Source organism: Myotis yumanensis, unplaced genomic scaffold, assembly GCF_028538775.1.
Source record: "Myotis yumanensis isolate MYYU_CA2020_CCGP unplaced genomic scaffold, mMyoYum1.0.hap1 SCAF_3, whole genome shotgun sequence".
Taxonomy (NCBI): domain Eukaryota; kingdom Metazoa; phylum Chordata; class Mammalia; order Chiroptera; family Vespertilionidae; genus Myotis; species Myotis yumanensis.
Window position 1 is genome coordinate 159,790,318 of NW_027223754.1, and position 72,089 is coordinate 159,862,406.

A 72,089-nucleotide genomic window follows, 5' to 3' on the forward strand; every position below is an offset into this window, starting at 1 on the left:
AACGAGTGGCCAGGGACAGGACACAGGCGTTCTGCACCACCCCAGCCACTTTGGGCCTCTGGGCAGTGTGGGAAGGCAGAAAGGCGGCTTCGGGTCGGAGCGAAGGCAGAAAGCCTGCACTGGCCAGAGCAAAGGAGGTGCCAGCAGTGAGGGGAAGGAAGGCCCATTCTTGCATGAATCTTTGTGCATCAGGCCTCTAGTTGCAACATAAAATAGCAAATTTTTGTATATGGAGCTAAATTTACTTCCTCATTTAAGCTTATGGAATCTGAAAGAGATTGACTGAGGGCTCAACATTTTATGCACAAACCTTTGTGGGATATCTTAAATATACTTCTGATAAAATTACATACTTTACTGCTACCAATGTACATAAAGAGTCAAGAAAAACTAAATATTACAGAGCCATGTTTTTTCCACAAGGTTTTCAATGCCATACACTCATTAAAGAGTAGAAAGGGTAATGTAAACATTGGTTATTTTAAACAAGTGTTTGATATATATTAAATAGCTAAAATTTTATTTAGCTAAGTTCTACCTCACAGTGAATATAAAAGGATGTAACAGAGGAACTTCACAGGAAAGGCGTATAAGAGCAGGAGACTTGAAGAAGGGTGGGTTGTATTACAACTTTGTGTATATTACTTTTAATACTATTTTTCCTCATCTGATTGTCCTGGGCCAGGTTTGACTTTATGGCTGTCTGAGTAGGAGTATTCCAATAGTCAAGACATAATGTCTATACCATTAAATTTAACAGTATGTATTTCTAAGTTGAGGGTGGGTCATAATTGCACCCATGTAGCCAATTAGAGGTGACTCTCAATATTGCTCCCTTAGTAAGTGGCAGGGATAGTGCTGTGATACTTTACCTCTCAAATCAGATGACAACTGACTGGATGTGGAGCAGAGGAGAAGCTTTATCAAACTAGCTGTGATAGCCTGTCTTTGGGTGAAGGCTATACCCGAGACAGAAGTTCAAGTTCAATTATTGTCAACATGAAGCTTACAAAGTCATGGAAGCATGCATATCTGGCCAGTAGGCAGGGAAAAGGGATGGTGGATCACCTATTGAATATTTCCATAGAGCAGGTCTGGAAATGGTGCACATCACTTCCACACTCATTCTGTCAGCTACAACATAAGCTACATAGTCACATATTACAGGGTAGAAATGTGTCAGAACAATATGGCCTACAGTGGTTCCAGGGATAGCAACCAAAATGTTTGGCAAAACCAGAAATTTCTGCCAGATAGTAAGCATAAATAACTTAGAATTTAGTTTTATGGGTAGTAAAAAATTGAATATTCAGGATTCACAGTAAACAAGTCTAACAACAAAGTGATAATCTCGATGACTGGAGAATAGGTCATGTAGAGACAAGTAATATTAGAACTTCTGGTTTTTTGCCTAGTTATCCTTCCTTTTAATTGGATTCACTGATTCCTTTTTCTCAGCATCTTTAAGAGGAATGCAATCTTTTTAACTGAGTCATGGAAAGCTTGTTTCACTTGCTTGTTTCTCAGTGTGTAAATAAAGGGGTTCAACATGGGAGAAATGGAAGTAATAAGGAGTGAAATCCCTTTATTTATAGCTACCTCGTCCTTGGCTGAAGGTTTGACATAAATGAAGATGCAGCTTCCATAAGTAATGGAAACCACAATCATGTGGGAAGAACACGTGGAAAAGGCCTTTTTCCTTTGCTGGGCAGAGGGAAACCTTAGGATAGTCTTGATGATATAAATGTAGGAAAGAACCACACATATGAGGGTCATGATGAATGTCAACACAGCACACATGATAACCATCTGTTCTATCAACCAGGTGTCTGAGCAAGAGATCTTCAGGATAGGAGATGCATCACAAAAGAAATGATCAATGACGTTCGAATCGCAGAATTCCAGGCCCAAACCCAGACTGATTGGTGGGAGAATGATGATCAGTGCTGCTACCCAACAGGAGAAAATGATGTTCTTGCAGACTTTGCTGTTCATGATGGTGGTGTAGTGCAGGGGTTTGCAGATGGCCACGTAGCGATCATAGGACATGGCAGCCAGAAGAAAAAATTCCGTTACTGCAAAGAGGTCTGTAAACAAGAGTTGACTGGCACAAGCATTATAGGTAATGGACTTGTCCCCAGATAATATGCTGTATAGGAATCTGGGAACACAGGTAGTTGTGAAAGAAATTTCTAAGAAGGAGAAGTTTTGAAGGAACAGATACATCGGTGTTTTTAGGTGGGAATCAATCAGAGTGAGGGTGATGATGGTTAGGTTTCCAGATATACTCAACATGTAGGAAAGAAATAGAAAGATAAACAGCAATATTTTCAGAGGAGTGTCATCGGTCAGTCCCAGCAAGATGAAGGTTGTTATTGTAGTTTTGTTTTTCATCCTTGATTATTGCCTTTTGCCCATTTTCCTTCAAATAATAACACTTTATATGAGGAACTCCAGAGTCCAGGTCATCTTCTAATGTGAAGAGAAGTAAATCAGAGAGTGATTCCTAGCTCAGTGGGAAGTAAGCATATCATACATGCCAATGTTTGATTACCTCTTTGTGTCACATAAACTGACTGTTCATATTTAAATCACATCTTCACCCTGCTGCTTCTAATTATAATTTAACTGTAATTGAAGTAGGTTTGACATAATATATTATAAACAGCAATGAAAGCAAGTCTTAAAATTGCTTTTCGGTCTACTATTCTTATTTCCCCCTACTTCCTAGAAGTTGCTTTGGATCTACTATTCTGATTTTCACCTATTTTCTAACTCCAGAAATGCTTCTAGCAGAAAAGTCTCTGAAAAAAACTAACACTGGCCTTTGCTAAGAAAATCCTTACATTAAAATTTACATGTGTATTAGCAATTAAAATGACAATGAATGTTTATCACATAGTTTATTCTATTTCAACTTATCCATTGGAGTTTCTCTGAGGTGTGTTTAAAATATTTTTATTGGATGCATGCTCTTAAAGATTCATTAAAATGTGTCACAATCCAACCTTTTTGAGGTTTTTCCTTACAGGAAATTTATTTCCAATATATGTATTTTATATCATTAATACTAGAGGCCTAGTGCATGAAATTCGTGCATGGGATGGGTGGAGTGCCCTCAGCCCAGCATGCACCCTCTCCAATCTGGGACCCCTAGGTGGATATCCCTCTCACAATCCAGAACCTCTGGCTCCTAACTGCTCACCTGCCTGCCTGCCTGATTGCCCCTAACTGGCCCCTCTGCCAGTCTGATCACCCTAACCCAGTGGTCGGCAAACTCATTAGTCAACAGAGCCAAATATCAACAGTACAACAATTGAAATTTCTTTTGAGAGCCAAAATTTTTAAACTTCAACTATATAGGTAGGTTCATTGTTATTAACTTAATTAGGGTACTCCTGGTCTTATATACTTGTTTCAGATAGACGAGTGTGGATGGGAGAGTTGGAAGGGATTGACCTCAGCGAATGTACCTCAAAACAATGTACCTCCCAGGCGCTGCGTATCCCACAGCCCGCCTGCGCCGTGTCTCCCATCGCCCAACCAACCAACCAACACCCCTCACTTCTTCTAACACCACTTCTTCAAAATAGACTTGCCCAGGCCGAAAACCGACTTCTGCGCATGGGCCACGAAGTTTCAATTGCACTGTACGTGCACGCCCGCACATGGTATTTTGTGGAAGAGCCACACTCAAGGGGCCAAAGGCCGCATGTGGCTCGTGAACCATGGTTTGCTGACCACTGCCCTAACCGCCTCTGCCTGCTGACCTGATTCACCCCTAACCACCCCCCCCCCCGCAGGCCTGGTCGCCCCCAACTGTCTGCCCTGCGAACCTGGTTGCCCCCAACAGCCCCCCTCTGTCAGCCTGGTTGCTCCTAACTGTCCCACCACCAGCCTGGTAACCCCTTATAGCCCCACTGCCAGCCTGGTCATGCCCTAATGGCCCCCTCGGCCTGCATGGTGTCCCCTAATTGCCCCCCATTCCCCGGTGGCCTGGTCGCCCCTCACTGGCCCCCCTAAAAGCCTAGTTTATCCCAACTGCCCCCTGCCGGCCTGGTCACCCCACACAGCCTGCTGCTCAGTCATTTGGTTGTCCCTCACTAACCCCCCTGCCAGCCTTGATGCCCCACTCAGCCTGTTCGGTCATCCTTTTGGTTGTTTTAGATGCGATGGCCCCTAGCTCTTTATAAATATAGATTACCCTTGGCTATATTTTACTTCTACTCTTAGAATATCTATGTTATCCATTTTTAGGCTTTTTAGGATATCCTACTGCTACAAAGAAAAATTTCCCTAGCTTACAAGCAGAAATCTGGAATTATCTACTCTGGTTACTTAATTTCCTTCTAAATTCCTTTGACAGTGAAAACCCTAATGCTCTTTAACTATCTGCTTTGTTTCCTCAAAAAATTAAATATGGAACTCCCATTTGACCCAGTCATCCCACTTCTAGGAATATATCAAAGAAATCAGAAGCACCAATAAGAAAGAATATGTGCACCTTTATGTTCATAGCAACACGACTTACAATAGTTAAGATTTGGAAACAGCCTAAGTGCCCATCAGTAGATGAGTGGATTAAAAAACTGTGGTACATTTATGGTTTCATTTTTCTCTAGATTTTGAGAGCCCTTTTTCCTAACAAAGCATTATAGTTAAGACCAGAGCTTTGATACTGAATTTTTTCTTATTTATGTTTTTCCATTATTTCTTTCTAAACACATTTGACAATGACATATTTTCACTCCTTGTTGTATATATTTACTTCAAAATTTGTGACAGACAAATAAGGGAACATTTGAAATATATTCATAGAGCTGAAGAGCATATCTTGATTTTTTAATGTTTTGGGTCAGCCTATTTCAGCTTGAAATACACACTACCACCCATTATAAATATCATTTAGCAATATCAGGTATAACAAGGTTTAGCAATTTCTCAAATATACTACAACATTCTCACTTAAATTTTACCTCCTTGATAATTGTCTTCTGTGTCTTATTAACCACTTAGTCATAAATTCATGAGGTATTTGCATCATTTAAACTACTCTAGCCAACAACATGACTAGCCTCCCAATTGTTTCAATCATTAAAAAAACTTCAGACTTGATTTAACTCAAGTTCTCTTCTGCATATAGTAAACCATGAAGTTATGAAAGTCTTTACAGCTTACTTTCTACCATCTCACATTATCCTGAATTTCTTCCTATCATTTTGTCTATTTTTTTTTCCATTCTCCTTCATATCTCCTTTTGCTTTTCTAATTTGTTGGTGCACCTGAAATATTTTTTTCTAGGCAGTATCTCTTTTACACTGCCCTCTCTCTAGGAAGTTCTAATAAATAGGGTGATTTCAAGTAGGCTGATGATCCCTACATTTACATCTGCAGGAAAATGTTACAGTATTCTGACTTCAACTTGTTATTAGACATCTAGATCAGATTTAGATGGTTTGATCTTACACTTTTCCTTTTTTTCTATCTGAGAGTCCTTGAGCAATTTGGTTAATTTCTCTATCTAGTGTCTTTTATTTGTGTGTGTATGTGTGTAAACTTCAGATAAAATAATATGTACATCTTAGGGTTATAATGTAAAATTTAGATAATATAGATAAAATATGTACAACTGCATCTGGAATTAGGCGACCATTCATTACTATTCAGTACTGGGATTCTTATTTTGTTATGATTTCCTATTGAGAGTCCTCTAGATGTGCATATTTCAAGATTTTTAATGTGGCACTCATGACTGTGTTTCCTTCCCTGTCAACAATAAGTCTCATTTAAAAAAATTATTTATTGCTCTTTTTTTTACTCCCATTTTCAGTTGTCGGCATGTCTTGCCATTTCTGTTATCGTTTTAATTTGTTCCTTTTATTCTCTCATTCACAACACTACTTTTACTCTTGGTGTCTTTATCTCATAGCTAAACTATTGCAGAAACATGTTAACATATGATTAACATATATCTTTGCTTTTCCCATTCAGTATTTTAAAATTAATGCAATCAGAATCATTTTTCTATAGCCCAGATGTGATTAACTCTCCCGTATGTGTTGTGGACAATATTTTGGAACTGACATTTACCCCATACTATGAGTTTCTCTGAAACTCTTGATCTACCTCTCAGTTAAATGGAAGTTAATTAATTTTGGCTTTAAGTAGGAGTTGGAGAGAGGAGAAAAAGGAATGTATTAATGGGTTTGAGTTCCAAATACATCAAGCATTTAAGTTAATGAAATATTCCAGGCAATAAATGTTTTATTCAGAGTAATGAGTAAGAACAAAATTTCTCATCCTTAGAGAATTTATAAAATTTCTTTATCAGGGGATAAGAAAGTTGAGGATTAGGTTAGATGATTTAGTGGTTCTGAATAAGTTCCCCATGTTTGGTGACTGCTGGAGGCAAAGACCAACAGTAGTTAGCATAATTATGCATGAAGTCCCCTGGAAGGCTAATGGACATTGATATTTAGCAGGGCTGAAATTCAGCATAATATAATGCCTGCTGTTGGCAGATTGGCTAAAAGCAATCCCCTAACCTGATAATACTTTTATTGTTTACCAAACTTTATCATTAATTACCCTGTTTGCATTCCTAAAGTGCAAATATGTATTCAAGTAAATAAAAGCTCATGGGTCCAGGGTTTCAGAGACCCTCTCTGCAAGATAAAGGTCTCACCTGGTTCTCTCATGCCTTCTAAATTTATATTTCTTGTCTAGTGTATTCATTTGTGCATCAGCCCCTTCTCTAGACCTTGAACCCTAGTTGCAAATGGATGTGCATTCACAGGGGACCTTTACTGTCTTTCACTAACATGGAGCCAGAAGAGCAGAAAGATAGAAAAATGACATAGATTTCTGCAATTTCTTCTCCTTGTAGAGATCTAAGGGGAACAATAATTAAGTTGCTCCTTGAACACAGGTAAAAAAACGTTAGAAAGTCACATCATCTTCCCATTCTAAAGATTGGTATAGAGTTACAAAAGGGTGTTCTCCTGTTTAGTGTGACATGAAACTAAAGACAAACCTTAGATACTTGACAAATAATCTTGCACTGCAATTTGCCACAGTAATACTATTGGTGTCTTATAACTTATACAGAGAACTACTAGTTCTTAAGAGTAATATGGGCAAGGGAAACAAAGATCAAAGGCTGTGATGCACATGAATAGGTGTTTGAGGACCAGAACAGAGGATGGGTATTGACTTTACTTCTTATCACATTGAAATGATGTAATTTTTTCAGAACCAAGCTGAACCTGGGTTGAAGGAGGCAGCACAAATACATGAAGATGATCCACTAGAGCAGTGGTTCTCAACCTTGGCTGCCCATTAGAATCACCTGGGAATCTTCTTAAAATCCTGATTTCCGGGATGAGGCCCAGAAATTAGGATTTTAAGAAGATTCCCAGGTGATTCTAATGTGCGCCCAAGGTTGAGAACCACTGCAATAGAGTGAGGTGGTGGAGTTTGGTAGGAAGGGAAGACTGGTATTATGTTATTGAAAAATATTTACTTTTTTAGAGTGAAATGGAGTTTTATAATTGAAACATTAATTTTAATTCTTTCAATCACTTTCTTTTGCCCTCGTTTTAACTTAAGCTTCTTAGTTAGCATATGGAGAGCTTTCTAATATTTCTGCTATCAGTCCACAAAATTTCCCTCATTTCTTGTTTTTTCCTACTAGGTACTTGAATTTGCTACCAGCAAGAGACAGTATATCATAGTGATTAAGAGCATCATCTATAGAGTCGGGCTGGGCTGCTGGTGACATTACTTCTGATTCAATTTGCTTCCCTAGTCTTATCTACTAGCAATTTCTATTAATGACGATGCTTAAAATTACCTGTGTAGATTCTCAGGTGCAGGTCCTTTTGTTTTTAAAGATCTCTACACTTGTAATCTCTAACTGCTCTATCCCTAAATTAAGTTTTGGTTTAGACATTAATTCCACCAGGAATCTATCTGTAACTTTTTAAGATAGATGTATCTTTTCATCTTACTATTCCCATTGTAGCCTATGATTATTATTTATTATTCTCTGATGATTAAGTTGTTAAACTGCATAAACAAATTTTATTTTGACATTGTTTTGTCCCAAGCAGCAGGCTTATCTCCAGGGGCATAGTAAGAGTTCCTTAAACGTTTGTGGAAATAAAGGAAAAATGACTATCATATTTGCCATATTTCCTTTAACATGTGTTTTAAAGGTATTTTAATCTCTGGAATAGGACTGTGGAGTTCTCATTTCCCATTTCCTCTTCGGGTTCAGTTTCCTCCATAATTAGTTCATGGAATCACTGTGATTGTTGATTGCTATAGTTCACCAAAGTGCCTGGCAGAGAGTAAGTTAAAGCTTTGTCTCCTTTCACTTCCTCCTCCTCCCTCCCATCCCATCACCTGCTGTAATACTTATGCTAATGTGTGAGGGCACTAATCAGTGACCACTACACTATTGATTTTTCTGCATCCTTTGTTTTGTTTGTTAATCCTCACCATAGAATATTTTTCCATTGATTTGTAGAGAGAGTGGAAGTGAGGGAGGGGTAGGAAGTGAGTGAGAGAGACACATGCATTGGTTGCCTCTGGCCTGTGCCCTGTCTCAGGCCTATGATGAACCTGCCACCCAGATACCACCCCTTCACCAGGAATCAAACCCCAGACCCTTCACTCTAACCAATGAGCAACAATGACTAGGACAGTTCCTGCATTCTTTATAAAGCTTGTGAATTTTGGTGCCTCTTATAACCTGTTCATTGTCCTGTGAAGAAATGCTAAGGGCAGAGTTTAGAGACTGCAATTTTAAACATGAGGCAATAGGTACTTCACATTTCTTTCTCAACCCACATTAACACTTAAGCACTTGGGCAGCTAATTCCATTTGTAAATAGTTGTAAAAGTCAATGTGTTTGGTTTTCTCTGCATTTCAAGAAGAATAGAATTTTCCATGAGAAATTTAATTAGTTTGGTATTTTCATGGCTTCACTTATTTCTAGCAACCTCTATCCCACAAGAAAGGTTCAGGTGTGTTTTCCTAAGGTCTGGTGAATTGAGGCAAGTTGTTTCAATCAAGGCAGTAATAAATAACAGCATTAGAGTGCTAGAGACAGAGAATCACCTATGCTTTACAGGCATCTCTGCAGAAAAGGAGCACTAATTTAGGCTGAGGGGGAGAAATAATTAGCTGCTAATCAGGTACCTTTTTAGGTAGGGTCATATAGGAATTGACCTTTTGAACCAAACTGAGAAAATTCTTAAGCTCTCAATACTTCACTGTGGCATTTTAACTCAGAGCATTGTTCCATATTCCTAAACTCTCCCCCCTTTCCAATCACCAATACTTACATTCTGTGATATCAAAATTTAAGTGAATGTTCTGGTAGACCAATTTCATTCAGTGAATTTTTTATTTATTATATTTAGAGGAATATTTGCAAATATAATGAAATCATTGATCTCTAATAACAACATTTCTGATAATATGTATTGTATATAATGTTGCTATGAATACTCATGCATTCATTCAGTAGGTATTTATTGAGAATCTATGAAATGACAGGTAGTGCTACAAACATTAAGGATAAGAGTGAGCAGGTACTGACCCCTCTCTATTGATGTATGTAATAAATATTTTAAATGAGTATAACCCCTTCAGATTTCTTTATCTGACACTAGAAATAACTATTTCATTTTTTGGAAACACTATATTGCCATCTCTGATTTTTAAACAGATTAGACATATTTTCCAATACTAAGGAACTAGAAGTTGGAATGACAAAAGAAACTGAAATTGCCAAAGAACATACTTACTCTTATGGAAGGTAATCCTGGCTGCAGTTGACTGTGTAATCCTGGTAGTCCTGAAGGTGAAACTGAAAGTGTAAGTGGGGTCAGTTAAGGTGCCCATATGTTCCTTTTATAAAGGCATACACATTCATTGATAATTGTTTGCTAGTGGAAAGTGCCAAAAAACTCTCACTAAAGATTCTATTTCACTTTAAACCTAGGGAACAATTTCTTATATTGGAATGCCGAAATAAAATTCATGTATTTTAAATGTCTAAGAAATATAAGGTAATTTTTAAAGAATATTTTGAAAGAGATGATTTCTGATTTCTCTGGGAAAAGATTTTCCACAGTGAAGGAAGATTAAGATGACTTTTATAACCTCAGACTCTTATGGATGTACAGGGGCCCTCTGTGTGGATAAGGAAAGGGCCCTTCGTGACCAAGTTCAAACATGACTAATGATTTTAATATACACTGAATTTTGGCAAAATACCTAGAGGGAGCAGTGGGAATAGTGTGTCCTTGGAGACAATAAAATGCAACAATTTTAAGAGACACATTCCAAGTGCAGAACAATAATTGTATGATGAAAAGATTTCTGGCTACTCTTCAACCCACAGAAAACAAAGTGTTAATAAAAGAGAACAAATTTGCTTTGTCTGCATTTTCTATGAAAACAAAAATTCTTGAAAGTAGTATAGACACAATTTCTAATCCAACAACTGTAAATACTTTCCCAGGGTAAAAATATGTATTTGTATCATAATTTTTCTGTATTGTACTCTCTTTACTTGTAAGTCATTATTGAAGAAAGCGTCCCATATTTCATTATTAAAATTTATATGTTAAAATCTCATTTTTTATAAACATTGATTTTTTTCTGTTTAAATGATCAGAAGAGGAATTTCTGATGTAAAACCCTCTTACATATGAGAACTTTGAAGTGTATTGCCACATTTTGCCTCCAATGTGTAATACCGCATTATGTACACACCATGTTTGGTTCTCTCTGTGTCACTATTGGCATTGTGGGGTCTGAAGGGATCCCACACTAATTCCTTGCTTGAGTTTTGAGTCAACAAGAGAGCAAAATGTAGGCAAGTAGAAGGAGATTAAAATGCCAATTTTATTATAGATAGAAATATTTAAAACGTGGCTTTGAACATCCTGATAAGAACCTCCAAAGTTAGCCATATCTCTCAGATAGACAGTTCTAGAAACCCAACTCTACCCCACCACTTGGGGCAGATCTTTTTGATTCATGAATTTGAACAGTCTGACATCTATCTGTAGAAAAAATAATATGAAACAGGAGAGGGAATATTGTAGGTCACAATCCATCTGTCGGGTAAGTCTGTTTTCAACCCCAGGGGAAGGGTAGTAGGAGAGTGGCCAGGAGGTTATAAAAATAAATTATTGATAAATGTCCTCCAAATTTAGAAATAAATCAGAAAGTGACTGTCTGTCTTTACCATGTCATGATTTAACAGGGCCATCCAATAATTAACTATGCAGGAAAATGCACAGGGATTTGACGTGGCTATGTACTTTTGCCTAAACTCCAGCCACTGTGAAGTGATACATTAACTGTAGATTTGTGTTCAGTAAAAAACATATCCTAAAGATCATAATTTTAGGGCACTATTGGATATTAATTAGCCAGTTAAATATCTATCAGATACTGAACAACAGTCTTCTTTTTAAAAAAATTTATCTTTATTATTGAAAGAATTATAGATGTCCCCCCTTTTTACCTCATTGACCCCCTCTACTCCAGCCCTGCCCACCCTCCAGGCCTTCATCACACTATTGTCTGTGTCCATGGGTTATGCATATATGCATATAAGTTCTTTGGTTTATCACCCCTCCCCTCCCCCCACCATCCCCTACCTTCTCTCTGAGATTCATCACTCTGTTCCATGTTTCTATGTCTCTGGATCTATATGGTTCATCTGTTTATTGTATTCATTAGATTCCACACATGAGTGAGATCATGTGACAATTGTCTTTCTCCTACTGGCCTATTTCACTTAGCATAATACTCTCCAGGTCCCTTCATCCTGTTTCAAAGTGTAAGAGATCCGATCCTTTTTTTCTTTTTACAGCTGCATAATATTGAACTTGTCATTTGTTGATGATAGCCACTCTGACCGGTGTGAGATGGTACCTCATTGTCATTTTGACTTGCATCTCTCGGATGATTAGTGACTTTGAGCTTGGTTTCATGTCTCTTGGCCTTCTGTTTGTCCACTTTTGAAAAGTGTCTATTTAGTTCCTTTGCCTATTTTTTGATTGGATTGTTTATCTTCCTTTTGTTAAGTTGTATGTGTTCCCCATAAATTTTGGAGTCTAAACCCTTATCAGAGATAACATTGGCAACTATGGACATTACTTTTTCAACCACATGAGCAGCAGACACGTGAGCAGCGTGCTCTTGTCCAGGGGGCATCAGCCCCGTGAGCAGCCTGCCTCGAGTCTAAGAGAAGCAGCCTTATGTGGCCTGCCCCTGTCCAAGGAGCAGCAGCTGTGTGAGCGGCCCGCTTCCCCCTCTGAAGAGCAGCAACCGCGCGAGCAGTCCGAACTGTCTAAGGAGCAGCAGCCGAGCAGTCTACATACATCTGAGGAGTGGCAGCCCTGCGCAGCCCGCCCCCATTCTAGGAGCAGCAGCTGCGCACAGATGCACCATGCACTAGTTCGAGGAGCAGCAGCTGCACAAGCATCTTGCCTTCACCCAAGCAACAAAATCTCAGACATATGCGGAAGCAATTTCTTCACTGATACAGCTCCTAGGGCACTTGAAACTAAAGAGAAAATGAACAAATGGAACTACATCAAAATAAAAAGCTTCTGCACAGCAAAAGAAACCATCAACAAAACAACAAGAAAACCCACTGCGTGGGAAAACATATTTGCCAACGTCATATCTGATAAGGGCCTAATCTCCAAAATTTATAGGGAACTCATACAACTTAACAAAAAGAAGATAAACAATCCAATCAAAAAATGGGCAAAGGACCTAAATAGACACCTTTCAAAAGAGGACATCCAGAAAGCCAAGAAACATATGAAAACATGCTCAAAGTCACTAATCATCCGAGAGATGCAAATCAAAACAACAATGAGGTACCATCTCACACCTGTGAGACTGGCTATCATCAACAAATCAACAAACGACAAGTGCTGGAGAGGATGCAGAGAAAAAGGAACACTTGTGCACTGCTGGTGGGAATGCAGACTGGTGCAACCACTCTGGAAGACAGTATGGAGTTTCCTCAAAAAACTAAAAATGGAACTCCCATTTGACCCCGTGATCCCACTTCTAGGAATATATCCCAAGAAACCAGAAACACGGATCAGAAAGGATATGTGCACCCATATGTTCATAGTAGCACAATTCACCATAGCTAAGATCTGGAAACAGCCTAAGTTCCCATCAGCTGATGAATGGATTAGAAAACTGTGGTACATCTACAGGATGGAATACTATGCTGCTGTAAAAAAGAAGGAATTCTTACCATTTGCAACAGCATGGATGGAACTGGAGAGCATTATGCTAAGTGAAATAAGCCAGTCAATGAAGGAAAAATACCACATGATCTCACTCATTCATGGATAATAAAGACCATTACAAACTTTTGAACAATAATAGATACAGAGGCAGAGCTGCCTCAAACTGATTGTCAAACTGCAGTGGGAAGGCCAGGGAGGGTTGCGGGGCAGGAGGGAGGGGAGTAAGAGATCAACCGAAGGACTTGTATGCATGCATATAAGCATAACCAATGGACATCAGACACTGGAGGGTAGGGGAGGCCAGGGGATTGTCAAGGGCGGGAACAAAAGGAGGCATATGTAATACTCTTTGTAATACTTTAAGCAATAAAACAATTAAAAAAACAAAACAAAACATTGGCAACTATGTTCTCCCACGCAGTGGAATGTTTTGTTGATGGTTTCTTTTACTGTGCAGAAGCTTTTTAATTTGATGTAGTCCCATTTGTTTATTTTTCTCCTTAGTTTCTATTGCCCTAGGAGCTGTATTGCTAAATATATTGCTACTACATATGTCTGCTATTTTGCTGCCTATGGATTCTTCTAAGATTTTTATCGTTTCCTGTCTTATGTTTAAGTCCCTTTTCCATTTTGTGTTTATTTTTGTGTATGGTGTAAGTTGGTGGTCTAGTTTCATTTTTTTGCATGTATTTGACCATTTTTCCCATATCATTTATTGAAGAGACTGTTTTGACTCCATTGTATGCTCTTGCCTCCATTTTCAAATATTAATTGAGCATACTGGCTTGGGTCAATTTCTGGGTTCTCTCTTTTGTTCCATTGGTCTATATATCTATTCTTGTACCAGCACCAGGCAATTTTGAGAACAGTGGCTTTGTAATATATCTTGATATCTGGTATTATGATCCCTCCAACTTTGTTCTTCTTTCTCAGGATTGCTGTGGCTATTCGGGGTCTTTTTTTTTTTATTCCATATGATTTTTTTGGAGAGTTTTTTCTAGGTCTGTGAAATATGCCGTTGGTATTTTAATGGGGAGTGCATTGAATCTATAGATTGCTTTAGGTAGTATGGACATTTTAATGATGTTGATTCTACCAATCCATGAATACGGTATATTCTTCCATTTGTTTATGTCTTCCTCTAGCTCTTTCTTCTTTTTTTTTTTTTTTGAGCACCAGTTTAATTATTTATTATTTTTTAATTGTTTTATTGCTTAAAGTATTACAAAAAGTATTATATATATATCTCCTTTTTTTTCTCCCCTTGACTTTCCCCTAGCCTCCCATATCCCCCAGTGTCTTGTGTCCATTGGTTATTCTTATATGCATGCATACAAGTCCTTCAGTTGATTTCTTACCCACCCCCCCAACCCTCCCTGGTCTTCCCGCTGTAGTTTGACAGTCTGTTCGATGTTGCTCTGCCTCTGTATCTATTTTTGCTCTTCAGTTTATAATGGTCTTAATTATCCATAAATGAGTGAAATCATGTGGTATTTTTCTTTCATTGACTCGCTTACTTCACTTAGCATAATGCTCTCCAGTTCCATCCATGAATGTTGTTTCATTTCATGATGTTCCAAAGTTCCCTTAAACTGTCCTCATGCTTTTTTAGTATTTTTCTTGTTACTGCTCTGATTGTTTTTTCTTACCTTATTTCCTATTGACTTCTTTGATCCTCCACTTCCTCAAGCCTGCTTTTAATTCCTTCCAGCGTATTCTTGATGTCAGATATAGTTTTCTAAATTTCTGACTGGTTCTTATTCATATCTATATCTTCTTTCATTCAGCTTTCACTAAGTTCCTTTAATTCTCACTATGTTCCTGGAGGTTCTAAATAAGTTGGAAGTTAATTGGAGCATCTTTATAACCATTACTCTGAAATCTGTGTGTGATAAGTTGCATTCCCTCCATCTCTCCTAGGTCTTTGGTGATTCCTCCTTTTCTTTAATTTGGGAGTCATTTCTTTGTCTCCCCATTTTAGTTGTTTGTTTGTGTTTGTTTCTATGTATTAGAAATATTTGCTATGACTCCCAGTGTTGTGGGGTGATCTTCTGCAGTGATTGTCCTGTGGGACCTAAAGGTGTATTTTTCTTGTATTTTTGAGCTATATGCTCTAGTTATGTCTTTTTTGTGCGTTATTTAGACACTGCTGTCCATATTTTTGTTGTCCTATTCATGGGAGGACTCTCCTTTTAGGCTGGCTAACTATGAGGCTTGGCTGCTACCACATTGTGTGAGCTGTTGTATAGGTGCTGACAGGGTAAAACAAAACAAAATGTAAATGACATGAAACAAACTGGAACATACAAAATATCCTGAAAACCACAATAAAAACAACTCAAGAAAAAAAGAGAATTAGGAAAGAGAAGAGAGAACACAAATACTAAGGCAAAAAATTAAGAAAGAAAAGGATATTATTGCTAATAGTAAAATATTTACAATAAAATAATAATAAAGAAGCTACTGGGAGGTAAAAGAGGCCGGCAAAATATTCTGAAAAGAAAGCAGAAATAGCAAAAATTAAGAGGAGAGGGCAAGAATAAGAAAATGTTAAAAAAAAAAGAGACAAGAAGTGTGAGAAAGAAAGAAAAAAAATTATGCAGTGGTATAAGGAGAGGGAGAAAGGTAAAGCGAAAGAAAGCATGAGAAAGAAAAAGGGGAATTAAAGAGAAAAAAGGTAAAGAAGGAGGCCAATAAGAGTTATAGAAGAAGTTAGAGAGAAAAGCAATAAAGCAGAGAATATGAAGACAATGCTGAATATAGAACAAAAAAACAACAAAAACCAAGCAAAATGAAACAAAAAAAGAAAAAAATTAAAAAGTTATAAAACAAAACATCAACATCAATATAGGCAAAAAAAAAAAAGGAACCAACCAAGTGAAGTTCATCTGGGCAGTTTATGATGTCTGGGACTCACTGTTTTATATGCTAATTTCACATATGGGAAGTACTTTTGCGTCAGCCAATCTCAGGAGCTGTCCATATTTGGCTCCCCGTGTCTTTTTATAGCCACTGCAGTCGTTTTATTATTGTTAATGTCTCTCTTTGCTTCTAGTAAGCAAATATGTTTCTGCTTTCACTCATCTCAGGCCTGTCTGAGGTTCTCTGTGGACTGCCTCTTCTTGTCAGCTATTCCACCTCCCCTCTGTGGTAGCTGGTATCTTCCGAAGAGAGTCTTTAGGGCAGATGCAGGCTACTGTAGTTTAGAGAATTCGCCACCAGGCGCTCAATGAGGGGGAATTAATCTCTGCTTCAAAGCTGACTCCTCAGTCTCTACCATTTCTTTCAACTCTAGTTCCCCTTAAAATGGCCTGATGAAGATTCAGATTGGATACAGCCTATTGCCTTTTCTATATGAGCAGTTTCAGCTGGCTTGGGCTCAAAACAGATTCCTGTGAGCAAGTTGCCTGCCACCTGGTCCCAAACAATAATCCTTGAGATTATTACTTTTGGACTGTCCTCCTCTAAGCTGTTCTCCATTTCCTACTGAACTGTGCCCATGAGAGGTACATGTGGACACATACAATTAATTATCTCAGGCCCCAAGACTCCTGTGATACACACAATTTCTGACAGTTATTCAATTATACAAGAATATAGGTGTTACTGTAAAGGAATTTTGCATACATAATAAAGTCCTAAATAGTTGACTTTAAGATAAGGAAATTATCCTTGGTGGGCCTTTGTTGGAAGCTATCCATTGTCTACACCACTGATGGCGAACCTATGACATGCGTGTTAGAGGTGACAACGTGAACTCATTTTTTTGGTTGATTTTTCCTTGTTAAATAGCATTTAAATATATAAAATAAATATAAAAAATATAAATCTTTGTTTTACTATGGTTGCAAATATCAAAAAATTTCTATATGTGACATGGCACCAGAGTTAAGTTAGGGTTTTTCAAAATGCTGACACGCTGAGCTCAAAAAGTTCGCCATCACTGGTCTACACTATCATGAAAGTGCAAACAGGGAACTCAGAAGACTGATGGACCTTGAGTTTTGGCAAGGGCTAAAAGCTATGCACAAATTGTTCTATGGAGACAATGGTGGCTCAAGCAATTTCCTAATAGTCTCAACATAAATCTTTACTAATATTTATTGATCTTTAAGATAGTCTGTCTGCTACCTGATTGCCTGCCTGACTAAGGGCACGATGTGTGTTCTAAAATTGAATAAAAACTAACAGGGCCTGGGCCCCAGTGAAGCTTTTCCACTAGAGAAGGGTTCTCCGCCTACCCCCCCCACCCCCATGATTTCCAAATTCATAGTTCTTGTCTAGTGTATTCATTTGTACCTAGCCTTTCTCCAGATCCTAAACCCTAGCCATGCAGGTTGTGGCTTTCACAGGCCTTGTCAAATCAAATGAGCCCTTCAAAAGAATGGAAACGTCTGAAAGAGATTTGAAGCATGTGAGATTTGACATGAAGAAAGTTTTCTATTTCTGGCTTTGAAGTTGGAGGGATTTATGTGGCAACTACTAGAAGTAGAAAGCAGAGTCCCAAGCAAGATGAATTCAAAGAGGCCCACATGCAAACACATCATAATTGAAATGCCAAAGATAAATGTCAAAGAGAGAATCTTAAAAGCAGTAAAAAAAACAGTTAGTTGCTAATTTCTCTAATTGGGCTGTTTTTCTTTTGTTGAGTTGTGAGAATTCTTTATCTATTCTGGGCACAAGTCTTTTTTTATCAGAGAATAATTTTGAATATTTTTTCCTATTGTGTGGGTTTCCCAGTTTCTGAATGGTATATTTTGAACTACAATTTTTTTAGATGAAGTCAAACTGACTTTTGCTTATCTTTTACCACTTGTAATTTCGGTGTCATATCTATGAAACCATTGTCTAACCCCAGGTCACAAAGATTTACTTTATGTTCTCTTTTAACAGTTTATTTTTGAGTTTTAGCTTTTATCCTTAGTTCTATGATTTATTTTGAGTTTATTTTTGTATGGCATGATGAAGATGACTAAATTCTATTGCATATGGTTATCCAGTTTTCTCACACCATTTGTTGAAAAGACAATTCTTTTCCTAGTGAATTGTGTTGGCACCTTTGTTATATACCAGTTGACCATTTTAGCGGTTTGAATAGTGTCCCTCAAAAAGATATGTCCAAGTTTTAACCTGCAGAACTTGCAATTGTGACCTTTTTGGAAAAAGGTCTTTGCAGATGTGATTAAGCTCAGAAATTTAGGAGGCCCTAACTCCAATGACTGGTGACCTTGTAAGAAGGGAAGAGTATGCAAAAAGACAGGAAAGAAAGCCATGTGAAGATGGAGGCTGAAATGAGAATCATGCAGCTGCAAGTCAAAGAGTTCTAGGGGCCACAGATTCTGAGAGAGGTAGAGAAGAATTCTCCCCTTTTTTCTTTTGGGGCAGACAGTTTTTTATGTGGAGATACTTTTTAGTTATTAAACAGTGTTTTGGAAAAATAAAATTGTGCATAAAGATAAATGGTGGGCAGAGCAACTAATGAGCAGGGTCATTGAAAGGTTTAGTGCAAGAGTACACAGGAAAGACCCAATGATGAGGACTCCTGCAGGATGTGCCTGGGGGACATTTAAGATATTTATGGTCACTATTTTACTCATACTGCTTAGAAGACAATCACTTCTTGCTTGCTCCTAAGTCCTTGGCTTTGTATTAACTTTATATAATTTTACATTATTGTAAGAAAAATGAAAACAAACAAGCATCAGAATTCCCAGTAGAGGAGAGCAGACCATAGAAGGTTCTTTACTAAAAAATTATGGGTTAGACAGAGAGAAAAACATTTGCCAAACACCTGATCTTTAAGAGTCACTTTTGTTTGCCCTGTGGGTCTTTCAAAGCTTAAAATGATCTAAGAAAATCACATTAAATGTTAAAGGCCTGATATATAAATTAAAAGACAAAGGTTGTCACAGTGAATTAAAAGACAAAAGCCCTGTGAGAAATGTTAAAGATTTCTTCTTTTCTTTTCTTTTCTTTCTTTCTTTTCTTTCTTCCTTCCTTTCTTTCTTCCTTTCTTTCTTTCTTTCTTTTCTTTCTTTCTTTCTTTTCTTTCTTTTCTTTCTTTTCTTTCTTTTCTTTCTTTTCTTTCTTTTCTTTCTTTTCTTTCTTTTCTTTCTTTTCTTTCTTTCTTTCTTTCTTTCTTTCTTTCTTTCTTTCTTTCTTTCTTTCTTTCTTTCTTTCTTTTCTTTCTTTCTTTCTTTCTTTCTTTCTTTCTTTCTTTCTTTCTTTCTTTCTTTCTTTCTTTCTTTCTTTCTTTCTTTCTTTCTTTCTTTCTTCTCTTCTTATTCCTGTATGTTGTCTATAACAAATCAACTTGAAAAATTGACTTGGGTAGATAAGAGTAAAGGGATGAAGAAAGATATATCATATTAACATAATAAAAAAGCTGGAGTGGCTGTATTAATTTCTGCCCTATTGTTATTTTCTTCCATCTGCCTACTTTGGCTTCGGCTTACTTTTCTTTTGCAGGTTTCTTAAACTGGAAAGTTAGGTTCATGATTTGGGATTTTATTTTTTAATATAGGTGTTTAGTGCTACAAATTTCTCTGTAAGCCCTGCTTGAGCTGCATTATGTAAGTTTTGATATGTTGTTTTTCTGCTCTCATTCATCTCAAAGTATTTTCTCATTTCTCATGTGACTTATTCTCTAATCCATTGGCAATTTAGAAGTGCACTGTTTACTTTTCATATAATTGTAAATTTCATAAAATTCTCAAATTGTATTTATTTATATTTTTCTAACATTGTGTTTGGAGGGCATAATTTGTGTGATTTAAATAGCTTTTAAGATTGTCATTGTTATATGGCCTAGGATATGATCTATCCTAGAAACTTTACATGTGTCTTTGAGAAGAATGTGTATCTTGATGCTGCTTGGTGAAATGTTAAATAGATATCTGCTAGCTCTACTTGGCTTATAGTGCCGCTCATATTGTTTATTTACCTAATAATCTTCTGCATCATTGTTCATTATTGAAAGTGAAGCATTGAAATTTTCTACTATTATTTTTGAATTGTCTATTTCATACTTCATTTTTTTTCAGATTTTGATTTATGGGTTTGGGGGCTCTATTCCCAGTTGAATATCTTATCTAATAATAGACAAAAAGGGTAATTGACCATACCTTTGCTATGCTTCCCATTGGCTAATCAGGGCAATATGCAAATTAACCGCAAACAAAGATGGCAGTTAATTTGCATACGTACGCTCTAAGCGGTGGAGTGAAGCCAAACAGCCCCAAAGCCAGCCGAGCAGTGAGGCCTCCCAGCCCCGGGATCAGCAGAGTCTCGAGTCCTGACAGTGGGGGGGGGGGGGGGGGGGGGGGGCGGGTGGCCTCTGGCCAGAGCCCAGTCAGAGCGAAGGCCTGGGTCCCGGGTGCCAGCAGCCAAGGGAAGGGAAGGCCTGTTGCACGAATCTCTTCATGCAACAGGCCTCTAGTATGTTTATAATTATTATGTCTTGGTGATAGTTTTTTTATTATTATAAAATGTCTCTCTTTGCTCCTAGCAACACTTTTTTGTCAGATAACCCATTTAGTCTGATTTTAAGATAGCCACTTCAGGTCTCTTTGGGGTGGTATATATTTTTTAATACCTTTATTTAAAACCTACTTTGGTTTAGTATCTAAAGTTTGTAAAGAGCAGACACTGTATAATAGATCATTTAAAAATGCATTCTGTTGCTCTGGCCAGTGTGCCTGAGTGGTTAGAGTGTTGTGTTTCTGCACTAAGAGGTTACAGGTTTGATTCCTGGTTTAGGTCACCTGCCTGGGTGGCAGGTTTGAGTGTGGGAGGCAACCAATCCATGTGTCTCTTTCACGTTGAGGTTTCTCTCTCTCTCTTTATTGCTACCTCCCTCACCCCCTCCATCCCTTCTACTCTCTCTAGAAATCAATGGAAAAAATATCCTCAGGTGAGGATTAACAAGAACAACAAAAAAACGTTCTTTCAATCTCTGCTTTATTATTATTTTATTCCATTCATATTTAATATAATTACTGATAAGGTAGGTTGTAAGTCTAACATTTTGCTATTATGTTTCTGTGTGTCTGCTGTGTTTTTGGTCCTTTATTCGTTCATTACTTCTTTTTTTGCATTAAATCAAATATTTTTCTAGTATTCCATTTTAATTCTCTTGTTTCTTAAAGTGTATGTGTTTGAATTATTTTCTTAGTTGTTTTCCTGGGTATTACAAAGAACATCTTGACTTTTAAGAATCTAGTTCTGAACAAACAAAATTAATTTTAATAGTGTGCAAAACTGATCAAATACAGCTCTGCTGCCTCCTCCTACCTTGGTACTATTATTGTTATACAAATTATGTCTTTATGCATTATAAGCTCAGCAACACAGTTCTATTATTACTTTATTAAGCATAGTTGGTAAACAATCTTATATCAGTTATATTAGTTTCAGGTGTATAATATAGTGATTCAACATTTTTATACCTAAATCTGTGACTGTGGAATCTTATTTCTAATTTTTTAATTTTACATATTATTAATAGATTTAAAAAACTTTCTTTGTGTGAGTCTGCAATCAGGGTTTTAAGTTACATCAGGAAACCTTTTCTGCTCTTTTTATTTTTTAAGCTGATAGCCAAAAATGTTTAAACTTAGCATGTGAATATGCAGTAGGCAGATGGTTTTAAAAAATTTCCCTTTCATTAAATGTACTTCAAGATGGTAATTTTAGTGTCAGATTGTTGTGCTAGTTCTAAAAGTTTTTCATCATGTGGTTGTTGAAATCTCATATTCCATCTTTATGTTCATCCATATTTAAATTCATTCAGCTTGATATATTCTGACATATCTTTATTTTCTTTTCTATAATCTATGCCAGTTTATATATGACAGTTTATATATAGTGTTTGGTTGTCTGTTTCCAGTATCCTCTTTATATCTGCCACCTATTTGCTATAAGATAAGGTAGCATTGAAAATAGTTATGAAGTTGTGTTGACAATTTTCCAGGTGTTTGCATTGGTAGTACTTTTCCATTTTTTAGTCTACCATATTTTTCTCATTCTGGTATTATATTTGTATAAAAGCTTGTGCTTTTTATTTCTGCATTACATGTTATTTGCAACTTTTAAACAAATTTTATTAAAGAATTATATCCATGTGAATGAAATTGTTAGATAGACTTGAAATAGAGAAATTAATTTGTAAGAGTACCCCATCAGTATAGTAAAAGAAATTGTAAAATGTCAATAAAACTGAAAGAGAAATTATTAAGACAAAATATGACTAAAATTTTACCCCAAAAGTTGAGGGAATATTCATCTTTTATTTTAATTAATCAACTACTTTTTTCCTTTTCTTTAAGAAGAATGCAAGCCTTTTGATTGAGTCATTCAAGGCTTTCTTCACTTGCTTGTTTCTTAGGGTATAAATAAATGGGTTTAACATAGGTGAAATAGAAGAAATGAGCAGGGAAACTCCTTTGTTAAGAGCCACCTCTTCTTTCGCTGAAGGTTTGATATAAATGAAGATGCAGCTGCCATAGGTGATAGAAACCACAATCATGTGGGAAGAACAGGTAGAAAAGGCCTTTGTCCTTTGTTGAGCAGAAGAGAGTCTTAGAATTGTCATGATGATATAAACGTAGGACAGAACAACACATACAAGGGTCATGATAAAAGTCAACACAACGCAGACTAAAATCATTCGCTCTATGAACCAGGTGTCTGAGCATGATATCTTTAGCAGAGGAGCAGCATCACAGAAAAAGTGGTCAATGACGTTAGAGTCACAGAATTCCAGATGGAGGCCCAGGCTAAGTGGTGGGATTATGATTAAGAAGCCAGCCATCCAACAGCTGATGATAAGTCTGTTGCAGACTCTGTTATTCATGATGGTCATATAATGCAAGGGTTTGCAGATGGCCACATAGCGGTCAAAGGACATAGTGGCTAGAAGAAAAAATTCTGTTATCCCAAAAAGATAAGTGAAGAATATTTGAACAGCACAAGATTCATAGGTAATGATTTTGTCACCCGTTGATAGGTTGTACAAAAATCTGGGAATACAAGCAGTTGTGAATGAGATTTCTAGGAAAGAGAAATTTTGGAGAAAAAGGTACATGGCTGTTCTGAGATGGCAATCTATGACAGTGAGGGAGATAATGGTCAGGTTCCTAGCTACACTCAACATGTAGGTAAATAAAAGAAAGATGAAAATCAGAACTTTCAGCTGTGGGTCATCAGTCAGTCCCAGCAGGATGAATGTTGTTACTGTGTGGTTTCTCATCATGGATTCCTGCTTTCTGCCCAGTCTGCATGAAAAATTCAAAGATACTTAAATAGAGTGTAGTGAAACCAAAATGAGCTTTCAATGCTGGCTATAAGTGCCAAGCAAACTGACTTGACTATGTTGAAGTGAACATCTTGTCTATGTGTAATATTTTTATTGTGGATATGAGCAGTAGCTATATTTTCATCCTCACCTTATCTTCCATCTAATAGTTTCATCTTTTTTTTACCAACAGTTTTAGCTTAGTATACTACCCAGGAATAATGGAAGCTAGTGCTCAAATACTTTGTAATATTGAGAAATTTTCCAAGTTTATATTTTAGAATCTTTCATCAATTAATTACAAAGAAATTTATTCGTCTTCAATCTGCAGTCAGTGTCTCCAGGGCTTGGAAACCTGTATGTCAATGAACAATTAAGACCTTCCACTGCATACCTGATTATTTTATGTGATTTTACTTTTACGGTCTTTATTTAAAATACACTCTTCCTACTAATGTGGGACCAGGATCAACTTTCACAAAAAATTTATAATGTCCTCAGTTAAACATGAAGCTTTATAGACACTATCAGAGAGAAGGAAATTGTTTTGGTTTTAATCTTTGCTTGAGGGCTGAAAGCTCCCCCCAAATTAAGGGCTACTCCCAGTACAACCACAGTAGATGAATTTGATAGGCTGCCCAGAACACGTCTACAGCTATTTTCCTTCCTCTTCTCCTAAAGTCATGGGCATATAGGCACAGTATCACTGTGATACTGAACTCAGGCTTTCACAATCCAGTCAGGTTTCAGTGTTCTAAAACACACATGGTTTCTTTTTCACTCAGTGCAGTTTATCCATGAAATTCAATTTTTCGTAGAAGCTACAAATCAGGAATTGAGAAAGTAATTGACCTTCAAATGTGATTGATCCACTTCTGTTTATTGAACATACTAATGAATCATCAGCATTTGTAATGAAGGGAGGGATATCAAATGAGAATATAAATCATGATTATTATCACTGTACTAGAGGCCTGGTGCACAAAATTTGTGCATGTGTGTGTGTGTGTGCATGTGCGTGTGTGTGTGTGTGTGTGTGTCCCTCAGCCTGACCTGCACCCTCTCCAATCTGGGAGCCTTCAGGGGATGTCCTACTGATGGCTTAGGCCTGCTCCACATGGTCCTCTGCTCTCTGTGGGGCTTGCCTGCTCCACATCACAGCGACTGCCAAGCAGGCCATGCTGGGTGCTGCCTGTTGGCCACACTTGCCTGCTCCCAGGTCACCGTTGTGACGGCCAAGTAGGCTGTGCTGGAAGCTTACTCCTCCCTGCTGTCATTCTCCAAGGAGCTAAAGAGGTTAATTTGCATACTCACTCCTCATTGGCTGGTGGATATCATGAAGGTACAGTCTTTCTCTTTTATTAGTGTAGACTAGAGGCCCGGTGCATGAAATTCATGCAGTGGGGGGGAGGACAGGCAGGGAGGTCCCTCTGCCTGACCTGCACCCTCTCCAATTTGGGAGCCCTCAGGGGATCTGCTAATGACGGCTTGGGCCCACTCCCCGTGGTTCTCTGCTCTTGGTGGGGCCTGCCTGCTCCACACCATGGGGATGGGCAAGCAGGCCCTGCTGGGTGCTGCATGCGGGCCCCCCTTGTCTGCTTGCGGGTCGCCGTGGGTGCTGCCTGCGGCTGCCCTTGCCTGCTGGGCTCACGTTGCCGGGGTGACGCTGCCAGCGTCATACCCAGCCACTATGGGCGCTGCCATCTTTGTCACAGAGTGACAGTTAATTTGCATATTACTCTTTTATTAGATAGGATTTTACGTGGGAGTATGATCATATTATCTGTGAGTGAGTGAATGTGTGTGTGTATGTTCTTTATTGTTGTTAAGTTATGATTGTGCAGAAAGGAGGAGTTTATTGTCTTGATATGTCTCAAATTATCCTATATTAACTATTGCATAAATATCAGCCTGCCATGATTTTTATCTATTCTAGTAAAATAAAATTTAAAGATGATATAATAAATAATGTGCTCCCATTACAAAATATTAAAATTACTAACAACTTTTGTTTGATAAAGACAGATACAATGCACTTTTACATAGAAATTTATGACATTTTACAAAGGGAGTATTAAAGAAAAATTTCATTGTACTTACTTTTTTGTCAGTAAATCATAACTTCAGGTTGTTTAGCAACATTAGTTCATAAGACTAAAATTTATTTTTGCATATCTGTTCTCTATTGTTCATAATTTCACTGTATGTTTATGTGTGGTTTGGAAATGCATAGATATTTCTGATATCAACAAAAATTATGAAAATTTTATCACAAAGGATTCTAGTCACTATAAACCCAAGCAATATTTCTTCATGCTGCCTATACCTGGAAATATAAAGCTGTTCTAAGAGTTGACAATTATCAATAACTCTCTCTGGTTTTAAAAATCATGATATTCTGACTTCCCTGAGCAAAGGTTTGCATGTTAAGAAGGTTGGTGTTTATTTAGCATTAAATCCTTTGTGTCATAATCTTGGCAAAAAGCCAAATGCATGCAGCTCTGAGGAGAAGAATATTCTCAGAGGAAAGAAGATAATACAGCTTAGTGATGGGAAAATAGGCAACAAGAATGAGATAATGCACTATTCTATATGATCCAGAATTTCCTCTTCTGGGTATCATCCCCTAAAACTTGAAAGCACTTATTTGCAAAGATGTATGCACCCTTATGTTCATTGCAGCATTATTTATGGTGGTCAAGACACGGAAGCAAGCAAAATATCTCTCAATATATGATTAGATAAAGATGATGTGGTATATATACACAATGAATTACTATTGAGGCATAGGGAAAGATGGAATACTGCCATTTGTGACAACATGGACCTTGACAATATCATGCTAAACGAAATAAGTCAGACAGAGTCAAGTACAATAAGATTTCACTCATTTGTGGGATATAAAACTGAAAGCAACAAGTGAACGAACCAGACAAACAAATAAACAAAACTTCATAGACACAAACAACAGTATGGTGGTTACCAGGGGAATGGAGTTGGTGGGGGTCGTAAAGGGACAATATATGGTGACAGAAGATGATTTGGCTTCAGGCAGTGTGCACACAATGCAATATACAGATCACGTTTTATAGAAAAGTACATGTGAAGGCTATACAATCTTATTAACCACTGTTACCCAAATAAAAATTAAAAAATGAGAAGAAAAAGGAAAAAAAGAGCTAGAGTGTGTAGGACCTCTTTTTGGTTTTTAGAGAACTTGAAGATATGATGCCTTTGGCACACCAGCACAGTGAAGAAATAAAAAAATAAATAAACACTCATGTCCTTGGTGACTCTGATTCAAAAGTGACTAAGAATTCTAGTGTGTAAACAACTTTTGGGGTAAGAAACGCTCTTAAAGGCAGCAGTGGGGACTGTGTTCTTAGGGACAGAAGTAAACATGAGCATCAGAAACAGGGACTGTGCAAAATACATCACCATAGGTCTTTAAAAATTAATAGGGAACAATTTTCCTTACTTACTAATTTTTATGAATACTTCATTTTAATTACAAAAATAAATCTGATAAAAAGGTACATGTAAAATCACAAGGGCAGAGAGATAGATATTTTGAATATGTACATTCATACATTTTCTTATCCATGTGCATATTATTAAGCATATTTAAAATATAGGAGTACTTTATAAAAGTAAAACATAAAGTTCTATATTTTAGATTTATAAACACAGGAAACTAAATATGACTTTAATATTTAACAAAAGCTTTAGCATAAAAATTCCTATATATAGTTCTGAATTTGTGAATGTTCCATTACTTTTTAAAACAATCTATGTTTTTGCATATTTTAAATACTTTATTAAAATAGCTGCAAGGTAGTTAGTAGAAGTTATGTATCTGACCTCTAGAGACATATAATTTTTCAGAATAATATGGAAACAGATTATTTAGTAAGAGGTCACCAAAGATTTAATAGTGAATTATCAATTATTGGGTGTGAGAAAACTACCTTAGCTCCTCACACACATCTTCAGATTTATTCAATTTATCCTAGCCTGTAAGAATTCAGATGTATTGGGTATTGCAATATAAAGCACATTTTTGTACACGGGGCTATATTTACTCCCTCTTTTAAGCTTATGGAATCTGAAAGAGATTGACTGAGGGCTCAACATTTTATGCACAAACCTTTGTGGGATATCTTAAATATACTTCTGATAAAATTACATACTTTACTGCTACCAATGTACATAAAGAGTCAAGAAAAACTAAATATTACAGAGCCATGTTTTTTCCACAATATTCTCAGTATGATAGACTCATTAAAGAGTGGAAAGGGTAATGTAAACATTGGTTATTTTAAACAAGTATTTGAAAAATATTAAATAGCTAAAATTTTATTTAGCTAATTTCTACCTCACAGCAAATATAAGAGGATGTAACAGAGGAACTTCACGGGAAAGGCTTATAAGAGCAGGAGATTTGAAGAAGGGTGGGTGGTATTACAACTTTGTGTATATTACTTTTAACACTATTTTTCCCCATCTGATTGTCCTGGGCCAGGTTTGACTTTATGGCTGTCTGAGTAGGAGTATGCCAATAGTCAAGACATAATGTCTATACCATTAAATTTAACAGTATGTATTTCTAAGTTGAGGGTGGGTCATAATTGCACCCATGTAGCCAATTAGAGGTGACTCTCAATATTGCTCCCTTAGTAAGTGGCAGGGATAGTGCTGTGATACTTTACCTCTCAAGTCAGATGACAACTGACTGGAGGTGAAGCAGAGGAGAAGCTTTATCAAACTAGCTGTGATAGCCTGTCTTTGGGTGAAGGCTATACCTGAGACGGAAGTTCAAGCTCAATCATTGTCAACATGAAGCTTACAAAGTCATGGAAGCATGCATATCTGGCCAGTAGGGGGGAAAAGGGATGGTGGATCACCTATTGAATATTTGCATAGAGCAGGTCTGGAAATGGTGCACATCACTTCCACACTCATTCTGTCAGCTACAATATAAGCTACATAGTCACATCTTACAGGGTAGAAATGTGTCAGAACAATATGGCCTACAGTGTTTCCTGGGATAGCAAACAAAATGTTTGGCAAAAACAGAAATTTCTGCCATACTGTAAGCATAAATAACTTAGAATTTAGTTTTACTGGGGAGTGAAAAATCGAATAGTCAAGGTTCACAGTAAGCAAGTCTAACATAACAACAAAGTGAGAATGTCGATATGACTAGAGTAAGTCATGCAGAGACAAATACTATTAGAAGCTTTGGGTTTTCAGCCTATTTATCCTTCCTTTTAATTGGATTCACTGATTCCTTTTTCTCCGCATCTTTAAGAGGAATACAATCTTCTTAATTGAGTCATGGAAAGCTTGTTTCACTTGCTTGTTTCTCAGTGTGTAAATAAAGGGGTTCAACATGGGTGAAATGGAAGTAATAAGGAGTGAAATCCCTTTATTTATAGCTACCTCATCCTTGGCTGAAGGTTTGACATAAATGAAGATGCAGCTTCCATAAGTAATGGAAACCACAATCATGTGGGAAGAACACGTGGAAAAGGCCTTTTTCCTTTGCTGGGCAGTGGGAAACCTTAGAATAGTCCTGACGATATAAATGTAGGAAAGAACCACACATATGAGGGTCATGATGAATGTCAACACAGCACACATGATAACCATCTGTTCTATCAACCAGGTGTCTGAGCAAGAGATCTTAAGGATAGGAGAGGCATCACAGAGAAAATGATCAATGACGTTCGAATCACAGAATTCCAGGCCCAAACCCAGACTCATTGGTGGGAGAATGATGATCAATGCTGCTACCCAACAGGAGAAAATGATGTTCTTGCAGACTCTGCTGTTCATGATGGTGGTGTAATGCAGGGGTTTGCAGATGGCCACGTAGCGATCATAGGACATGGCAGCCAGAAGAAAAAATTCCGTTACTGCAAAGAGGTCAGTAAACAAGAGTTGACTGGCACAAGCATTATAGGTAATGGACTTGTCCCCAGATAGTATGCTATATAGGAATCTGGGAACACAGGCAGTTGTGAAAGACATTTCTAAGAAGGAGAAATTTTGAAGAAAGAGATACATCGGTGTTTTTAGGTGGGAATCAATCAGAGTGAGGGTGATGATGGTTAGGTTTCCAGATATACTTAACATGTAGGAAAGAAATAGAAAGATAAACAGCAATATTTTCAGAGGAGTGTCATCGGTCAGTCCCAGCAAGATGAAGGTTGTTACTGTAGTTTGGTTTTTCATCCTTGATTATTGTCTTTTGCTCATTCTGCTTCAAATAATAAGACTTTATATGAGGAACTCCAGAGTCCAGGTCATCTTCTAACGTGAAGAGAAGTAAATCGGAGAGTGATTCCTAGCTCAGTGGGAAGTAAGCATATCATACATGCCAATGTTTGATTACCTGTTTGTGTTACATAAACTGACTGCTCATATTTAAATCACATATTTGCACTGCTGCTTCTAATTACAATTTAACTGTAATTGGTGTCTGACAAATCCTATATAATAAAAGGCTAATATTCAAATTGTCCCCTTGACCAGGAGTACAACTGGAAGTTCAACTAGGAGATCGAACAGTGGGTGGGGCCTGCTGGCCAACTGCCCTCTGCCCCTCCCCCTTGCCAGACCCCACCCATACACACATTCATGCACCAGGCCTCTAGTTATATTATAAACATTAATGAAAGCATGTCCTAAAAATTGCTTTTGTGTGTAATATTCTTACTTCTCCCTACTTCCGAGAAGTGGTTTTGGATCTACTATTCTGAATTTACCCTACTTCCTAACTCCAGAAATGCTTCTACCAGGAAAGTTCCTTAAACTAACAAAGGCCTCTGCTAAGAAAATCCTTGCATTAAAATTTACATGTGTGTTAGTAATCAAACTGACAATTAAATCTTATCACATAGTTTATTCTGTTTCATTTTATCCAGTGGAGTTTCTCTGAGGTTATTTAAAATATTTTTATTGGATGCATGCTCTTAAAGGTTCATTAAAACTTGTTACAAAACAATCTTTTTGAGGTTTTCCTCACAGAAACTTTATATCAAATATATGTATTTTATATCATTAATATTACCCTTGGCTATATTCTACTTCAACTGTTAGAATATCTATGTTATACATTTTTATGTTTTTTAGTATATCCTAGTGCTACAAAGAAATCAATCCCTCCATCCCCCTTACAAGCAGAAATCTGGAATTATCTACTCTGGTTATTAATTTCCTTTTAAATTCTTTTGACAGGGAAAACCCTAATGCCCTTTAACTATCTGCTTTGTTTCCTTAGAAAATTAAACATGGAACTCCCATTTGACCCAGTAAATCCACTTCTAGGGATATATCCCAAGAAATCAGAAGCACCAATAAGAAAGAATATTTGCACCGTTATGATCATAGCAGCACAATTTACAATAGCTAAGATTTGGAAACAGCCTAAGTGCCCATCAGCAGATGAGAGGATTATAAAACTGTGGTACATCTATAGTTTCATTTTTCTCTAGATTTTGAGAGTCCTTTTCCCATCAAGGCATTATAGTTAAGACCTGAGCTTTGATATTGACTTTTTCTTATTTATGTTTTTCAATTATTTCTTTCTAAATACATTTGACAATGACATATTTTCACTTTTTGTTGTATATATTTACTTTGAAATTTGTGACAGACAAATAAGGGAACATTTGAAGTATATGTATTGAGCTGAAGAGCAATATCTTGATTTTTAAATGTTTTGGGTCAGCCTATTTCAGCTTGAAATACACACTACCACCCATTATAAATATCATTTAGCAATATCAGGTTTAATAAGGCTTAACAATTTCTCAAATATACTACAACATTCTCTCTTAAATTTTACCTCCTTAATAATTGTCTTCTCCGTCTTATTAACCACTTGTATATCAACTCATGTGGTCTTTGCATCATTTAAACTACTCAAGCCAACATCACCACTGGCCTCCCTCTTGTTTCAATCATTAAACAAACTTCAGACTTGATTTAACTCAAGTTCTCTTCTGCATATAGTAAACCGTGAACTTATGAAAGTCTTTACAGCTCACTTTCTACCATCTCACATTATCCTGAATTTCTTCCTATCATTTTGTCTCTTTTTTCCCATTCTCCTTCATAGCTCCTTTTCCTTTTCTAATTTGTTGGTGCACCTGAAATATTTTTTCGAGGCAATATCTCTTTTACTCTGCCCTTTCTCTAGGAAGTTCTAATAAATAAGGTGATTTCAAGTAGGCTGATGATCCCTACATTTACATCTGCAGGAAAATGTTACAGTATTCTGACTTCAACTTGTTATTAGACATCCAGATCAGACTTAGATGGTTTGATCTTACACTTTTCCTTTTTTCCACCTGAAAGTCTTTGAGCAATTTGATTAATTTCTTTATCTTGTGTCTTTTATTTGTGTGTGTATGTGTAAAAACTTCAGATAAAATTATATGTACATCATATGGTTATAATGAAAAATTTAGATAATATAGATAAAATATGTACAATTGCATCTGGAATTAGGCGACCATTCATTACTATTCAGTATTAGGCGGTCTTATGTTGTTATCTTATGATTTCCTATTGAGAGTCCTGTAGATGTGCATATTTCAAGATTTTTAATGTGGCACTCATGACTGTGTTCCCTTCCCTTTCAACAATAAATCTCATTTAAAAACAATATTTATTGTTCTTTCTTTTACTCTGATTTTCAGTTTTCTGCAAGTCCTGCTATTTCTGTTATCTTTTTAATTTGTTCCTTTTATTCTCTCACTCATAACACTACTTATACCCTCAGTGTCTTTATCTCATAGGTGAAATATTGCAGAAACTTGTTAACATATGATTAACATATATCTTTGTTTTTTCCATTAAGTATTTTAAAATCAATACAATCAGAATCATTTTTCTAAAGCCCAGATGTGATTAACTGTCCCCTATGTGTTGTGGACAATATTTGTGAACTGACATTTACCCCATTCTATGTGTTTCTTTGAAACTCTTGATCTACCTCTCAGTTAAATGGAAGTTAATTAATGTTGGCTTTAGGTAAGAGTTGAGAAGAGGAGAAAAAGGAATGCATTATTGGGTTTGAGTTGCAAATGCATCAAGCATTTAGGTTAATGAAATATTCCAGGCAATAAATATTTTATTCAGAGTAATGAGTAAGAACAACATTTCTCATCCTTAGAGAATTTATAAAATTTCTTTATCAGGGGATAAGAGAGTTGAGGAATAGGTTAGATGATTTAGTGGTTCTGAATAAGATCTTGATGTTTGAGGACCTTTACTGTCTTCCACTAACATGGAGGGGAATAGCAGAAAGATAGAAAAATGAGATAGATTTGATTTCTGCAATTTCTTCTCCTTGTAGAGATCTAAGGGGAACAGTAATTAAGTTGCTCCTTGAACACAGGCAATAAAGACTTAGAAAGTTACATAGTCTTCCCATTCTAAAGATTGGTATAGAATTAGCAAAAGGGTGTTCTCCTGTTTGGTGTGACCTGAAACTAAAGACAAACCTTAGATATTTGACAAATTTTCCTGCACTGCAATTTGCCACAGTAACACTATCGGTGTCTTATAACTTATACAGAGAACTACTAGATCTTAAGAGTAATATGGGCAAGGGAAATAAAAGATCCAAGGCTGTGATGCACATGAATAGATGTTTGAAGACCAGAACAGAGGATGGATACTGACATCTTTACTACTTATTACATTGAAATGATGTAATTGTTCCAGACTCAAGTTGAACCTGGGTTGAGGGAGGCAGCGCAAATGCATAAAGGTGAATCACTAAAGTGAGGTGGTGGAATTTGGTAGGAAGTGAAGAGTGATATCATGTTAAGGAAAAATATTTCTTTTTTAAAAGTGAAATGGAGTTTTGTAACTGAAACATTAATTTTAATTCTTTCAATCACTCTTTTTTGCCCTCATTATAAAACTTAAGCTTCTTAGTTATCATATGGAGAGCTTTCTAATATTTCTGCTATCAGTCCATAAAATTTCCCTCATTTATTGTTTTTTCCTACTCGGGTACTTGCATTGGCTACCAGCAAGAGACAGTATATCATAGTGATTAAGAGTATGACCTACAGAGTCGAGCTGCTGGTGTCATCTCTCCTTATTCAATTTGCTTCACTAGACTTATCTACTAGCGGTTTCCATTAAAGGTGATACGTAAAATTACCTGTGTAGATTCTCAGATGCTGGTCCTTTTGTTTTTACAGATCTCTACACTTGTAGTCTCTAACTGCTCTATCCCTATTTTAAGTTTTGGTTTAGGCATAATTCCACGAGGAATCTATCTATAACTTTTTAAGATTGATGTATCTCTTCTTCTTACTATTCCCATTGTAGTATGTGATTATTATGTATCATTCTCTGATGAATAAATTGTCAAACTATATAAATAAATTTTATTTTGACATTTTGTCCCAAGCAGCAAGCTTATCTCCATGGGCAAAGTAAGAGTTCCTTCAAAGTTTGTGGAAATAATGAGAGAATGACTATCATGTTTGCTATATTTTTTTTTAACATGTGTTTTAAAGGTATTTTAGCCTCTGGAGTAAGACTGTGGAGTTCTCATTTCCCTTTTCCTCTTAGGGCTCAGTTTCCTCCATAATATTTAGTTCATGGAATCTTTGTGATTGTTGATTGGATAGTTCACCAAAGTGCCTGGCAGGTAGTCAGTTAAAGCTTTGTCTCCTTTCACTTCCTCCTCCTCCCTCCCATCCCATCACCTGCTGTAATACTGATGCTAATGTGTGAGGGCACTAATCAGTGACCACTACACTATTGTTTTTTCTGCATCCTTTTGTTAGTTTGTTAATACTCATCATAGAATACTTTTTTTCCATTGATTTGTAGAGAGAGTGGAAGTGAGGGAGGGGTGGGAAGTGAGTGAGACAGACACATGCATTGGTTGCCTCTGGCAGGTGCCCTGTCTCAGGCCTGGGATGAACCTGCAACCCAGATACCACCCCTTCACCAGGAATCAAAACCCAGACCCTTCACTCTAACCGCTGAGCAACAATGACTAGGACAGTTCCTGCATTCTTTATAAAGCTTGTGAATTTTGGTGCCTCTTATAACCTGTTCAATGTGCTGTGAAGAAATGCTAAGGGCAGAGTTTAGAGACTGCAGTTTTGAACATGAGGCAATAGGTACTTCACATTTCTTCCTCAACCCCCATTAACACTTAATTACATGGGCAGCTATTTCCATTTGTAAATAGTTGTAAATATTCTATGTGTTTGGTTTTCTCTGCATTTCAAAGAGAAAAGAATTTTCCATAAGAAACTTAATTAGTTTGGTATATTAATGGCTTCACCTATTTCTAGCAATCTCTACGCCATAAGAAAGCTACAGGTGTGTTTTCCTAAGGTCTGGTGAATTGAAGCTAGTTATTTCAATCAAGGCAGTAACAAATAACAGCATTAGAGTGCTAGAGACAGAGAATTACCTATGGTTTATAGGCATGTTTGGAGAAAAGGAGCAGTAATCTAGGCTGAGAGGGAAAAATAATTAGCTGCTAATCAGGTACCTTTTTAGATAAGGTCTTATAGGAATTGACCTTTTGAACCAAACTGAGAAAATTCTTAAGCTCTCAATACTTCACTGTGTCATATTAACTCAGAGCATTGTTCCATATTTCTAAACTCTCCTCCCTTTTTCAATCACCAATACTTAACTTTTGTGATCCAAAAATTTAAGTGAATGTTCTAGAAGACCATTTTGATTCAAGTGAATTTTCTATTTATTATATTTAAAGGAATATTTGCAAATAAAATGAAATCATTGATTTCTAATAACAACATTTCTGTATATAATGTTGTTATGAATACTCATGCATTCATTCAGAAGGTATTTATTGAGAATCTATGATATGACAGGTAGTGCTACAAACATGAAGGATAAAGAGTGAGCAGGTATTGACCCCTCTCTAGTGATGCATGTAATAAATATTTCAAATGAACATAATCCCTTCAGATTTCTTTTTCATAATACAAATTAACATTAGAAATAACTATTCCATTTTTCAGGGACACCCAATATTGGCATCACAGATTTTAAGCATATTAGTGATATTTTCCAGGACTAAAGAACTAGAACTTTGAATGATGAAAGAAACTGAATTGCCAAACAAAAACATACTTACTCTTATGGAAGGTAATCCTGGCTTCAGTTGACTGTGTAATCCTGGTAGTTCCCAAGGTCAAAGTAAAAGTATAAGTGGGGTCAGTTAATGTGTCCAAATGCTCCTTTTATGAAGACATGCACATTCATGGATAATTTGTTTTCTAGTAGAAAGTCCAAAAGGCTCTCACTATAGATTCTATTTCACTTTAAACATAGGGAACAATTTCTTATGTCAGAAATCTGATATAAAATTCATGTATTTTAAATGTCTAAGAAATATAAGGTAATTTTTAAAGAAGATTTTGAAAGAGATGATTTCTGTTTTCTCTGGGAAACGATTTTTACACAGTGAAGGAAGATTAAGATGACTTTTATAATCTCAGACTCTTATGGATGCACAGGGGCCCTCTGTGTGGATAAGTAAAGGGCCCTTGTGACCAAGTTCCAACATGACTAATGATTTTAATATGCACTGAATTTTGGCAAAATACCTAGAGGGAGCAGTGGGAATAGTGTCCTTGGAGACAATAAGATGCAACAATTTTAAGAGACACATTCCAAGTGCAGAACAATAATTGTATGATGACAAGATTTCTCACTACTCTTCAACCCATAGATAACAAAGTGGTAACAAAAGACAACAAAATTGTTTTGTCTGCATTTTCTATCAAAACAAAAATTCTTGAAAGTATTATAGAGATAATATCTAATCTGACAACTGTACATACTTTTCCTGGGTAAAAATATATGTTTGTATCATAATTTTTCTGTATTGTACTCTTTTTACGTGTAAGCCATTATCTAATAAAGCTTCCCATAGTTCATCATTAACATTTATATATTAAAATTCTCATTTTTTATAAACATCATTGATTTTTTCTTTTTAAATGATCAGAAGAGGAATTTCTGATGTAAAACCCACTTACATATTAGAATTTTGAAGTGTATTGCCACATTTGGCTTCCAATGTATAAAACCGCATTATATGCACACCATGTTTGTATCTCTGGGTCACTATTGGCATTGTGGGGTCTGAAGGAATCCCACACTTATTCCTTCCTTGAGTTTTGAGTCACCAAGAGAACAAAAAGTAAGCAAGTAGAGGGAGATTAAAATACCAATTTTATTATAGATAGAACTATTTAAAATGTGGCTTTGAACATCCTGGTCAGAACCTCCGGAGTTAGCCATATCTCTCAGATAGACAGTTCTAGAAACCCAACTCTACCCCACCACTTGGGGCAGACCATTTGTTTCATGAATTTAAACAGTCTGACATCTATCTGTAGATAAAACAATATAAAACAGGAGAGGGAATATTGTAGTTCATAATCCACCTGTCAGGTAAGTCTGTTTTTAACCCCAGGGGAAGGATAGTAGGTGAGTGCGCAGGAGGTTACACAAATAAATTATTGATAAAAATCCTCCAAATTTTAGAAATAAATCTGAAAATGACTGTCTGTCTTTACTATGTCATGATTTACCAGGGCCATCCAATAATTAATTATGAAGGAAAATGCACAGGGATTTGACGTGGCTATGTACTTTTGCCTAAACTCCAGCCACTGTGAAGTGATACATTAACTGTAGATTTGTGTTCAGTAGAAAATATATCCTAAAGATCATAGTTTTAGGGCACTATTGGATATTAATTAGCCTGTTGAATATTTATCAGATACTGAACAGCAGTCTTCTTTTTTAAAATTTTTATCTTTATTACTGAAACAATTATAGATGTCCCTCTTTTTTTCCCCATTGACCCCCTCTATTCCAGCTCTGCCCACCCTTCAGGGTTCATCACGCTATTGTCTGTGTCCATGAATTATGCATATATGCATATAAGTTCTTTGGTTTATCACTCCTCCCTCCCTGCCCCCACCACCCCCTACCTTCTCTCTGAGAATCATCACTCTGTTCCATGCTCCCATGTCTCTGGATCTATATGGTTCATTAGTTTATTTTGTTCATTAGATTCCACACATGAGTGAGATCATGTGACACTTGTCTTTCTCTAACTGGCTTCTCCTAAGAACACATATAAATGGCCAAATGATATATGAAGAGATGTTCAACTTTACTAGGTATTCTGGAAATGCAAATCAAAACTACAATGAGATAGCACCTCACATAATAGCCATCTGTTAGAATGGTTATTATCAACAAGGCAAGTAATAACAAGTGTTTTTGAGGTTGTTGAGAAAAAGGAAGCTTTGCTCACTGCTGAATGTAAACTGGTATAGCCACAGTGGAAAAACAGTGCAATTTCTCAAAAATTAAGTGTAGAGTTACCATATGATCCAGAATTTCTTCTGGATATCGACCCCAAAATCTTGAAAGCATTTGTTTTCAAAGACATATGCACCCCCATGTTCATTGCAGCATTATTCACGATGGCCAAGGCATTGAAACAACAAAAGTATTTTTTGACGGACGATTGGATAAGATGATGTGGTACATATATACAATGGATTACTACTCAGGCAAAGGGAAAGATAAAATACTGCCAATTGTGACAACATGAATGGATCATGAAAATACCATGCTAAGCAACATAAGTCAGACAGAGTCAAGTACCATAAGGTTTCACTCATATGTGGGATATAAAACTAAAAGCAAGAAGTGAACAAACCAGGCAAACAAAAGCTCATAGAAACAGACAACAGTATGGTGGTCACCAGAGAGAAAGAAGGTGGAGGTGAGGTAGCAAAGGGACAAATACTGAATATGGTGATGGGAGATGATTTGGGTTTGGGTGGTGGGCACACAATGCAACATACAGATAACATTGTATAGAAATGTACACTTGAAACCTATACAATCTTATTAACCACTGTCACCCCAATAAATTTAATTAAAAATGAAAAGAAAAAAGGAGGGGGGAAAAAGCTAGAGTGTGTAGGACCATTTTTTGTTTTTTAGAGAACTTGAAGATATGATGCCTTTGGCACACTAGCACATTTTAAAAAAATGTACTCAGTCTGTAAATAAGTAAATAAATACTCAGATCCTTGGTGACTCTGATTCCAAAGTCACCAATAAATCTAGTTTGTAAATAGCTGTGGGGGTAACAAGTGTCCTAAAGGCAGCAGTGGGGACTGTGTTCTTGGGGACAGATGTAGACATGAGCATCAGAAACAGGGGATATGCAAACTACATCACCATAGGTCTTTTAAAATTAATAGGAAGTGATTCCCCCTATTTATCCATTTTTATAAATACACAATTTTAATTGTAAAATAATAAATATAATAATAAAAAGAAAATATATGTAAAAATCATACAAAGTATAGAGATAACTATTGCTAGTATTTTGAATGTGTACATCCACACATTTTGTATATCCATCAGCATATTTATTAAGCGTATTTAAAATATAGGATTAAGTTATAAAAGTAAAACATATAATTCTATATTTTAGCTTTATAAACACAGGGAGCTAAACAAGCTTTAGCATAAAAAATTCCTGGGTATAGTTTTTTTTTACATCACAACTATACCTTTTATTAATAGACAGATAGCTAAAAAGACTTACACAATCAAATTTTATGTAGTAGAGGGCCTTGTTAAAGAAATTAAACCGTGATATGTTTTACAGAGCATGTAATTGTGGACAGATACACTTTAATGGTTTTGGATAAGGATTAAGAAAAAGAGGCACACAGCTGGGATGTTAGAGATGACAAATCAATCAGTAGGGGTAGTTGCTAGTTCCAAAATAGACTGAGAGAGAAAAATATTTTAAGTTACCAATCCCCAGGGATAAAATAATCATGGTACTATCCATATGATGGACAATTGAGATAAGGGGTAATCTTGTATAAAAATGTGTAGCCTCAGTTTTACAGACATTAGATTTTAGAAAATAATTGGGCATTCTAGAATCTTTACTTGAAGGTCAGTATTTTTCAACTGTGGGGAGTGAAATCTATTTAGTTGGCTTCAGCCAGCATTAAACAAGAAGTAAGGAAGGAAAAAAGAATGAAAAAAATAATGTAATGGAATAGAAAAAAGAGTATATCGTATGTAGTAAGAGTAAGTATTGTTTTGTGAAACTTTTTTGACCAGGTTGTGATGGAAAATATGTACCTTATGGCTTGAGTTAAAAGAGTTTGAAAATTACTGTCATTGATGGGGAATATAGGGCTAAAGAGGGTAAAACAATCTGCAGTGTAGAGAAGGTACAGGAATTGGGAGAGAGGGAGATGTAATGACAACAAAAATGCTTACTGAGCATCTGCACAATCTGTTAGCTGTAGAGAGCAAAAACAAACAAACAAACAAACAAACGAAAACTCGAAATACAATACCTTAACCTCAGAGTCACTGTCTAGTGGAGATGAAAAAATAACTAGTTCATCAGGTAGCATGTAGAGTCAAATACATGGCTAAGATTTCAGAGGCAGGATAAGGATTACCTGGGCACCAGGAGCTGCTGAGAATTCTTCCCAGCGTGAGAGTTGAGGAGATTGTAGGAAGGATTGAATTCTGCACAGAAGAAGGCTGTTTGGGAAGAAGCAGGAGAGTGTCCAGCTAAAGAGACCAGGAAGTCTGAGAGGTAGTAATAGTCTATAATTTTTTCTTTTTTACAAGGAGAGAAACACCATGAATTACAATCAGATCATCATGGAGTCTCTGTCACACCGAGAAGTTTTTAAGGTGCAGTATTTATGAAGCAGTTAGAGTGGTATCTTGTCCATAATTCAGAAAGTGATATTGAACAAAAGGAGGAAACCAGAGCTTAGTGACATGAGTGTCTAGGTTAGAGAAGGATGATAATGTTAAGTAAAAAAAAAGTTGCAAACAAATGTTTTTATAAGTATAACCCCAATTTTGTTTTAAAACATCTCTTTCACTGTGTAAGACGAGAGAAGATAATTTTTTCATACTCTCTGACTTTTCTAATGACATATATTACCTTTGTTCATGTTTTAAAACAAATAGGGCAATAAAAAAGAGGTTAGCAATAATTAAGGTGGTTAAGAGTATAAGGAAGATGAGACTCAAGTAGGAACTGGATTTATTTCAGAGGAATGTGGTGATCTTGGAGGCATTTCAGTTGGATAGTGAAATTCAAGTTGTTAGAGTCAAAGACAGGAAAAGCTGAGATCCAGGGGACTTGACCAAAACGAAGGTTGAGCGAAGGCTTCACACTGAGGGCCACCAGGGCACCTGTAGCTACACCAGTGGCAAAGAGCCAGGAGAAAGGGGAAAGGCAATTTACAGACCTTGCAAAGGACAACGTGATGGGTTTGCGTGAGAGAAAGAGGATAACATAGAGCAGCGGTTCTCAACCTGTGGGTCGTGATTGCTTTGGGGGTCGAATAACCCTTTCACAGGGGTCGCCTAAGACCATCGGAAAACACATATATAATTACATATTGTTTTCGTGATTAATCACTATGCTTTAATTATGTTCAGTTTGTAACAATGAAATTGGGGGTCGCCACAACATGAGGAACTGTCTTAAAGGGTCGTGGCATTAGGAAGGTTGAGAACCATTGACATAGAGGGTTTCTCCCAGCATATCATTTATCATGTGAATAGATAATTTCTAGACACAGTTTTGTCTTCTTGTATCATTGCCCATGATATTCACACCTTGATTTCTATGCCTTTTAAAAATCTTCCTGCAGGTTGTTGTGCTTGTCACATGTTGGGTGCATGGTTTAGATAAGATTGGTAAAGAAGTGGAAATTGTTGTGATTGATTGCTTTTCTAATGTTTTCTTTTTTTATTCATATTTTTTATTTTTAATAAATCTTTATTGTTCACATTATTACAGTTGTTCCTCTTTTTCCCCCCATAGCTCCCTTCCGCCCAGTTCCCACCCCACCCCAGGCCCTTATCCCCCCACTGTCCTTGTCCATAGGTGTACGATTTTTGTCTAGTCTCTTCCCGCACCCTCCAAACCCCCTTCCCCCCAAGAATTGTCAGTCCACTCCCTTTCTATGCCCCTGATTCTGTTTTATTCACCAGTTTATTCTGTTCGTCAGATTTTTTATTCACTTGATTCTTAGATTCACTTGTTGATAGATATGTATTTGTTGTCACTTTGTTGTTCATAATTTTTATCTTTACCTTTTTCTTCTTCTTCCTCTTCCTAAAGAATACCTTTCAGCATTTCATACAATACTGGTTAGGAGGTGATGAACTCCTTTAGCTTTTTCTTATCTGTGAAGGTCTTTATCTGACCTTCAATTCGAAATGATCGCTTTGCTGGGTAGAGTAATCTTGGTTGTAGGTTCTTGCTATTCATCACCTTGAATATTTCTTGCCACTCCCTTCTGACCTGCAAAGTTTCTGTTGAGAAATCAGCTGACAATTGTATGGGTACTCCCTTGTAGGTAACTGACTGTCTTTCTCTTGCTGCTTTTAAGATTCTCTCTTTGTCTTTTGCTCTTGGCATTTTAACTATGATGTGTCTTGGTGTGGTCCTCTTTGGATTCCTTTTGTTTGGGGCTCTCTGCGTTTCCTGTACTTGTAAGTCTATTTCTTTCACCAGATAGGGGAAGTTTTCTGTCATTATTTCTTCAAATAGGTTTTCAATATCTTGCTCTCTCTCTCTCCTTCTGGCACCCCTATAATTCGGATGTTGGTACGCTTGAGGTTGTCCCAGAGGCTCCTTACACTATCTTCATATTTTTGTATTCTTTTTTCCGTTTGCTTTTCCGGTTGGGTGTTTTTTGCTTCTTCGTATTTCAAATCTTTGACTTGATTCTTGGGATCCTCTAGTCTGCTGTTGGATCTCTGTATATTATTCTTTATTTCAGTCAGTGTATGCTTAATTTCCAATTGGTCCTTTTTCATATCCCTGAGGATCTCACTATATTTCACAGAGGTTTCTAAAAGATTCTTGAGTAACCTTATAACCGTGGGTTTGAACTCTATATCCAGTAGTTTGCTTTCCTCCATTTTTTTCATTTGTGACCTGTTTCTTTGTCTCCACATTTTGGCTGATTCCTTGTGTTGATAGAGCGGCTATGTGTGCTAGGTGTCCTATAGGGCCCAGTGCCTCAGCCTCCCTAATTACCTGAGGTAGACACTCTTGGTGCACCCCTTTGTGGGCTATGTGCACAGTCTTGTTGTAGTTAAGCCTTGATTGCTGTTGGTATCACTGGGAGAAATTGACCTCCAGGCCAATTGGCTGTGAGGACCAGTTGTGTCTACAATGGGAAAACTTCTGTGCTGGAGAATCCTTTGTGAGGCAGGACTTGCTTCAGTGGGGTTTTGGTGCTCACTGCGTCTGCCCTCTGAGTGTATCTATTATTGATGTGAAGAGTTGTAATCTGGATGGTCTCACTCTGACCACTGGGTACACTTGCTCTTGGATCTCCAAGGAGGTGCAAAATCAGCCACTTCCTGAGGCCACCCAGCAGGAGCTACAGAGAGATCTGCAGATTCCTCCTCTGACTTTGAAGCAATGCAGGCTGCTGAGGAACCTAAGTTCTTCTTTTGGAAGCTCTGGGGTTATCTGACCCAGCTGTGGTTTGACAGGTTTTTAGACAGAGAAAGGCCAGGCCATTCATATGCAATAGTCTCTGCACACAGCTTGTTTGGGGTTGTAAATTGGGTGGTGTGGAGTCTCAGGGAATCACCAGGGCTGAGCAAACAGCAATGGTTGCCTGTCGGCCCTCCACTGGATATGTCCCTGGGTATCTGTGTCCCGGGCCGCATGCAGAAACAATGACTGCTGCAAGCACCTCTGCAAGAAAGCTGCCCTCACATTCTGGCCCGATGCCAGACAGTCCAGTTTCTCTCTGTATGAGTCTGGGTACCCAGATTCTCGCCCGGAACTGGAGTTCAGAGTAGTCAGGAGCTTGTATCTCCCTCCTGATTGAAAAAGAAAACAGGGTACCCAGCTGCCAGACCCTTTCGTGTGCACCTCCGTATCTCCAAACTTCCACACCTCTGCCTCTCCTACCAGATTCAATGAGCTTTTTTTTCCCTTCTAGTTGTAGAATTTCCACGCAGCCACCCTTCCCATGGTTATGGATGGTATTCGTATTGTCTTTTAGTTGTAGTTTTAATGTGGTTGTGTGCAGCAGCAAGTTCAGGTATTTACTTATGCTGCCATCTTGGTTCCTCCCTGGGTATAGTTCTTAATTTATGAATGCTTCTTTATTTTTTAAAATAATTTATGTTTTTTTTGCATATTTTAAAAACTCTTCATTAAAATGGCTGTAAGGTATTTATTTGAAGTTTTGTATTTGAAAGACCTCCACAGAAACACACTTGTTGGGAATAATATGAAAATAGATTATTTATTAAGATGTCACCAAAGAATTAATAGTGAAATATCAATTATTGGGTGTGAGAAAGTTACTTTAGGTCCACATACACATTTTCAGATTTATTCCATTTATCCTAGCCTGTAAGAATTCAGAGGTATTAGGTATTGAGATATAAAATAGCAAATTTTTGTACATGGGTGCTAAATTTACTCCCTCAGTTAAGCTCATGGAATCTGAAAGATATTGACAGAGGGAACAATATTTTATGCACAAACATTTGTAAAGTATCTTGAATATACTTTTTCTGATAAAATTACATACTTTACTTCTACCAATATACATAAAACAAAATATTACATAGCCATTCCCCCTCCCCCAATATGTTCTCAAAGTGATAAAGTCATCAGATAGTGGAAAGGGTAATGTAAACACTGGATATTTTAAACAGTGATTGAGAAATATTAAATACCTAGCCCTAGCTGGTTTGGTTCAGTGGATAGAGCTTTAGGCTGTGGACTGAAGGATCCTGGGTTTAATTCAACTCAAGGGCACATGCCCAGTTGCTGGCTCCATCCCCAGTAGGGCAAGTGAAGGAGGTAGCCAATGAATGATTCTCATCATTGATGTTTCTATCTCTCTATCCCTATCCCTTCCTCTCTGAAATCAATAAAAATATATTTAAGAATTATTAAAGAGATAAAATTTTATTTAGCTAATTTCTACCTCACAGGCAATATGAGAGGAAGTAACAGAGGAACTTCACTGGAAAGGTTTCTAAGACCGGAGATTTGAAGGAGGGTGGGTGGTATTACAAACTTGTGTATATTACTTTTAATACTATTTTTCCTTATATGATTGTCCTGGGCCAGGTTTGAATTTATGGCTGACTAAAGAGGATTATGCCAATAGTCAAGACATAATGTCTATACCATTAAATGTAAGAGTATGGCCTGGCCAGTGTGGCAAGGTCGTTGAGCATTGACCCATGAGGGAGGAGGTCACAGTTCTGTTCCTGGTCAGGGCACATGCCAGGGTTACGGGCTCCATCCCTCGCAGGGGGCATACAAGAGGCACCTGATCAATGATTCTCTCTCATCATTGACCTTTCTCTCTCTGCATCTCCTTTCCTATCTCTGAAATCAATAAAATTAAAAAATAAAAATAAAAGCACATTAAAAATGTTAACAGAATGTATTTATAACAATATTTGAGGATGGGTCATAATTGTACTCATGTTTCCAAATCAGAACTAACTCTGAGTATTTCTGCCATAGTAAGTGGCAAGATAAGTTCTGTAATACTTTACCTGTCAAATGAAATGACAACTGACTGGAGTTGAAGTAGAGGAGAAGCTTTATCAATTTTGCTGTGATCGCCTGTCCTTTTGGTGAAGACTATACTAGAGATGGAAGATCAAGCTGATTCATTATCGACATGAAGCTTACAAAGGTATTGAAATGTGGACATCTGGGCAGTAGATGGGGAACAGGGATGGTGGATTAACAATTGAATATTTAAGTATTACAGGTCTAGAAACAGTGCACATCATTTCACACCCATTCTCTTAGCTATAATACAGGCTACAGAGTCACATCTTATAATGTACAAATATGACAGAAAAATGTGTTGTACTGTGTTCTCAGGGATTGCAACCAAAATGTTTGGCAAAAACAGAAATTTCTAATAGTAAGCATAAATACCTTAGAATTTAGTTTTAATGAGAAGTAAAAAATTGAAGACAAGATACAGTAAACAAGTAAAACATAGGAGAATGTCGATATGACTGGAGAATAAGTCATGCAGAGACAAATAATATTAGAAGCTTCGGGTTTTCTGCCTATTTATCCTTCCTTGTATTTGGATTTACGGACTCTTTTCCCTCTGCATCTTTAAAAGGAATGCCATCATTTTAGTTGAGTCATGGAAAGCTTGTTTCACTTGCTTGTTTCTCAGTGTGTAAATGAAGGGGTTCAACATGGGAGAAATGGAAGTAATAAGGAGTGAAACCCCTTTATTTATAGCTACCTCATCCTTGGCTGAAGGTTTGACATAAATGAAGATGCAGCTTCCATAAGTAATGGAAACCACAATCATGTGGGAAGAACACGTGGAAAAGGCCTTTTTCCTTTGCTGGGCAGAGGGAAACCTTAGAATAGTCCTGATGATATAAATGTAGGAAAGAACCACACATATGAGGGTCATGATGAATGTCAACACAGCACACATGATAACCATCTGTTCTATCAACCAGGTGTCTGAGCAAGAGATCTTCAGCATAGGAGATGCATCACAGCAAAAATGGTCAGTGATGTTAGAATCACAGAATTCCAGGCCCAAACCAAGACTGATTGGTGGCAGAATGATGATCAGTGCTGCTACCCAACAGGAGAAAATGATGTACTTGCAGACTCTGCTGTTCATGATGGTGGTGTAGTGCAGGGGTTTGCAGATGGCCACGTAGCGATCATAGGACATGGCAGCCAGAAGAAAAAATTCCGTTACTGCAAAGAGGTATATAAACAAGAGTTGACTGAAGCAAGCATTATAGGTAATGGACTTGTCCCCAGATAATATGCTATATAGGACTCTGGGAACACAGGCAGTTGTGAAAGAAATTTCTAAGAAGGAGAAATTTTGAAGGAACAGATACATCGGTATTTTTATGTGGAAATCAATCAGAGTGAGGGTGATGATGGTTAGGTTTCCAGATATACTCAACACGTAGGAAAGAAATAGAAAGATAAACAGCAATATTTTCAGAGGAGTGTTATCGGTCAGTCCCAGCAAGATGAAGGTTGTTACTGTAGTTTGGTTTTTCATCCTTGATTATTGTCTTTTGCCCATTCTGCTTCAAATAATAAGACTTTATATGAGGAACTCCAGAGTCCTGGTCTTCTTCTAACCTCAAGAGAAGTAAACCAGAGAGTGATTCCTATATCAGTGGGGAAGTAAGCATATCATACATGCCAATGTTTGATTACCTCTTTGTGTCACATAAACTGACTGTTCGTATTGAAATCACATATTCGCACTGTTGCTTCTAATTACAATTTAACTGTAATTGGTGTCGGTTTGACTTATCCTATCCAATAAAAGAGAAACATGGTAAATAGCCCTACATCTGCTACCCTTCCCATTGGCTAATCAGGGCGATATGCAAATTAACTGCCAGACAAGATGGAGGCCGGCAGCCATGCACTGATGCGAACAGGGAGGCTTGCTTGCTCCAGTGACTGCGGACTCCAACGTTCCCCGCCTCACTTGCTGGTCTCTCAGCTGCAATTCTAAGCAACTATGTTGCAAATATAGAAGCTAAAGAAAACCCCAGAAAACTGCGTTAGTCAGCTGGGCTTCAGCCAGCTGGACCACAACATTGTATCACATACAGATCATAAACCAAGGCCAGAAACCAGCTTTCAGCAGCCAAAGCCTCAGAGCTAAAGCTGGCCCAGAATAAAAAAAGAAAAAAGAAAAAAAGGAGCTGTTTGGAGCTTCAGTCACCCACCAGCTTGAAAATGGCCCTCAGCTCCTAAGCCAGATTGGCCAGGCAAGCCAGTGGGGACCCCCAACCTGATCCAGGACACCCTTCAGGGCAAACCAGCCAGCTCCCACCCATGCACCAGGACTCTATCCTATATACTAAAAGGGTAATATGCTTCCCGGCACCGGGATCAGTGTGACGGGGGCAGCGCCCAAACCCCCTGATCGCCCTGTGGCTCTGTGTGTGACAAGGGGTGGGGCCACAACCTCCCTATCTGCCCTGCTCTGTTCATGACAGGGGAAGGTGCCCCAAACCCTGATCAGCCCTGCTCTGTGCCTGATAGGGGGGAGTTCCCCAATTCCCTGATTGCACTGTGGCTCTGTGTGTGACAAGGGGCGGGGCCACAACCCCTTAATTGGCCCTGCTCTGTGGGTGATAGAGGGCAGCGCCCCAACCCCGCCCCCCCACGGGCCCTGCTCTGTGTGTGACAGGGGCGGTGCCCCAACTACTTTGTGAGTGACAGGGGGGAGCTCCTCAACCCCCTGATCGGCCCTGCTCTGTGCATGACAGGGGGCAGTGCCCCAACCCCCTGATTTGCCCTGCTCTGTGTGTGACAGGGGGTGGTGCCCCAAATCCTCTATCGGCCCTACTTTGTGAGTGACAGGGGGGAAGCTCCTCAACCCCCTGATCGGCCCTGCTCTGTGCGTGACAGGGGGTGGCACCGCAACTTCTCTACTGACCCTACCTTGAGTGTGACAGGGGGCGGTGCCCCAATCCCCCCAATCGGCCCTACCCTGAGCGTGACTAGGGGTGGAATTGCAACCTCCCGATCCGCCCTGCTCTGTGCATGACAGGGGGCAGCGCCCCAACTCCCCAATCGGCCCTGCTCTGAGCCTGACCAGGGGCTGCACCTAGGGATTGGGCGTGCCCTCTGCCACCCGGGAGCAGGCCTAAGCCAGCAGGTCATTATCTCCTGAGGGGTCCCAGACTGCGAGAGGGAACAGGACGGGCTGAGGGACCCCCTCTCCCCCCTGAGTGCACAAATTTTTGTGCACCGGGCCTCTAGTTATATTATAAACATCAATGAAAGCAAGTCCTAAAAATTGCTATTGGATCTACTATTCTGACTTCCCCCTACTTCCTAGAAGTTGCTTTGGATCTACTATTCTGACTTTTCCCTGCTCCCTAACTCCAGAAATGCTTCTATCAGAAAAAATTTTTAAAAAACTTACATTGACCTTCGCTAAGAAAATCCTTGCATTAAAATTTACATGTGTATTAACAATTAAATTGAAAATGAATGCTTATCACATAGTTTTTTTCTGTTTCAACTTATCCAGTGGAGTTTCTCTGAGATGTGTTTAAAACATTTTTATTGGATTCATGCTCTTAAAGATTCATTAAAACGTGTTACAATCCATTTATTTTTAGGTTTTCCTCACAGGCAATTTATTTCAAACATATGTTTTTTGTATCATTAATATTACCATTGGCTATATTTTATTTCTATTGTTAGAATATCTATGTTATACATTTTTATGCTTTTTAGGATTTCCTACTGCTACAAAAAAAATTTCCCCCCAGCTTACCAGCAGAAATCTGGAATTACCTACTTTGGTTAATTAAATTCCTTTTAAATTCCTTTGACAGTGAAAACGCTATTGCCTTTTAACTATCTGCTTTGTCTCCTCAATGGTAAATATGGAGCTCCCATTGTACCCAGTAATTCCACTTATAGGAATATATTCTAAGAAATCAGAAGCACCAATAAGAAAGAATATTTGCACCTTTATGTTCATAGCAGCACAGTATAGAATAGCTAAGATTTGGAAACAACCTAAGTGCACATCAGCCGATGAGAGGATTAAAAAACTGTGGTACATCTGTGGTTTCATTTTTCTCTAGATTTGAGAGCCCTTTTCCTATCAAAGCATTATAGTTAAGACCAGAGCTTTGATATTGAATTTTTTCTTATTTATGTTTTTCCATTATTTCTTTCTAAACCTGCTTGACAATGACATATTTTCACATTTTGTTGTATATATTTTCTTTGAAATTTGTGACAGACAAATAAGGGAACATTTGAAGTATATGTATAGAGCTGAAGAGCAATATCTTGGTTTTTTAATGTTTTGGGTCAGCCTATTTCAGCTTGAAATACACACTACCACCCATTATAAATATCATTTAGCAATATCGGGTTTAACAAGGTTTAGCAATTTCTCAAACATACTACAACTTTCTCACTTAAATTTTACCTACTTGATAATTGTCTTCTCTGTCTTATTAACCACTTATTCTTAAACTCATGTGGTCTTTGCATCATTTAAACTGCTCTAGCCAACATCACCACTGGCCTCCCTCTTGTTTCAATCATTAAACAAACTTCAGACTTATTTAACTAAAGTTCTCTTCTGCATATAGTAAACCGTGAACTTACGAAAGTCTTTACAGCTCACTTTCTACCATCTCACATTATCCTGAATTTCTTCCTATTATTTTGTCTATTTTTTCCCATTCTCCTTCATAGCTCCTTTACCTTTTCTAATTTGTTGGTGCACATGAAATATTTTTTCTAAGCAATATCTATTTTACTCTGCCCTCTAAATAGGGTGATTTCAAGTAGGCTGATGATCCCTACATTTACATCTGAAGGAAAATGTTACAGTATTCTGACTTCAACTTATTCTTAGACATCTAGATCTAGACTTAGATGATTTGATCTTACACTTTTCCTTTTTTTTTAAATCTGAGAGTCCTTGAGCAATTTGATTAATTTCCTTATCTTGTGGTTTATTTGTGTGTGTATGTGTGCAAACTTCAGATAAAATAATATGTATATCTTAGGGTTATAATGAAAAATTTAGATAATATAGATAAAATATGTACAGCTGCATCTGGAATTAGGCGACCATTCATTACTATTCATTATTGGGTGGTCTTATGTTGTTATCTTATGAATTTCTACTGAGAGTCCTCTAGATGTGCATATTTCAAGACTTTTAATGTGGCACTCATGACTGTGTTTTCTTCCATATCTACAAAAAGTCTCATTTAAAATCAATATTTATTGTTCTTTTTTACTTTACTCTCATTTTCTGTGTTTGGCATGTTCTGCCATTTCTGTTATCTTTTTAATTTGTTCCTTTTATTCTCTCACTCACAACACTACTTTTACTCTTCGTGTCTTTATCTCAGTGTCTTTATCTCATAGCTGAAATATTGCAGAAACATGTTAACATATGATTCACATATATCTTTGCTTTTCCCATTCAGTATTTAAAAATTAATGCAATCAGAATCATCTTTCTAAAGCACAGATGTGATTAACTCTCCCCTATGTGTTGTGGACAATATTTTTGCTCTGACATTAACCCCACACTATGTATTTCTTTGAAACTCCTGATCTGCCTCTAAATTAAATGGAAGTTAATTAATGTTGGCTTTACATAAGAGTAGAGAAGAGGAGAAAAAGAATTGCATTAATGGGTTGAATATCAAATGCATCAAGCATTTAGGTTAATGAAATATTCCAGCCTTAACCGGTTAGGCTCAGTGGATAGAGCGTCGGCCTGCGGATTCAAGGGTCCCAGGTCCATTCTGGTCAAGGGCATGTACCTTGGTTACGGGCACATCCCTAATAGGGAGTGTGCAGGAGGCTGCTGATCGATGTTTCTCTCTCTCATCGATGTTTCTAACTCTCTATCCCTCACCCTTCCTCTCTGTAAAAAACCAATAAAATATATTTTAAAAAAGAGAAATATTCCAGGAAATAAATATTTTATTCAGAGTAATAAATAAGAACAAAATTTCTCATCCTTAGAGAATTTATAAAATTTCTTTTTCAGAGGATAAGAAAGTTGAGGAATAGGTTAGACAAATTAGTTGGTGTTTTCCACTAACATGGAGCAGGAATAGCAGAAAGAAAAATGAGATAGATTTCTGCAGTTACTTCTCCTTGTAGAGATCTAAGGGGAACAACAATTAAGTTGCTCCTTGAACACAGGCAAAAAAGCCTTAGAAAGTCACATAGTCTTCCCATTCTAAAGATTGGTATAGAATTACAAAAGGGTGTTCTCCTGTCTAGTGTGACATGAAACTAAAGACAAACCTTAGGTACTTGACAAATTTTCTTGCACTGCAATTTGCCACAGTAACACTATCAGTGTCTTATAACTTATACAGAGAACTACTAGATCTTAAGAGTAATATGGGCAAGGGAAACAAAAGACCCAAGGCTGTGATGCACATGAATAGATGTTTGAGGACCAGAACAGTGGATGGATACTGACATCTGTACTTCTTATCACATCGAAATGGTGTAATTGTTCCAGAACCAAGCTGAACCTGGGTTGGGGGCGGCAGCACAAATACATGAAGATGATTCATTAGAGTTAGGTGGTGGAGTTTGGTAGGAAGGGAAGACTGATATTATTTTTATGAAAAATATTTCTTTTTTTAGAGTGAAATGGAGTTTTGTAACGGAAACATTAATTTTAATTCTTTCAATCACTCTTTTTTTTGCCCTCATTATAAACATTAAGCTTCTTAGTTAGCATATGGAGAGCTTTCTAATATTTATGCTATCAGTCCATAAAATTTCCCTCATTTCTTGTTTTTTTTTATTACTAGGGTACTTGCATTGGCTACAAGCAAGAGACAGTGTATCATAGTGATTAAGAGAATGACCTATAGAGTCAGGCTGCTGGTGTCATCTCTCCTGATTCAATTTGCTTCCCTAGACTTATCTACTAGCGGTTTCCATTAACGACGATGCTTAAAATTACCTGTGGAGTTTCTCAGATGATGGTCCTTTTGTTTTTAGGGATCTCTACACTTGTAATCTCTAACTGCTCTATCCCTATTTTAAGTTTTGGTTTGGGCATTAATTCCACCAGGAATCTATCTATAACTGTTTAATATAGATGTATCTTTTCTTCTTACTATTCCCATTGTAGCCTATGATTATAATTTATTATTCTCTGATGACTAAATTGTCAAACTATATAAACAAATTTTATTTAGACATTGTTTTGTCCCAAGTAGCAGGCTTATCTCCAGAGGCATTGCAAGAGTTCTTTAAAAATTTTTGGAAATAATGAAAGAATGACTATCATATTTGCCATATTTTTTTTAACATGTGTTTTAAAGGTATTTTATTCTTTGGAATAGGACGGTGGAGTTCTCATTTTCCTTTTCCTCTTCGGGTTCAGTTTCCTCCATGATATTTAGTTCATGGAATCCTAGTGATTGTTGATTGCTATAGTTCACCAAAGTGCCTGGCAGGTAGTCAGTTAAAGCTTTGTCTCCTTTCACTTCCTCCTCCTCCCTTCCCTCCTATAACCTGCTGTAATACTTATGCTAATGTGTGATTGCACTAATCAATGAACACTACACTATTGTTTTTTCTGCATCCTTTTGTTAGTTTGCTAATCCTCACCATAGAATATTTTTTTCCATTGATCTGTAGAGAGAGTGGAAGTGAGGGAGGGGTCGGAAGTGAGTGAGAGAGACACATGCTTTGGGTTCCTTTCGCAGATGCCCTGTCTCAGGCCTGGGATGAACCTGCAACCCAGATACCACCCCTTCACCAGGAATCAAATCCCAGGCCCTTCACTCTAACCGCTGAGCAATAATGACTAGGACAGTTCCTGCATTCTTTATAAAGCTTGAGAATTTTGGTGCCTCTTATAACCTGTTCATTGTCCTGTGAAGAAATGCTAAGGGCAGAGTTTAGAGACTGCAATTTTGAACATGAGGCAATAGGTACTTCACATTTCTTTCTCAACCCCCATTAACACTTAATTACATGGGCAGGTATTTTCATTTGTAAATAGCTGTAAAGAGTCAATGTCTTTGGTTGTCTCTGCATTTCAAAGAGAAAAGAATTTTCCATGAGAAATTTAATTAGTTTGGTATATTAATGGCTTCACTTATTTCTAGCATCCCTACCCCACAAGAAAGCTACAGATGTGTTTTCTTAAGGTCTGGTGAATTGAGGCAAGTTGTTTCAATCAAGACAGTATCAAATAACGGCATTAGAGTGCTAGAGACAGAGAATTACCTATGGTCTACAGGCATCTCTGTTTAAAAGGAGCACTACTCTAGGCTGAGGGGGAGAAATAATTAGCTGCTAATCAGGTACCTTTTTCGATAGGGTTAGTGGAATTGACCCTTTGAACCAAACTGAGAAAAGTCTTAAGCTCTCAATACTTCACTGTGGCATTTTAACACAGAGCATTGTTCCACATTCATAAACTCTCCTCCCTTTCCAATCACCAATATTTAACTTTTGTGATACCAAATTTTTTTGAAAATATATTTTATTGATTTTTTACAGAGATGAAGAGAGAGGGATAGAGAGTTAAAAACATTGATGAGAAACATCAATCAACTGCTTCCTGCACACCTCCTACTGCGGATGTGCCCGCAACCAAGATATATGCCCTTGACTAGAATCAAACCTGGGACCTTTCAGTCTGCAGGCCAACGCTCTATCCACTGAGCCAAACTGGTTAGGGCTGTGATACCAAAATTAAGTGAATGTTCTGGTAGACCACTTTCATTCAGGTGAATTTTCTATTTATTATATTTAAAGGAAAATTTGCAAATAAAATGAATTCATTGATCTCTAACAACAACATTTCTCATAATAATGTATACAATATTGCTATGAATATTCATGCATTCATTCAGAAGGTGTTTATTGAGAATCTATGATATGACAGGTAGTGCTACAGATATTAAGGATAAAGAGTGAGCAGGTACTGACCCTTCTCTAGTGATGCATGTAATAAATATTTCAAATGAGCATAATCCCTTCAGATTTATTTTTATAATACAAATTAGAAATTAGAAATAACTATCCCATTTTCCAGAGACACTCAATTTTGCCATCTCTAATTTTTAAACACATTAGTCATATTTTACAGGACTAAGGAACTAGAACTTTGAATGACAAAAGAAACTGAATTGCCAAACAAAAACATACTTACTCTTATGGGAGGTAATACTGGCTTCAGTTGACTGTGTAATCCTGATAGTTCCCAAGGTCAAAGTAAAAGTATAAGTGGGGTCAGTTAATGTGCCCAAATGCTCCCCTCATGAAGACATACACATTCATGGATAATTGTTTTCTAGTGGAAAGTGGCAAAAGACTCTCACTAAAGATTCTATTTCATTTTAAAAGGAGGGAACAATTTCTTATATTGGAAAGCAAAAATAAAAAGTCATGTATTTTAAATGTCTGAGAAATATAACGTAATTTTTAAAGAAGATTTTGAAAGAGATGATTTCTGATTTTTCTGGGAAAAGATTTTTACACACTGAAGGAAGATTAAGATGACTTTTATAACCTCAGACTCCTATGGATGTATAGGGGCCCTCTGTGTGGACAAGGAAAAGGCCCGTCGTGACCAAGTTCCAATATGACTAATGATTTTAATATGCACTGAATTTTGGCAAAATACCTAGAGGGAGCAGTGGGAATAGTGTCCTTGGAGACAATAAGATGCAACAATTTTAAGAGACACATTCCAAGCGCAGAACAATAATTGTATGATGAAAAGATTTCTGGCTACTCTTCAACCCATAGATAACAAAGTGTTAACAAAGACAACAAAATTGCTTTGTCTGCATTTCCTATGAAAAAAAAGAATTCTTGAAAGTATATAGACCCAATTTCTAATCTGACAACTGTACATACTTTCCCAGGGTAAAAATATATGTTTGTATCATAATTTTCTGTATTGTATTCTTTTTGTGTGTAACCCATTATCTAATAAAGTTTCCCATATTTCATTATTAAAATTTATATATTAAAAATCTCACTTTTTATAAACATCATTGATTTTTTTTGTTTAAATGATCAGAAGAGGAATTTCTGATGTAAAACCCACTTACATATTAGAATTTTGAAGTTTATTTCCACATTTTGCTTCCAATGTATAAAACTGCATTATGTACACACCATGTTTGGGTCTCAGGGTCACTATTGGCATTGTGGGATCTGAAGGAATCCCACACTTATTCCTTCCTTGATTTTTGAGTCAACAAGAGAGCAAAATGTAGGCAAGTAGAAGGAGATTAAAATACCAATTTTATTATAGACTAGAGGCACTTGAGGCCCGGTGAACAAAAATTTGTGCACTCGGGGGGGGGGGGGGGGGGGGACGGGCGGAGGGGAGTCCCCAGCCCGGCCTGTGCCCTTTCGTAGTCTGGGACCCCTCAGGAGATAACGACCTGCTGGCTTAGGCCTGCTCCCGGGTGGCAGAGGGCACGCCCAATCCCTAGGTGCAGCCCCTGGTCAGGCTCAGAGCAGGGCCAATTGGGGAGTTGGGGCACCTCCCCCTCATGCACAGAGCAGGGCGGATCAGGAGGTTGCGATGCCACCCTCAGTCACGCTCAGGGTAGGGCCGATTGGGGGGTTGGGGCACCGCCCCCTGTCACACTCAAGGCAGGGTCGATGGGGAGGTTGTGGCGCCACCCCCTGTCATGCACAGAGCAGGGCCGATTAGGGGGTTGGGGCGCTGCCCCCTGTCACTCACAGAGTAGGGCCCATCAGGGGGGTTGGGGCTCCATACCCTGTCACACACAGAGCAGGGTCGATCAGGGGGTTGGGGAGCTCTCCCCTGTCATTCACAGAGCAGGGCCGATAGGGGAGTAGGGGCACCGCCCCCTGTCACACACAGAGCAGGGCGGATCAGGGGGTTGGGGCGCTGCACCCTGTCACACTCAGGGCAGGGCCAATGGGGAGGTTATGGCCACCCTCTATCACCCACAGAGCAGGGCCAATCAGGGGTTTGGGGCGCCGCCACTGTCACACTCAGGGCAGGGTCAATGGAGAGGTTATGGCTCTACCCTGTCACACATAGAGCAGGGCCGATCAGGGGGTTGGCGTGCTGCACCCTGTCAAACACAGAGGCACAGGGCAATCAGGGTTTGGGGAGCTCCCCCCTATCAGGCACAGAGCAGGGCTGATAAGGTTGTTGGGGTGCCTTCCCCTGTCACGAACAGAGCAGGGCGGATAGGGAGGTTGTGGCCCCGCCCCCTGTCACGCTGATCCCAGAGTTGGGAGGCATATTACCCTTTTACTATATAGAATAGAGGCCTGGTGCACGGTGGGGGCCGGCTGGTTTGCCCTGAAGGGTGTTTCTTTTTTATTAGTGTAGATAGAAATATTTAAAACATGGCTTTGAACATCCTGATAAGAACCTCCTGAGTTAGCCATATCTCTCAGATAGACAGTTCTAGAAACCCAACTCTACCCCACCATTTGGGGCAGACCCTTTTGTTTCATGAATTTGAACAGTCTGACATCTATCAGTAGAAAAAACAATATCATAAGGAGAGGGAATATTATAGTTCACAATCCACCTGTCGGGTAAGTCTGTTTTCAACCCCAGGGGAAGGATAGTAGGATAGTGGCCAGGAGGTTACACAAATAAATTATTGATAAAAGTCCTCCAAATTTTAGAAATAAATCAAAAAGTGACTGTCTGTCTTTTTAAAAATTTTATTGATTTTTTACAGAGAGGATGGGAGAGGGATAGAGAGTTAGAAACATCAATGAGAGAGAAACATTGATCAGCCGCCTCCTGCACACCTCCTACTGAGGATGTACCCTCAACCAAGATACATGCCCTTGACCGGAATCAAACCCAGGACCCTTCAGTCTGCAGGCCGATGCTCTATCCACTGAGCCAAACCGGTCATGGCTGTCTGTCTTTATTATTTCATGATTTGATGGGCCATCCAATAATTATTTAATTATGCAAGAAAATGCACAGGCATTTGACTTGACTATGTACTTTTGCCTAAACACCAGACACCATGAAGTGAAACTATATCTGTAGGTTTGGGTTCGGTAGAAAACATATCCTAAAGATCATACTTTTAGGGCACTATTGGATATTAGCCAATTTAATATCTATCAGATACTGAACAGCAGTCTTGTTTTTTAAAAAAATTTATCTTTATTATTGAAAGTATTGTAGATGTCCCCCTTTTTTTCCCCACTGACCCCCTCTACTCCAGCCCTGCCCACCCTCCAGGCCTTCATCACACTATTCTCTGTGTCCATGGGTTATGCATATATACGTATAAGTTCTTTGGTTTATCACTCTGCCCCTCCCCCTTATCCCCTACCTCTCTCTGAGAATCATCACTCTGTTCCATGCTTGAGTTCATTAGATTCCACACATGAGTGAGATCATGTGACACTTGTCTTTCTCTAACTGACTTATTTCACTTAGCATAATACTCCCCATGCTGTCTCAAAGTGTAAGAGATCCTTTGTTTTTATTTTACAGCTGCATAATATTCCATGGTGCAAATTTACACCATTTTTAATCCACTTATCTACTGATGGGCACTTGGGCTGTTTCTAGATCTTAGCTATTTTAAGTTGCACTGCTATGAACATAGGGGTGCATATATTCTTTCTGATTGGTCTTTTGGGTTTCTTGGGATATATTCCTAGAAGTGGGACCACTGGCTCAAATGGCAATTCCAGTTTTAATTTTTTGAGGAAACTCCATACAGTTTTCCATAATGGCTGCACCAGTCTGCATTCCCACCAGCAGTGTACTAGGTTTGTTTTTCCCATAATATTGCCAGCACTTGTTATTTGTTGATTTGTTGATGGTAGCCATTCTAAGTGTGAGGTGATACCTCATTGTTGTTTTAATTTGCATCTATCTGATGATTAGTGACTGAGCATTTTTTCATATGTTTCTTGGCCATCTGTATGTTCACTTTGTGGAAGTGTCTATTTATGTCCTTTGCCCATTTTTAAATTGGAATGTTTGCCTTCTGTTGGTAAGTTGTATGAGTTCCTTATATATTTTGGAAATTAACCCCTTATGAGATATATCATTGGCAAAAATGTTCTTCCATGCAGTGGGTCCCCTATTCATTTTGTTGTGGTTCCTACTGCTGTGAAGGAGCTTATTATTTTGATGTACTTCCGTTTATTTTTTCCTCTGTTTCTCTTGCCTTGTGGGTATATCTGGAAAATTGCTGTAGTCCATCTCAGATGTCTGAGATTTTGCTGGCTATGGTTTCTTCCAGGATTTTTATGTTTTCATGTGTTTCATTTAAGCCTTTTATCCATTTTGAGTTTATTCTTGTTATGGTGTAAGTTGGATGTAACTGTCCAATTTATCCAACACTATCTATTAAAGAAATTGTCTTTACTCCATTGTATGCTTTTGTCTTCTTTGTCAAATATTCATTGAGCATAATGGCTTGTGTCAACTTCTGGGTTCCCTTCCCTGTTCCATTGATTTATATGCCAGTTCTTATGCCAGTACCAGGCAATTTTGAGTATCATATCTTTATGGTATAACATAATATTTGGTATTGAGGTCCCCCTAACTTTGTTCTTCTCTCTCAAGATGGCTGTGGCTATTTGGGGTATTATTTGGTTCCATATACATTTTTGGAGTATTTGTTCCAGATCTATGAAATATGCCATTGGTATTTTAATGGGAATTGCATTGAATCTATAGATTGCTTTGGCTAGTATGGTCATTTTTAAAATTAATTAATTAATTAATTAATTTAATGTTTAAAGTATTGAATATGTTTTCTTTTTTCCCATGGACCCCTCCCTGGCCACTCCCACTTACCCAGGACAAACCCCCACTATCCCAGTGTCCTTTTCCATTGATTATGCTTATATGCATGCATACAAGCCCTTTGGTTGACCTCTTAACACTGCCCCGCTTCTCCCCCTCACCCACGCCTGCCTTCCTCTGAGGTTTGATGGTCTATTTGATGCTTCTCTGTCTCTGGATCTATTTTTGTTCATCAGTTTATGTTGTTCATTATATTCCACAAATGAGTGACATCATGTGATATTTATCTTTCTCTGATTAGCTTATTTCTCTTAGCACAATGCTCTCCAGGCCCATTCATTCTGTTGCAATGGTAAAAGTTCCTTCTTTTTTACAGCAGTGTGGTATTCCATTGTGCAGATGAACCACAGTTTTCTAATCCACTCATCTGCTGATGGGCACTTAGACTGTTTCGAAATCTTAGCTATTGTAAATTATGCTGCTATGAACATAGGGGTGCATATATCCTTTCTAATTCGTGTTTCTGATTTCGTGGGATATACCTAGAAGTTGGATTACTGGGTCAAATGTAAGTTCCATTTTAATTTTTTGAGGAAACTCCATACTGGTTGCACCAGTTTGCATTCCCACCAGCAGCACATGAAGGTTCCTTTTTCTCCACATTCTCGCCAGCACTTGTTGTTCCTTGATTTGTTGATGATAGCCATTCTGTGAGATGGTACCTCAATGTCGTTTGGATTTGCATCTCTCGGATTATTAGTGACTTTGAGCATGTTTTCATATGTCTCTTGGCCTTCTGTATGTCCAGTTTTGAAAAGTGTCTATTTAGGTCTTTTGCCTATTTTTTTATTGGATTGTTTATATTCCTTCTGTTAAGTTGTATGAGTTCCCCGTAAATGTTGGAGTCTAAACCCTTATCAGAGATAACATTGGCAAATATGTTCTCCCATGCAGTGGGTTTTCTTGTTGTTTTGTTGATGGTTTCTTTTACTGTGCAGAAGCTTTTTACTTTAGTTGTCCCATTTGTTTATTTTCTCTTTATTTTCCATTGCCCTAGGAGCTGTATTATTAAATATATTGCTATGATATATGTCTGCTATTTTGCTGCCTATGGTTTCTTCTAAGATTTTTATTATTTTGTATCTTATGTTTAAATCCTTTATCCATTTTGAGTTAATTTTTGTGTATGGTGTAAGTTGGTGGTCTAGTTTCTTTTCTTTTCTTTTTCAAGTATCTGTACAGCTTTCCCAACAACATTTATTGAAGAGACTGTCTTGTCTCCATTGTATGCTCTTGCCTCCTTTGTCAAATATTAATTGAGCATAATGGCTTGTGTCGATTTCTGGGTTCTCTTTTCTCTTCCACTGATCTATATGTCTGTACTTGTGCCAGTACCAGGCAGTTTTGAGAACAGTGGCTTTGTGTTATAGCTTGATATCTGGTATTGTGATCCCTTCAACATTGTTCTTCTTTCTCTAGATTGCTGCAGCTATTCAGGGTCTTTTTTATTCCACATGAATTTTGGAGAGTTTGTTCTAGGTCTGTGAAATATGCCATTGGTATTTTAATGGGGATTGCATTGAATCTATAGATTGCTTTGGCTAGTATGGGCATTTGAATGATGTTGATTCTACCAATCCATGAACATGGTATATTTTTCCATTTGTTTATGTCTTCCTCTATCTTTTTTCAACATCCTGTAGTTTTGCTGAGTCCTTGGTTAAGTTTATTCTTAGTTATCTTATTATTTTTTTTTGCAGCAGAAAATGGCATTTTTAAGCTTCTCTTCAGAGAGATCATAATTGATTTATTAAAATGCCACCCATTTCTGGGTGTTATGTTTTTATCCTGCTATATTTCCAAATTCCATTTTTAAATTTAGTAGTTTTTGATGGAGTCTTTATGGTTTTCTGTGTACAATAGCATGTCATCTGCAATATAGACAGTTTTTCTACCTTCTTTACAATTTTCATGCCTTTTCTTTGTTTTTCTTATCTAATCTCTGTGGCTAGGACTTCCAGTATGATGTTGAATAATAGTGGTGAAAGTGGACATCCCTGTCTTTTTCCTGTTCTTAGGGGGAATGCTTTTAGTTTTTTGTCATTGAGCATGCTGTTGGCAGTAAGTTTGTCATATATAGCCTTTATTGTGTTGTGGTATGATCTCTCTATTCCATTTTGCTGAGAATTTTTTTAATCTGTAAAGGGTGTTGAATTTTGTCGAATCATTTTCCTGCATCTATTGGTATGATAATGCAGTTTTTGTCTTTCGACTTGTTTATGTGATGTATCATGTTTATTGATTTGTGAACATTTCTCTGACCTGCATCCCTGGAACAAGTTTCACTATGATTTTTTAAATATATTGGTGGATCTGATTGGCTAATATTTTGTTGAACATTTTAGCATCTATGTTCATCAGGGATACTGGCCTATAATTCTCTATCTTTCTTTTTAAAATCCTCACCTGAGTATATTTTTCCATTGATTTTTAGAGAGAGTGGAATATGGAGGGAAAAACAGAGAGAAATATCGATGTGAGAGAAACACATCAAATGGTTGCCCTATGCAAGGGCCCTGACCAGGGTCTGGGTCTGTGGAGGAGCCTACAACCAAGGTACTTAACCTTGACCAAAATTCAACCAGGGACCCTTCAGCCCTCAGGCCGAAGCTGTATCCACTGAGCCAAATCTGCTAAGGCATAATTCTCTTTCTTTGTAGTGTCCTTATCTGCGTTTGGAATTAGCATAATGCTGGCCTTATAAAAAGAGCTTGGAAGTGGTCCTTACTCTTGGATAATTTGGAGTAATTTGAGGAGTATAGCTGTTAGTTCTTCATTGAATGTTTGTTTAAATCCCCCTGTGAAACCATCCAGACCAGGGGTTTTGTTTGCTGGCAGTGTTTTGATTACTGATTCAATTTCATCAGTTGTTATTGGCCTATTTAGGTTTTCTGATTCTTTCTGTCTCAGTTTGGGGATTGTCTTTTCCTGGGGATATGTCCATTTTGTCCAGGTTGTCAGTTTGGCATATAGTTGTTCATAGTATTTTCTTATGATCCCTCGTATTTCTGTGGTATCTGTTGTTACTTCACCTTTCCTTTTCTTATTATTTGGGTCCTCTCTCTTTGTTTCTTGATTAGTATAGCTAATGGTTCATCAATCTTGTTCATCTTTTCAAGGAACCAGCTCTTGGCTTCATTGATCTTTTGTATTTTTTTAAATTATTTTTTTAGTCTTTATTTCATTTATTTCCACTCTGATCTTTATTATTTCCTTCCTTCTACTTACTCTGAGCTTTTTTTTAACCACTTAAAATATTTTTATTTGAAAATTAATTTACATTTAAAATTTCCTCCCCAATTGCCCCCCCACCAACCTCGTATCATGAACTTACCCCCTTGTTGCCTGTGCCCATTGATTAGGCTTATATACATGCATGCAAGTCCTTTGATTGACCTCTCCCCTTACCACCACCCTCCCCTACCTTTCCTCTGAGGTTTGACGGTCTGATCAATGCTTCTGTCTCTGGATCTGTTTTTGTTCATCAGTTTGTTTGTTTTTAATATATATATTATTGATTTTTTAAAGATAGGAAGGAAGAGGGATAAAGAGCTAGAAACATCGATGAGAGAGAAACATTGATCAGCTGCCTCCTGCACACCTCCTCCTGGGGATGTGCCCGCAACCCAGGCACATGCCCCTGACCATAATCGAACTTGGGAACACTCAGTTCATAGGCTGACGCTCTATCCACTGAGCCGAACCAGCTAGGGCTGTTCATCAGTTTATGTTGTTCATTATATTCCATAAATGAGTGAGATCATATGATATTTATCTTTCTATGACTGGCTTATTTCACTTAGCATAATGCACTCCAGTTCCTTCCATGCTGTTGCAAATGGTAAGAATTCCTTCTTTTTTATAGCAGTGTGGTATTCCATTGTGTTGATGTACCACGGTTTTTAATCCACTCATCTGCTGATGGGCACTTAGAGGCTGTTTCCAAATCTTAGCTATGGTGAATTGTGCCGCTATGAACATAGGGGTGCATATATCCTTTCTGATTGGTGTTTCTAGTTTTTAAATTAGTATCATGAAACTAGGAATATAGTTTCTAGTTTCTATATTCCTAGAAATAAGATCACTGGGTCAAATGGGAGTTACATTTTTAGTTTTTTGAGGAAACTCCATACTGTTCTCAAAGTGGCTGCACCAGTCTGCATTCCCACCAGTAGTGCATGAGGGTTCCTTTTTCTCCGCATCCTCGCCAGCACTTGTTGTTGGTTGATTTGTTGATGATAGCCATTCTGACAGGTGTGAGATGGTACTGCGTTGTTTTGATTTGCATCTCTCAGATAACTAGTTACGTTGAGCATGTTTTCATATGTCTCTGGGCCTTCTGTACGTTCTCTTTCGATAAGTGTCTATTGAGGTCCGTTGCCCATTTTTTGATTGGGTTGTTCATCCTCCTTTTGTTAAGTGTATGACTTCCTTGTAAATGTTGGAGATTAAGCCCTTATCAGTGATATCATTGGCAAATATGTTCTCCCATGTAGTGGGCTTTCTTGTTGTTTTGTTGATGGTTTCTTTTGCTGTGCAAAAGCTTTTAATTTTCATGTAGTCCCATTTGTTTATTTTCTCTGTAGTTTCCATTGCTCTAGGAGCGGTAATGGTGAAGAAATTGCTTCAGCATATGCCTGAGATTTGCTGCCTGTGGGTTCCTCTAGTATTTTTATGGTTTCCCATCATATTTTTAAATCCTTTATCCATTTTGAGTTTATTTTTGTGTATGGTGTGAGTTGGTGGTCTAGTTTCATTTTTCTGCATGTATCTGTCCAATTTTCCCAGCACCATTTATTAAAGAGACTGTCTTGACTCCATTGTATGCTCTTGCCTCCTTTGTCAAATATTAATTGAGCATAGTGGTTCAGGTCGAGTTCTGGGTTCTCTATTCTATTACTTTGAGCTTTTCTTGTTCTCTTTCTATGTCTTTTCATTGTAGTGTTAGATAGTTTATTAGAGCTTTCTCTTGTTTCTTTAGGTAGGCCTGTGATGCTATAAATTTCCCTTTTGGAACTGCTTTTGTTGTCTCCCATAGATTTTGGGTTGTTTTGTGTTCATTTTCATTTGTTTCCAGAAAGTTTTTGATTTTTTTGTTATTTCATTGGTAACCCATTCATTGTTCAGTAACATAGTATTTAGCCTCCATGTGTTTGAATGTTTTTATTCTGGTTAATTTCTAGTTTTATGCCATTGTCGCCTGAGAAGATGCTTGATAATATTTCAATACTCTTTAACTTGTAGGGACTTATTTTGTGTCATAACACATGGTCTATTTTTTTGGAATGTCCCATGTGCACTTGAGAGGAATGTATATTCTGCAGCTTTGGAGTGGAATGTTCTGTAACTGCCAGTTAAATCCATCTGATCTAGTGTGTCATTTAAGATCTGTGTTTCCTTGTTGAGTTTTTGTTTGGAAATTTATCCAGTGGTGTCAGTGAGGTGGTAAAATCCCCCACTAGGGCTGTATTGCTATTGATCTCTACCTTAATGCCTTTTAAGAGTTTCTTTTAAATATACATTTAGGTGCTCCTATATTGGGTGCATAAGTGTTTACCACGGTTATATATTCTTGTTGGACTGATCCCTTTAGTATTATGTAATGGCTTTTTTTTGTCTCTTATTATGGCCTTTGCTTTGAAGTTTATTTTGTCATATATAAGTATTGCTACCCCTGCTTTGTTTTGTTTCCATTGCATGGAAAAAATTTTTTCATACCTTCTCTCTCATCCTGAGTCAGTTTTTTGTTCTGAGGTGGGTCTCTTGTAGACTCCATAAATGTGGGTCATGCTTTACTATCTATTCAGTTACCCTATGTGTTTTGAATGGAACATTTAATCCATTTACATTTAAGGTTATTTTTTGCTAGATATTTATTTGTTGTCAGTTTTAGTTTTTTTCCTATGTTTCTCTTTCTTTCTCTATACATTTCTTCTTCTTCTTATAGCATTCCCTCTAACATTTCTTACAATGCTGGATTGTTGATAATAATCTCCTTTAACCTTTTTTTTGTCTGGGAAACTTTTAATTCCCCATCTATTTTGAATGGTAGCCTAGCTGGATAGAGTAGTGTTGGTTTCAGATCCTTGTTTTTTATTACTTTGAATGCTTCATTTCCTTCCCTTCTGGCTTGTAGTGTTTCTGTTGAGAAATCATCTGATAGCCTTATGGGAGCTCCCTTGTAGGTCACTGACTACCTATCTCTTGGGGCCCTTAAGATTCCCTCTTTGTTCTTAACACTTGCCATTTTTTTAAAATATATTTTTTATTTTTATTTTTATTTTTTTTACAGAGAGGAAGGGAGAGAGATAGAGAGTCAGAAACATCGATGAGAGGGAAACATCGATCAGCTGCCTCCTGCACACCTCCTACTGGGGATGTGCCCCGAACCAACGTACATGCCTTTGACCAGAATCGAACCTGGGACCTTTCAGTCTGCAGGTCGACGCTCTATCCATTGAGCCAAACTGGTTAGGGCAACACTTGCCATTTTAATTATGATGTGTCTTGGAGTGGATCTCTTTGGGTTTCTCTTGATTGGTATCCTTTGGCTTCCTGGTATTGTGTGGCTTTTTCCTTCACAAGCTTAAGGAAGTTTTTGTCATTATTTCTTCCAACAGGTTCTCTATACCTTGCTCACTTTTATTCTCTCTGACACCCCTATGAGGTGAATGTTGTTTCATTTCATGTTGTTCCAAGTCTCTTTAAACTGTCCTTATGCTTTTTAAATATTTTTTCTTTTTTCTGCTCTGATTGTTTTTTTCCTACCTTACCTTCTTATTGACTTATTCAATCCTCTACTTCACCGAACCTGCTTTTAATTCCTTCCAGCATATTCTTGTGTCAGATATAGTATTCTTCATTTCTGACTGGTTCTTATTCATAACATTTATATCTTCTTTCATGCTGATGTAGCTTTCACTAAGTTCCTTTAATTTTCACTAAGTTCTCATTAAGTTGGAACTTAATTGGAGCATCTTTGTAACCATTACTCTGAAATCTGTGTCTGATAACTTGCTTTTCCTTCATCTCTCCTAGGTCTTTGGTGATTCCTCCTTTTCTTTAATTTGGGAGTCATTTCTTTGTCTCCCCATTTTAGTTGTTTCTTTGTGTTTGTTTCTATGTATTAGGTATATTTGCTATAACCCCCAGTCTTGTGGGGTGGTCTTTTGTAGTGAATGTCCTGTGGGACCTGGAGGTGTATTTTTCTTGTATTTTTGAGCTGTATGCTCTAGTTATGTCCCTTTGTGGGTTATTTAGACACTTCTGTACAGATTTTTGTTGTCCCATTCATGGGAGAAATCTGTTCTCAGGCTGGCTAACTGTGAGGCTTGGTTGCTACCATGTTGTGTGAACTGCTGTAAAGGTTTGTCAGTTCCTGTCAAAACAAAAAGTAACTGACAGGAAATAAACCAGAAAATACAAAATATCCTGAAAGCCACAATGAAAACAACCCAAGAAAAAAGAGAATTAGGAAAGAGAAGAGAGAACACAAATACTAAGGCGAAAAATTAAGAAAGAAATGGATATTATTGCTAATAGTAAAATAATAAAAATAAAATAAAATAAAAAAGCTCCTAGGAGGTAAAAGGGGCAGGCAAAAGGTTCTGAAAAGAAAGCAGAAATAGCGAAAATTAAGAGGAGAGTGCAGGAATAGGAAAATGTTTAAAAAAAAAAAAGAGACAAGAAGTCTGAGAATGAAAGAAAAAATGATGCAGTGGTATCAAGAAAAGAGAGAAAGGTAAAGCAAAAGACAGCATAAGAAAGACAAAGGGGAACAAAGAGAAAAAAGGTAAAGAAGGAGGCCAAGAAGAGATATAGAAGAAAAATATAGAGAAAAGCAACAAAACAGAGAATATGAAGAAAATGCTGAAAATAGAACAAAAAACACACAAGCAAAGCAAAACAAAAAAAGAAAAAAATTACAAAGTCATAAAACAAAACATCAACAACAATAGAGACCAAAAAAAAAAAAAAAAAAAAAGGGAACCAACCAATTGAAGTTCATCTGGGCAGTTTATGATGTCTGAGGCTCAGTGTTTTGTATACTAATTTCAGGCCTCCTGGGTGGTACTTTTGCCTCAGCCAATCTCAAGAACTGTCAACATTTGGCTCTCAGTGTCTTTTTATAGCCACTCCAGTCTTTTTATTATTGTTAATGTCTCTCTTTGCTTCTAGTAAGCAAATATGTTTCTGCTTTCACTCATCTCAGGTCTGTCTGAGGTTCTCTGTGGACTGCCTCTTCTTGTCAGCTATTCCACCTCTCCTCTGTGGTTTCTGGTGTCTTCCAAAGAGAGTCTTTAGGGCAGATGCAGGCTAGTGTAGTTTAGAGATTTCGCCACCAGGCGCTCAATGAGGGGAAATTAATCTCTGCTTCAAAGCTGACTCCTCAGTCTCTACCATATCTTTCAACTCTAGTTCCCCCTAAAATAGCCTGATGAAGGTTCAGATTGGATACAGCCTATTGCCTTCTCTGTGTGAGCAGTTTCAACTGGTTTGGGCTCAAAACAGATTCCTGTGAGCACGTTGCCTGCCACCTGTTCCCAAACAATAGTCTTTGAGATTATTACTCTTGGACTGTCCTTCTCTAAGCTGTTCTTAATTCCCTACTGAACTGTGCCCATCAGAGGTACATGTGGACACATACCATTAATTATTTCAGGCCCCAAGACTTCTGTGATGTACACAATTTCTGACAGTTATTCAATTATAGAAGAATGTAGGTGTTACTGTAAAGGGATTTTTGCATATATAATAAAGTCCTAAATAGTTGACTTTAAGATAAGGAAATTATCCTTGGTGGGCCTTTTTTGGAAGCTATCCATTGTCTACACTATCATGAAAGTGCAAACAGGGAACCCAGAAGGCTAATGGACTTTGAGTTTTGGCAAGGGCCAAAAGCTAGGCACCAATTGTTCTGTGGAGACAATGGTGGCTCAAGCAATTTCCTGACCTAATAGTCTCAAAGTAAATCTTTACTTGTATTTATTTACCTTTAAGATAGTCTGTCTGCTACCAGATTGCCTGCCTGACTAAGGGCAAGATGTGTATTCTAAAATTGAATAAAAGCTAACAGGGCCTGGGCTCCAGTGAAGCCTTTCCACGAGAGAAGGGTTCTCCGCATGGCCCCCCATGATTTTCAAATTCATATTTCTTGTCTGCTGTATTCATTTGTGCTTGCCCTTTCTCCAGATGTTGAACCCTAGCCATGCAGGTTGTGGCTTTCACAGGCCTTGTCAAATCAAATGAGCCCTTCAAAAGAATGGAAGCTCTTGAAAGAGATTTGAAGCATGTGAGATTTGACATGAAGAAGATTTTCTATATCTGGCTTTGAAGTTGGAGGGATTTATGTGGTAACTCCTAGAAGTAGAAAGCAGAGTCCCAAGCAAGATGAATTCAAAGAGGCCCACACCAAAACACATCATAATTAAAATGCCAAAGATTAATGTCAAAGAGAGAATCTCAAAAGCAGTAAAAAAAGCAGTTAGTTGCTAATTTCTCTAATTGGACTGTTTTCCTTTTGTTGAGTTGTGAGAATTCTTTATCTATTCTGGGAACAAGTCTTTTTTATCAGAGAATATTTTTGAATATTTTTTCCTACTGTGTGCTTTTCCCAGTATCTGCATGGTGTATTTTGAACTACAATTTTTTTAGATGAAATCAAATTGACTTTTGCTTATCTCTTACCACTTGTGTTTTCAGTGTCATATCTATGAAACCATTGTATAACCGTAGGTCACAGAGATTTACTCTTAGGTTTTCTTTTAACAGTTTGTTTTTGAGTTTTAACTTTTACCCTTAGTTCTATGATTTATTTCGAGTTTATTTTTGTATGGCATGATGAAGACGACTAAATTCTTTTCCATATGATTATCCAGTTTTCTCACACCATTTGTTGAAAAGACTATTCTTTTCCTAGTGAATAGTCTTGGCACCTTTTTATATACCAGTTGACCATTTTAGTGGTTTGAATAGTGTCCCTCAAAAAGATATGTCCAAGTTTTAACCTGCAGAACTAGCAATTGTGACCTTTTTGGAAAAAGGTCTTTGCAGATGTAATTAAGCTCAGAAATTTAGGAGGCCCTAACTCCAGTGACTGGTGACCTTGTAAGAAGGGAAGAGTATGCAAAAAGACATAGGAAAGAAAGCCATGTGAAGATGGAGGCCGAAATTAGAATCATGCAGCTGCAAGTCAAAGAGTTCTAGGGGCCACTAGATTCTGAGAGAGGTAGAGAAGAATTCTCCCCTCTTTCCTTTTGGGGCAGACAGTTTTTTATGTGGAGATACTTTTTAGTTATTAAACAGTGCTTTGGAAAAATAAAATTGTGCATAAAGATAAATTATGGGCAGAGCAACTAATGAGCAGGGTCATTGAACAGTTTAATTGAAGAGTACACAGGAAAGACCCAATGGTGAGGACTCCTGAGGGTGTGTCTGGGGGACACTTAAGATATTTATGATCACTATTTTACTCATACTGCTTAGAAGACAATCACTTCTTTTACATATATATATATATAATTGATTTTTTACAGAGAGGAAGGGAGAGGGATGGAGAGTTAGAAACATCATTTAAAGAGAAACATCAATCAGCTGCCTCCTGCACACCTCCTATCCACTGAGCCAAACAATTTAGGGCTGACAGTCACCTCTTGCTTGCTCCTAAATCCTTGACTTTGTGTTAACTTTATATAATTTTACATTATTGTAGGAAAAGTGGAAACAAACAAGGATCAGAATTCCCAGAAGGGAATAACAGACCATAGAATGTTCTTTACTATAAAATTCAGGGTTAGACAGAAAGAAAAATATTTGCCAAACACCTGATCTTTAAGAGTCACTTTTCTTTGCCCCATGGGCCGTTCAAAGCTTAAAATGGTCTAAGTAAATCACTTTAAATTTTAATGGCCTAATATGTAAATTAAGAGACAGAGGTTGTCACAGTGAATTAAAAAACAAAAGCCTTGTGAGAAATGTTAAAGATTTCTTCTGTTCCTTCCTTTCTTTCTTTTCTTTTTATTCCCGTATGTTTTCTATAACAAATCAATTTGTAAATTGACTTGGGTAGATAAAAGTAAAGGGATGAAGAAAGATATATCATATTAACAATAATAAAAAAGCTGGAGTGGCTGTATTAATTTCTGCCCTATTGTTATTTTCTTCCATCTGCCTACTTTGGCTTTGGCTTACTTTTCTTTTGCAGGTTTCTTAAACTGGAAGGTTAGGTTCATGATTTGGGATTTTATTTTTTAATATAGGTGTTTAGAGCTACAAATTTCTCTGTAAGCCCTGCTTGAGCTGCATTATATAAGTTTTGATATGTTGTGTTTCTGCTTTCACTCATCTCAAAGTATTTTCTCATTTCTCATGTGATTTATTCTTTAATCCATTGGCAATTTAGAAGTGCGCTGCTTACTTTTCATATAATTGTAAATATCCCAAATTTTATTTGTTTATATTTTTCTTACATTGTTTGGAGGGCATAATTTGTGTGATTTAAATAACTTTTAAGATAGTGATATATGGCCTAGGATATGATCTGTCCTAGAACTTTACATGTGTCTTTGAGAAGAATGTGTATCTTGATGCTGCTTGGTGAAATGTTAAATAGATGTCTGTTAGCTCTACTTGGTTTATAGTATTGCTCATATCTTTTATTTACCTGATAATCTTCTGCATCATTGTTCATTATTGAAAGTGAAGCATTGAAATTTCCCACTATTATTTTTGAATTGTCTATTTCATACTTTATTTTTTTTTTTAGATTTTGGTTTATGGATTTTGGGGCTCTATTCACAGTTGAATATATGTTTATAATTATTACGTCTTTTTGATACTTTTTATTATTATAAAATGTCTCTCTTTGCTTCTAGTAACACGTTTTTGTCATATAATTTTTTTGGTCTGATATTAAGATAGCCACTTCAGGTCTCTTTAGGGTGGTATATTTCTTTTCATACTTTTATTTAAAACCTACTTGGGTTTTGTATCTAAAGTTTGTAAAGAGTAGACAGTGTAGAATAGATCATTTAAAAATGCATTCTGTTGCTCTGGCCAGTGTGTCTCAGTGGGTAGAGTGTTGTACTCCTGCACTAAAAAGTTACAGGTTTGATTCCTGATCTAAGTCATGTGCCTGGGTTGCCGGTTTGAGGGTGGGAGGCAACCAATCCTTGTGTCTCTTTCACGTTGAGGTTTCTCTCTCTCTCTTTCTTCCTATCTTTCTCACCCCTTCCATCCCTTCTACTCTCTCTAGAAATCAATGGAAAAAATATCCTCAGGTGAGGATTAACAAGAACAACAAAAAAGCATTCTTTCAATCTCTGTTTTTTTATTAGAGATTTTATTCCATTCATATTTAATATAATTACTGATAAGGTAGGTTGTAAGTCTAACATTTTGCTATTATGTTTCTGTGTGTCTGCTGTCTTTTTTGTTCCTTTATTCATTCATTACTTCTTTTTTTGCATTAAATGAAATATATTTCTAGTACTCCATTTTAATTCTCTTGTTTCTTAAGGTGTATGTTTTTGAATTATTTTCTTAGTTGTTTTCCTCAGTATTACAAAGAACATCTTAACTTTTAACAATCTAGTTCTGAATAAACAAAGTTAATTTTAATAGTGTGCAAAACTGATCAAATACAGCTCTGCTGCGTCCTCTTACTTTGGTACTATTATTGTTATACAAATTATGTCTTTATGCGTTATAAGCTCAGCAACACAGTTTTACTATTACTTTATTAAGCATATTTGGTAAACAATCTTATATCAGTTATATTAGTTTCAGGTGTATAATATAGTGATTCAACATTTTTATACCTAAATCTGTCACTGTGGAAACTTATTTCTAATTTTTTAATTTTATATATAATTTATAGATTTTAAAAACTTTCTTAGTGTGAGTCTACAATCAGAGTTTTAAGTTACATCAGGGAACCTTTTCTGCTCTTTTCATTTTTTAAACTGATAGCCAAAAATGTTAAAACTTAGCATGTGAATATG

General features: G+C 37.3%; 4 protein-coding genes across 4 annotated transcripts; all 4 read right to left on the bottom strand.

Moving 5' to 3' along the window:
- Window positions 1–1,437: 1,437 nt before the first annotated feature.
- Window positions 1,438–2,394, bottom strand: LOC139005455 (olfactory receptor 6C2-like). The gene has a single exon (XM_070407684.1). It carries the CDS (start codon window positions 2,392–2,394, stop codon window positions 1,438–1,440), a length of 957 nt encoding a protein of 318 aa, XP_070263785.1.
- Window positions 2,395–22,600: 20,206 nt separating this feature from the next.
- LOC139006398 (olfactory receptor 6C2-like) lies at window positions 22,601–23,557 on the bottom strand. The gene has a single exon (XM_070408786.1). The coding sequence runs from the start codon at window positions 23,555–23,557 to the stop codon at window positions 22,601–22,603; it is 957 nt and encodes a 318-aa protein (XP_070264887.1).
- A 5,322-nt stretch (window positions 23,558–28,879) lies between these two features.
- On the bottom strand, window positions 28,880–29,836 carry LOC139005456 (olfactory receptor 6C2-like). The gene has a single exon (XM_070407685.1). The coding sequence runs from the start codon at window positions 29,834–29,836 to the stop codon at window positions 28,880–28,882; it is 957 nt and encodes a 318-aa protein (XP_070263786.1).
- Window positions 29,837–45,831: 15,995 nt separating this feature from the next.
- Window positions 45,832–46,788, bottom strand: LOC139006399 (olfactory receptor 6C2-like). Its single transcript, XM_070408787.1, has one exon. The coding sequence runs from the start codon at window positions 46,786–46,788 to the stop codon at window positions 45,832–45,834; it is 957 nt and encodes a 318-aa protein (XP_070264888.1).
- Between the last annotated feature and the right edge of the window lie 25,301 nt (window positions 46,789–72,089).

Bases quoted from the DNA above. Each gene is read 5' to 3' on its own strand.
- LOC139005455 (XM_070407684.1), bottom strand. From the start codon at position 2,394: ATGAAAAACAAAACTACAATAACAACCTTCATCTTGCTGGGACTGACC.
- LOC139006398 (XM_070408786.1), bottom strand. From the start codon at position 23,557: ATGATGAGAAACCACACAGTAACAACATTCATCCTGCTGGGACTGACT.
- LOC139005456 (XM_070407685.1), bottom strand. From the start codon at position 29,836: ATGAAAAACCAAACTACAGTAACAACCTTCATCTTGCTGGGACTGACC.
- LOC139006399 (XM_070408787.1), bottom strand. From the start codon at position 46,788: ATGAAAAACCAAACTACAGTAACAACCTTCATCTTGCTGGGACTGACC.